General features: G+C 33.6%; 6 protein-coding genes across 8 annotated transcripts; 3 read left to right on the top strand and 3 right to left on the bottom strand.

Annotated features, from left to right (window-relative positions):
- The first annotated feature begins 33,271 nt into the window (after positions 1–33,271).
- LOC129951486 (eukaryotic translation initiation factor 3 subunit K) lies at positions 33,272–34,290 on the top strand. Its single transcript, XM_056063654.1, has 3 exons — positions 33,272–33,440; positions 33,542–33,981; positions 34,043–34,290. Exons 1-3 carry the CDS (start codon positions 33,370–33,372, stop codon positions 34,195–34,197), a joined length of 666 nt encoding a protein of 221 aa, XP_055919629.1. The 5' UTR covers positions 33,272–33,369; the 3' UTR covers positions 34,198–34,290.
- Positions 34,291–34,358: 68 nt separating this feature from the next.
- Positions 34,359–35,914, bottom strand: LOC129951485 (TATA-box-binding protein). The gene is made up of 4 exons (XM_056063653.1): positions 35,345–35,914; positions 35,148–35,287; positions 34,844–35,087; positions 34,359–34,778 (listed from the first exon to the last, which is right to left on the bottom strand). The coding sequence occupies exons 1-4, from the start codon at positions 35,624–35,626 to the stop codon at positions 34,500–34,502; spliced, it is 945 nt and encodes a 314-aa protein (XP_055919628.1). The 5' UTR covers positions 35,627–35,914; the 3' UTR covers positions 34,359–34,499.
- Positions 35,915–39,026: 3,112 nt separating this feature from the next.
- On the top strand, positions 39,027–42,241 carry LOC129949823 (kinesin-like protein Klp68D). 2 transcript variants are annotated; one of them, XM_056061481.1, is made up of 3 exons: positions 39,027–39,239; positions 39,302–39,385; positions 39,455–42,241. In XM_056061481.1, the coding sequence occupies exon 3, from the start codon at positions 39,565–39,567 to the stop codon at positions 41,779–41,781; it is 2,217 nt and encodes a 738-aa protein (XP_055917456.1). In that variant the 5' UTR covers positions 39,027–39,239; positions 39,302–39,385; positions 39,455–39,564; the 3' UTR covers positions 41,782–42,241. The 2 variants fall into 2 exon arrangements, with proteins under 2 accessions (XP_055917456.1, XP_055917455.1); XM_056061480.1 differs by having other exon boundaries at positions 39,027–39,243.
- Positions 42,242–46,770: 4,529 nt separating this feature from the next.
- On the bottom strand, positions 46,771–47,744 carry LOC129950259 (trafficking protein particle complex subunit 4). The gene is made up of 3 exons (XM_056062137.1): positions 47,469–47,744; positions 47,133–47,411; positions 46,771–47,071 (listed from the first exon to the last, which is right to left on the bottom strand). The coding sequence occupies exons 1-3, from the start codon at positions 47,641–47,643 to the stop codon at positions 46,866–46,868; spliced, it is 660 nt and encodes a 219-aa protein (XP_055918112.1). The 5' UTR covers positions 47,644–47,744; the 3' UTR covers positions 46,771–46,865.
- A 1,698-nt stretch (positions 47,745–49,442) lies between these two features.
- On the top strand, positions 49,443–53,491 carry LOC129951885 (zinc finger protein 271). The gene is made up of 2 exons (XM_056064243.1): positions 49,443–50,577; positions 51,559–53,491. Exons 1-2 carry the CDS (start codon positions 49,689–49,691, stop codon positions 52,359–52,361), a joined length of 1,692 nt encoding a protein of 563 aa, XP_055920218.1. The 5' UTR covers positions 49,443–49,688; the 3' UTR covers positions 52,362–53,491.
- A 7,691-nt stretch (positions 53,492–61,182) lies between these two features.
- LOC129952030 (uncharacterized) lies at positions 61,183–71,137 on the bottom strand. Of its 2 annotated transcripts, none has more exons than XM_056064452.1 (5): positions 70,853–71,137; positions 70,101–70,491; positions 69,678–70,037; positions 62,159–62,356; positions 61,183–62,096 (listed from the first exon to the last, which is right to left on the bottom strand). In XM_056064452.1, exons 2-5 carry the CDS (start codon positions 70,334–70,336, stop codon positions 61,505–61,507), a joined length of 1,386 nt encoding a protein of 461 aa, XP_055920427.1. In that variant the 5' UTR covers positions 70,337–70,491; positions 70,853–71,137; the 3' UTR covers positions 61,183–61,504. The 2 variants fall into 2 exon arrangements, with proteins under 2 accessions (XP_055920427.1, XP_055920426.1); XM_056064451.1 differs by having other exon boundaries at positions 70,857–71,137.
- Between the last annotated feature and the right edge of the window lie 952 nt (positions 71,138–72,089).

Below are 72,089 nucleotides of genomic sequence, written 5' to 3'. Positions count from 1 at the left end.
GGAGGGCAGGCACCAGGTGGAACTACACTACCACGTATCAAGCCACAAAAAACATCTGGCCAACACTGGATTTAAAACGTTCAAGGTGCTTGCTCTCTCTAAGCAGATCGCATATAATCTCGATAATAGGTGTCATAACCGGACACTGTCTAATAGGAAAGCACGAGACTATGCGTATTCTCAAATGACTTTTGCAGAAGCTGTATGGACGAGGAAGAGGAAGAAACGGTTCTTCATCTTCTCTGCACATGCCCTGCTCTAGCTCGAAAACGCAAGAATTACCTAGGGGAATTCTTCTTTAACGATCTAAATCATATCGGTATAATCAGCCTCTCACGTTTCGTAAGGCACTCAAGCGGGTTCCATTGAGCTTAGGAGGAAGCCTCAAGATTCATGTGGTATCACAATGGGCCATTAAACTGGCCTAAGTGTGTCCGTTTCAGTCTTGGACAGCCACTATAACCTAACCTAACCTAACCTATGTTGGGAAACCATTAAGTTTACAAAAACTGACTTTTCATTATTGTTCTTTTTGGTTTGGTGGAATAATCGGTCCATTCTTCTTCAAAAACTATGCTGGGCAGAAAGTTACTGTCAATGGTCACCGCTTTCGAGCCATTATGACTGACTTTTTCGTTTATCAATTGAATAACCATAATGTGCATCAGAAGCTGTGGTTTTAAGAAGACGGCCGGAGCCGGCGCAACATGTTTTATACCTCTAAAAACAGCCTTTACATAGCCCATGAAATTTGATTTGGTACTAAAACGCTACATTTTACTCAAATTGACGACTAATTGAAATAATGTTCCTTCATTCAAATAAGTAAGTAAAAATTTTGTAAAACAATAAAAACACAATTATTTTTACACAACAATTTGGACTTAGTATTACGGCACCGGGGGAACAAAAACCTATTTTTCTTTAACATCCCAAGTAAAGGTTTACTATAAAAGAGTTTACCCACGGCTTCTATATAACCGACGGCGACGGCCTATCAATATTTACTTGTTTACAGATTCTTCGTCTTATCATAACACTCCAACGGCTGATCATCACGAAATAACAAATATTAGGTACCAACCAAAGAAATTAAAAGAAAAGGATATGAACACTCCCAAGTGTTTGATTTCATCTCGAAATAATTGATAAAATGAAAGGATTACTCCTTTTCAGTAGGAAGGAGCCTACCGTCTTAGTATATAAATCTTCTTCTTTTTTAATAACTTCATGGTTTGATCAAACAATCACCACCAGCATCGGCTTCACTGCAAATAACTGATGAGCAAGCAAACCAACAAGATCCATGTATTTTGTAATCCTTGGGATCGGAGATGAGAGAAAATGTTAGCTAAAATATAAAGGCTGAATAAATACAACAAGGCTTACATCGCATATCACCTGAAAAAAGACAAAAACTACAACATGTACGAACCTTATATCCATTTCAGTATAAAAATATAGGAATGTATACAATATTTTTTTAAAAATATGGGTTTTCAGGAGTTCAACAAAAGGATAAGGCGTGTTTGTTTGTTGTAAAACTTTGCTCATTTCTAAGACACTTTGTCGGGAACAAAAAATATAACTATTTTTTGATCCTCAATTGACCATTAAAAAGCGTTCAATTCCCCGGAAACAAGTCGTCCATTGTTGTAACACATAAGCAGAAGGATTTATCCTGAGTCGAGTTTGAAATATACACCAACAAGGACATGTGGATTATATCTACTCATGGGAAGAGACTGAAAGGAATATTCATGTTCGATTGATTGCTTAAACCCAAAAAATAAGGGATTTCAGTTTAGGATTTTCCAATTATTGAAAAAAAAAACTATTTAAAAAATTGCAAAAGAAAAATAAAGATTTAAACTCATAAACACTTCAGGTTTTTCTTCTTTGCTAACAATTTTTCTGAGCGTATCTAAATTTTCAGTTATGATGACTTCATTGATTTTGAAAATTCAAATTTCCTTTTTTTGTTGACTCAAATGCGGTTGGCTGGTTTTTGTGAAAAAATGCAAACAGGAAATGTAAATAGCACGCCTGAAAAGCCTTTGTCTTGTAGTTCAAACCCTCGCTGTTATAGCCCTTAACTGAATATACGCATAGAACAATTTATCCGTTTTTGCATGAATCGAATAAAAGTTTGTAGAGCGCGCAGCTGGTTTAACATGAGCTCACACGGATTAATGTCATACGCAGATCAACGTGCTAAACAGTCTTAATCAAAAAATAAAATCCTTGATAGATTAACATGATCCTTTGATCCTTTATATTCGAACTATTCATTCCTGTGTAGCTTGTATAAAACAGCTTGTTCCACATTTCTCTGTAAACCATTTTGTAATGCCTTGTTTTTATGTTTTGCTTAGGGGTAAATATATAAATAAATATAGGAAACATATACAAATTTATATGTATACATACATTTTATGTACAGTGCATATCATTCAAGCATTAATATATATAAATACATAAAGTGGTGATACGACTATGATACGGTTTTGTTTTGATTTTTAGTCAATTTAAAAAGGGTTATGGATAGGTATCCGTATCCGTGTCATTGTAAGGATTGGCAAGGGATTAGAAATAAAATATACATGTATAGACTAGGTATAATAGTTTTTGATAATCCTAACATTGGAGATTAACATTATACTCGTATAGAAGATGTACATGGGCTGGTTTCTGCGAAGCTATGGTAGGATCTTTGCTAAAGCTACCCCAGTTTGTTAATAAAACTACATATTTGAATTCGCTTAAACCTTATTTAAAAAATTAAATAAATTGATGTAGCTACAGCTTAAGGGCTCATAAAAATTTACAACTTTCACTGATGTTTCTTCCTTCCTTATTTTAGCTCGTTAAACAAACTAACGTTTAAATTAAGACTAATATTACATTTATTCTTAGATTTATGGATTTACAATGCTTAACAATTAGCAAAAACAAAAAAGCTAAACTGAAGTGTTGACAAAAATTTACTTTAAATGTTTTACTTTTAAAATCAACGCTTATGGAATATACCAAAAAGTAATACTTGTTGTAAACTGAAATCAATTGGTTGAGGGGACTGTTTTTGCCATAGTTTGAACTGCTTGATGTAGGACGTTAAAGAACTTGTCTTCTAATACTTGAACGGCTATAAATAAAGTTTAGTTGTTCCAAAATTGATGGTGATATGAATGACCCATTGATTAATTTTATAATAAAGCACAGCTGAATGTACTCTCTGTGCTTAGAAAGCGATGGAAGATTTATGAGGGTGAGCCTATGATTGTAGGGTGGAAGTTCGAGCCTATTGGACCATGGGAAGAAATGGAGGCAGAAGCGTATGAATCTTCTTTGTAATTCTTCTATTCTGTTTTTTTGGACTGAATAAAAGGGAGTCCATATTATTCAGACATATTCCAATATTGGTCTTAAAAATGATATATAAAGAAGTTTGAGAATATAAGGGTTGCGAAAATCATGTAAAATCCGTTTTATAAATCCGAGTGTCTTATTTGCTTTTTTAATAATAGTCATATAGTGACTTGAGTCAAGAACAATACCTAGGTCAGAGAAATTAGAAAGTTCATTCAAATAAGAAGAGTCTAATTGATAATTGAAAGTCAAAACATTTTGTTTGCAATTTACATTTGTCTATATGTTTAGTAAGAGCTTATTTATAAAACACCATTCGCGAAAACTATTTAGATCATCTTGTAGGAGTAAACAGTCGTCAAGTGAGTCAATACCTTTGACAATTTTAATGTCATCAGCGTAAATTAAAACAGATGAGTGTTTTTCAACAGAAGGTAAGTGGTTAACGTACAAAATAAACATTAAAGGTCCTAAGTGGCTACCTTGTGGTACGCCAGAGTTGGTATACAAATATGATGACCGCCTAAAAACTACGCTGTGTCATTTATTATATAAGAACGACGAAACCCAACTAACAAATTTATCGTAAAAGTCTTGAGATTTAAGTTTGGAAGTTAACGTTTTATGGCACAATTTATCAAAGGCCTTATTGATGTCTGTTTCCGTTTTTCAAACGAATCTAAACAAAAAGAACTGAAATGAAAGAGGTTAGTAATTGTTGACTTATTTAGAACAAAACCATGTTGACTGTTACAAATTATAGGCTTACAATTAAACGATATGACTTTACAAATAATGGACTCAAATAACTTAGGGACGGTGGACAATTTTGCAATGGGACGATAATTTTATATTTCATTTTTACTACCTTTTTTATGTATCGGTGTTATGTACGAACTCTACCAAATTTCAGGAAAAATTGATGATTTGATAGGATAGGATAAATAGCATGAGCATTTTTTTCAAAATGTAGGAAGGTACACCATCTGGACCAGGGCTATAACAAACGTCAAGTTCTGAAGCTTTGAGAACGATTTCATCTTCCGAGACCCAAAGACTAATTGAATTCAAATGAGGGAAATTTTGTGAGAGGGCCAATGACTCAGGCGTTTGACAGGAGTTCGCTACTTAGAAAGCATCTTTGAAAACATTTGCAAACATGTTTGAAATTTTTTCAGAGCCATGGCCGATTTCGTTGTTGAAAGACATGCAGTTTGGTTACGAGTCAGTATTTCTCTTGCTATTAACATAGCTCCAAAAGTTTTTTGTGTTGTTTTTTTGCTTCAGTTTCAGTATAAAGTCATTAAAAAGAATGTCTGAATAGTCAATAAACATATTTCTTAGCTCATTGTATATTACCAAGTCATTATCAGCTTTTGTTTTATTATAATTAATCCAGGCCTTATTTTTTTATTTTTTAAGTTTTAGATTTAGAAAAATTGCGCGGTTTTCGCAATGGTGTGGTCTTATAAAAAAAAAAGTTGAAGAGGAGACAGTACAATTTGAAGCACATAGCAGTAATGTCACAGTTCTCAAACAAATGATTTCAATTAACATTACATATTAAGTTGAAAAGCTCATTAAGTCTGCGTTTTTTAAATTAAAATTTAAGATTTTCTTTGGAACATACATTTAAACTAAAAGATAGGTCTAATGCTGGGTGATGTCGGTCTTCTTCGACAAGAAGGGTATTGGCTGAATTAACAGCAATATCAGCATTTTGAGTGTGTCCGAGAAGAATATTTTGTTGGAGTTGTTGGCAATCCCATTAATTTGGCTTAGTCCACATGAGGACAGACCGTCAATTGTCAAGAATTCGTTGGTAGAGGACATGTCTCATGCGTCTGTTTAGTCCAAATTAAGTTTGGAAGATTGAAATCTCCTAAGACTAGTAACTCGTCTTTGTGGCTCAATTTGATCGTTTATTTTGTCTATGCAATTAATAATGTTTATTTATATGATATATAAAGGGTGTTTATGTTGCATAAGAAGTGTTGAAGGTTGCTGTCTATGGTTTGACAGATGAGATACATTTTAATTCAGTAATATTTGGTTGTTGATTATGAATCTTTGAAAGCCGAGGCCAACAATAACATTCATCATTGATAAGTCAATAACCGCATCTTTTTTGTATATAGAGCGAGGATTATCCTTAAATCATTAACGAATCCCTAAAACATCCATTCAAATTTCCATTTTGGTGTCGTTTACACGATGGCAGAATCATAGGACCTTATTTATTTCAAAATTAGAAAGCCATAGTTGATTTTTGTTTAGAAACAAATAAAATTGTCTTAAAATTTTTTTTTAATTTACTTCAACCGTATTTGTATAAAATAATAAATCAATGTATGGTATCACAACTTAAAGAATGACGCGCTAAATGAATTATAATTTTTGAAAATTTCTAAAGAAAAGAGCTAGCCTCCAGAATTCATATAATTTTTTAATATTCGTCAGTATTTCGCTACCAAAAGCATTCCTTCTTATTTCTTTAAGAACTGTACATCTTCCAACAAAGTGTAAAGGATCCTCCCTTTTCTTTAAATTGCACAATGAGCATATAATTGCTAAGTCATCTCTATGAGGTATAAAATTCAGCTGCATAACTTCACCTCTCAATTTAACCATCATTGAAATTTCAACCATGCTATTATCGTCCCTAAAATAATTCCTCTCTTCCAAGTTGTGATTTAGTTGACAGTAAAGCTGCCTGTATATATTTAGATTCTGTGGCGTCATTCAAGTATTTCTCTCGTTGTTTTATGTCCACTGCGGAAATGAGCTGGTTTAAAGAAGCTTTTAAATAATCCTGGTTATTACACAAAAGGTTAAGTTCTATTCCACATTCTCTTGCCAATTTCTCCAATCAGCACACCAACTTGTTTTGGTTCGTATTCGTATTACTTTAAACGCTACTACCTTCGTAAACCTTTATTGTTCATCTTCATAACTCTCAAGTTCTTAGGGTTCGTATAAACATAGGTGATAATCCTGATTTCAGAATAATAATAATGGTGTATTTGATGGCAGTCTAAAAATTCGCGTAATATAGTATCGGAGAAGTTTCTCAACTGTTTCGTGTTAGATAGATAGATATTTTATTTTCATAGATAAATGCTTTTTACAAATTATTTTTGTTTTTGTTTTTATAATACGCAGCTTGCTCAGAGATTTGATATTTAATTTATATCTTACAACTGAAAAATTTTATAATATTTTAAAGATATTTTGAATTGTTGTTTCGTTCCCCAAGTGTGTGAATTGAACTTTCTGATATGTGATACACTTTTGTTAGAAAAACATATTTTCCAAGTTGCACTTATTGCACCTTTAGCCTTAACTAGTTTCTCACTAAGATGAATTTTCATACTCAATTTTTTCGTTAAGTGAACTCCAAGGTATTTGAATTCCGTGACAACTTTAATGACCTCTCCATTATAGAACCAATTTTCTTTCGCTGAGTTGCGGCCTCCTTCTCGTTTAAAAATCAAAATTTTGCGCTTATTAAGATTCACCATCAAAATCCAAAGCTGACAATATTGTACAAGCGGTTTATCATTAACTGCAATGTGTCAAGTGATGCTGCCAAAAGAACAATGTCGTCAGCAAACAGCAATGCTTTATTTTTCCGTCGAAGTCTATGGCACCTGGTAAGAGGTCTATAGATCTTCAATAAACAAGGCGAACAGACTCGGACTCAATGTACATCCTTGTCTAACTCCCGATTGTGTTTTAAACCCTCTCGACAACTCTTCTCCATTCCATACCTTAGCAATTGTATCTGCATATAGATTCTGAATAACTCTCCCAAACTTCCATGACATTCCGTTACTATACAGCTTGTAGATAAGCGCATGTCTATCGATCATATCGAATAAACGTATATAGCTTCTTGTCTTTATTCAGGAATGTTTCTGCGATACTTTTAAGGGTAAAAATTTGGTCAACCGTCGAATAACCTGTCCTAAAGCCTGCTTGAAACTCCTTTAAGAGCTTGTTGTCTTCTATCCATTTATTAAAACGTTTTTGCAAAACCAGCGTGAATATTTTATATGAAGCATTTAGAAAGGATATTCCTCTATAATTAGACACCTCGGCCAAGCTCTCTTTCTTATGAATCGGGAAGATTATGGACTCCTTAAATTCTAGTGATATCATTCCTGTTTCCATCACGTTGTTATATATAGTTTTCAGTCGATTGATTAGCTTTGTTGTGCCATACTTATAAAATTCTGCTGGTATGACATTCGGTTCGCAAGCTTTCCCATCCTTAAGTTCCCTTATACAACTTAAATCACTTCTTGGTGTCTTATTGCAGCATCAAGAGTTTCATTTTTAAAACCCGGAGTAGCGTATTGAAAAACAAGTTTCCCTTCTGTTGGATTCGATAAAGTCTGAAAGTGATTTGCCAACTGATCAGAACCTATACTAAAATGGATTGAAAAGTTTTTCCCGTTCTGCTGCTTTGCCAAGTTACAAAAGTCCTTTTCGTTTTTACAAGACGCTAATCTCTTGGATTCAGCTTCGAAGAATGCTGCCTTCTTTAGCTTAGATACTGCCTTGAAAGATCTATTAGCCAACAAATATTGATTTTTGAAGTATCCATCATTCGAATATCTGTATGCTCTAAGCCAGCTAAACAATAATTCCAGTGCCTTTCTACAGTCTTCATTAAACCATGGCTCTATGAACTTCACCGGGGCTTTGCTGTTGGCAGCTACAGTTGGATACGACTCCTTGATTATACCTGGAATACATCTTCTCTGTGTGACATTTCAACTAAGACATTTGCGAGATTTCTTTTCGTGCTTATTTGACGTGAAGTAGTTATTTAAGATGTATTAGATGTCTGCAAGAGATCTATAGACAAATTTCTTTAGCTTTCTCCACAGCATCCTGGGTATTACCCGTTGGAGGTTGCAGATGCACTATGACATTCCTCTCATTTGTCTTCTTTTCAAGCTAATCTACCTGTCTCTCCAGCAAAACACATCTGGATTCCATTTTGTTCAGTTCAGTCGCCAATTCTGCATTGATTTGTTTAAAAGTCGATATTAAAATAAAAATTATTTATACGGAGCTTTAATTTTCACTGTCTTTATTTTTTGGATCAGAGTTGCCAACCAACTCTTAAAAAGACTTCCTAAAAAAATATTAAAACCATTAAAAGCAAAGGCCGATGCTATTAAACAAAATTAAAAAATCATGGATTCAGAGATTATTTCGAGTACCGTATGAAATTTTTCAAATATCAAAAACAATAAACTTACAATTTATAATATTTTTCCATTACAATTTGATATGTTTTGTAAATTATTGCAAGAAGTTTTCAATGACTTCTAAACCTTGAAATAATGCAATCAATATTTTTAAGAATTTATCATAGTCGATGGAACTTATTTTTTATTAAAAGAATGTTTAAACTTGATTTTTAACTTCCAAAGGAAGTTATTGTAATCGGTGCAATTTTTCGAATGTGTTGAAAATGTTGACATTCCTCGACGTTTCAAGGTCCCTACAGTCGAAATAATAGATTTCTATGTCTGTGCGTGTATACGTTCGGGATTTTTTTTCCGTCGTCCATAAGTGAAAAACCAGTAGAGATATAGACTTCAAATACATTTTTTTATACAGATAATAATGCAGAAAGGACTTTCAAAAAAATTATGTGGGTGAAATTAAAAAAAGGATGAATATTTTTGGTAGCCCTAAATATCTCACGAACCATTATCGCTACAGACTTGAATTAAATCTTATATTATATACTGTAACGTGATACCAAAGAAATATATTTTTGGAAAAACATCCAATTAACGGTTTATTTTATAAATTAAAAAACGTGAAACACAATAATTGTCACCTATAATTTATAATTGTAGAAATAATTTACGAACAGAAAATGGTTTTATCTCCAAAATAATTTTATACAACAAAGAATAACATTTTTGATATCTGGTAGAATTTTGAGAAAAATCGAATCAACAGTTTTTTTTATAAAAAATAAACACCTAAAAAAAGACATTACTAAAAGTTGGTAAAAATTGACTTTCGACTCAAATGTCTTTTTAAAAACCTAACATATGGTGTTCAAACTATCTTTAACTTGTAAAATATATTTTTTTATATATTCAGTAAAATTTTGAGTAAAATCGAATTGACAGTTTTTCTTACAAAAAATAAAAACTTAAAAAAAAACATTACTAAAACTTGGCAAAAACGTACTTTCGACTCAAAAACCTTTTTAAAAAATTGAGATTATGATTTTCAACTAACTTTTTCTTATAAGAAATATCATTTTCAACATTTATTTAAATTTTATAAAAATCGAATTGACAGGTTGTTAACAAAAAATAAAAATCTAAGCAAAAATGAATAAAAGTTTGTAAAAATTGTTTTTCGATTGAAGTATGTTTTTAAAAACTTAACCTTTTGTAAATATGTATTCAGTAAAATATTGAGTAAAATCGAATTGACGGATTTTATTACAAAAAATAAAAACCTAAATAATAAATAATACCAACATTTTGTAAAAATTGATTTTTGGCTGAATTATTTTTTCAAAAATAAAAAAAGGGCTTCAAACTAATTAAGTCTCACAGAAAATATTGTTTTCGACATTTGGTAATTTTTTTACACAAATCCAACAGGAACAAAAATCTACAAAAAGAAGTACGCACAAATAGTACGGTTCCCAATATCTCGAGAATGCTAGAAGGTATTGATTTCAAATTAATTTCATTAATCCAATTTGTATTTGTTTAAAGAAGAAATTATTGTGTTTAAGAATTAAATCTCGTAACCAAAATAGATTTTGAAATCGAACTATTTTATCATAGGCAAAATATTGTTGGTGATGTTTAATTTTCTGATAACAATTCAACTGACGACTTCTTAACAAAACTCAATAACCTTTAAGCCTTTTAAGTAAGACAAATCGACAGACGGTATTTGAAGTTATCAGTGTGGGTGGCATCCCAGCCTCTTTTTTAATTTTTAATTGGATCTTTCTTAATAGTTTTTTTCCTAAAATATGCAGTTTTCCTTCATAGCATCAAACTTTGACATTCGTCAATTACTTTTTTTTTGAGAACTTTGTTTTGTAAAATGAGCCTTTTTAATTCACTTATTAGCTCTATACACATACATAACTGAAAACATTTCTAAACATTAATCTACCTAGAAATTCTTCACAAAGCTCCTTACAAAATTCAACTTTCCTTCTACGAATTTGAGCCTCCCAACCACAATTTTCATTAGATAAAGCATCTATCTAGACCTAGAGGAAAAAACCTACATATATATAATATATATGTAATACATATATCCATTTCATATAATCGTTCCAAATTATTTTAATCACATTGGCCGCTTATGTTTGCAAAGAGTTGTTTTAAATATATTAAAGCACCTACAAGCTACCCAAGAACCCCCTCTTATTCATCATCATGATGGGAATTCTTGAAATCTCTATATTACCTCTTATTTTCATATGTACAAGGACCTAGTACATGGGTAGGAAAATCTTCTGAAAGCTCTTCTTGGAATATAATATATATACCTACAAAAACCTTCGAACCAAAAACCTATACTCCTTATACTATACTCGACTCGTAGAGCATCTATGTAAAAAGTAAATGACTTAAAACTTGATCCTCTTTCCTGGCGCTTATTTCATCTTCTTTTCCATTTAGTTACATCAACATGGAAAGCGGGAAAAAATATAAAAGAAAACTTCAAGTCCTTGCTTAAGATTTGGGTAAATAGAAAGAAAACTGGTCTCCTCTCTTCCATCTCCCACTTCTCCTAGATATATACATATATGTATATATACATTGGCGAAGACGAAGATGACTTGAAGACGGTGATGGTGATGGTGATGATGATGTCGAGATGATGTTGAAGAAGAAGAAAGCGAAGAAAAAAACGGTATAAAGTTAACTCCGCCCTTGCATCCTTTAACATATAACTTATCTATAGATAAGGTCCTGGGAGAATGGTATACAAAGAAACGACAATAAGGAATGTGAATTTCCCATTGGCATTTCTTTTCGCCTTTGCCCAAAACTCAATCCCCAATAAGTTGCCAAGTTTTCGAACCCAAGTGCCGGCAGGAAGCTCAACGATGAACGAATGCCATCTCCCGTCCTACAGCGCATATTTCTATCTAGTCTTCTTCGTTCTTCGAACTCATATAGTAATTTGCACCCTCTATTTCCACCATCATCACGTCGCGCTCCACTCCACCGTGCTTCCTCGTCGTCGACGTCGTAGTCGGTTGCTGGACTCAGAACGACGCCACATCCGTGTGGGAAGAAGAAGAAAATCCTTTTGACTTAGGGAGACGAAGACTGAAAATATACAGATACCAACAAATTTGCCCCCCCTTTCCAAAGAGGACGACTGACTCTCTTCCACAAGTATAAATGTTCAATCGAACGAATCGCTCTAAAATTCCAAAACTCTCATGACATCGAGTTCGAGTCTCCTTATTTGTTGTTTATAAAATCTATAGCTATATAGATGGAGTACTTGTCAGTCGTCCTTTGGATATCCCATCAGCTTCCTTATAACCCTGATGACTGATGATGACGATGATGCCATAGAGTGAAAGAGAGTGCATTGAATTACATTCTTCATCATGTGTGTTGGCTACCAGAGCTAAGGCTGGAGCAGGATCAGCAGGATTCTATTCCCAAGTAATATGTGGAAGGGATGAAAATCTCCAGCAGCTGATTATTTGGTGGTTGTTGGTAAAGTTGCAGGACAAAAGGAGTGTGATATTAACTTATGGTTTTATAAATTCGATACCTACCTATGTTAGAAGTTAGCCGGATAATTGTATGAAGTGTGATTTGTTGTTGTGATCAAAAACGCACCCTCTCAACACTTAACCGTCATACAATTTAATTAAAAGGACAACAAATAAATGGGGTGGAATTGGAAATACATATATACAAAACACACTGCTGATGCTGATATACCAATCAACTTGTAAAACGATTTGTGTGCACTTATGAGAGAATGTCGTCATTCTCTCGTTATCCTGTCAAATGCATTCTAAGGACTTCGTTGTTGTTCACTGATGATGATGTTTCATAAAGCGTGTGACTAAATTGATGATAAACATCAGCTATAGCAGCACAATCGAGGTCCTTTGTATTTCAATTGACTTTTAATAAAAATTTACATAACCAATTATGTTTTGCTCATGTGGTTTGAATGTTTGGCCGTTAGGAAATTTCAGTTTGATATACTTCAACTTCATAAATGAGGTTTCTTGAGAATTGAGTTCTATTCACACAAAGCGGAAAACTGGCGGTTTTAAGTAGGTAATGGATTTACGCCATAAATTCGGTCAAACAAAAGCCCACAACGCCGCCGTCATAATTCAAGCAAGCAAGAGATTTCAATCTACACTCGAAGCGCTACTGTTTCTAATTTTTGAACCCTTAAAAATTGTGTCTTTACGGTTTTTGATTTTTCAGCAATTTTTATTGAATATTTTCAGTGTAAGTAATCAGCTTACACTATTTGAAATATTTTAAATCATTCAGATTCAATAAAATTGAAATTCGTTTTCAAAATTACGAGAAACCGATGCGAAGCAGGTTTCCTCGACTTTCTTCAATAAATGAATCGAAATAAAAAATGATTTTGCGGTTAAACAGATTTTGAAGAAACTCAATAACTTTAGTTTTAAAGAAATGAGACAAATAATCGCAAACGTTATAAATCGAAAAATAACCAAAAATGAAAATTACCTCAAAGTTTTTCGAGTTCAAATGATCTTAGGAATCAACATAGTTGTCTTCTGGGGCAGTGATTGTGGGATCAAGTTTTGTTTGTACTTGATTTGGGGTATAAGAAAACTTGATACACAATATTCTTCCAAAAAAAGTTGTTTTTCTGAATTCTCCATCAGGTCTGGTTTGGAAATATGGTCCTTAATATTTAGGATGTTTTTGAAACTTAAATAAATCAAAGTGAAGGTGCATACTTACAAAAATTGCTTACAAAGTCAAAAAACTGTGCATCCAATTTGGCCTTCGATGTAATGTTTATCACTGTCTTATTGACTTTGTTCAACTATCGTTATGGCCAGTTATTCTTAATTTTGAACACTTTCAAACTTTAACAACCTTTTTAATTACTTTCCCATGTTCTATAACATAGTTAACAGTAAATAGAATGAATTTTTAAAGTCTTAATCTAAATTTTCTAAATACAAATTAATTCTTTTCAATATTCAACTTAGTTTCTAAAATTTTTCATGAGAGTTTTTATTAAAAAACGTTTTTTACTTTTGACAAGCGGTCATCTTTTGAAACTTAAATCATAATTTCATGATAATGAAAAATACTTTCGGTAGGTAGATTTTGGTACTGATTTCGAATCTGAATTTCGGAATGTCTTGAATTCAAAAACCAAGAATTAGTTTTATTTTTCCAATATATGTACATTTCAAAAATTAAAATTAAATTTTTTTAAACTTCGGATTTATAATAACTACAGAGTTTTTTAAAAGGGACGCTACAAGAGCGACAGAGGAAGCAAACGACGCCATATTTCTTGCCACTCTTTTGACATTTCTCTTCACTTATAGGTGTGCTATTTTATAATGGAAAGATATACGAGCCAGAAACAAGTCGAAATTATTAAAATTTACTACCGAAACTCGGAGTCAGAGGCCTTAACGTTAAGGACGCTACGTCCAATTTATGGTCGTCATAATCGTCTTAGAAGATCAACAATTGAGCGTCTAGTGGAACAATTTGAATTCACAGACACAATACAATTCCCTCGCCAGTGAGAAGAAAATGCCCGTAGTGTCGAGAATATTGCTGCCGCTGAAGCTTCAGCTGCAGGAAGCTGTGTTGTGACGTCGTGCTACGCTTTGGTGTGATTTATGGGCCGGTGGCGTCATTGGGCCGTACTTCTTCCCTGATGATCAAGACCGGCACGTTACTGTGAATTGTAACCGAGTATTTTTGACCCCAATGATATCGACTTGGAGGACATGTGGTTCCAACAGGACGGCGGCGCGGCGGCGACACAAGCCACACAGCGAATGTCACAATTAACTTATTTGAAACCAAGTTTGGAGAACGTGTTATCTCACGAAACGGTCCAGTCGCTAGGCCACCTCGGTCGTTCAATTTGACGCCGTTAGACTATTTTCTGCGGGGCTACTTCAAGTCTATGGCATATGCCAACAAGCCAGCGACGATTGTTGAACTTCGTACGAATATCAAACGTAAAATTGCGCAATGGCATCAAACGTACTTTCACAGAAATAATGGCTGAAAAACAAACAAGCTTCAGCTTCTGCTTTGCCTGACGTTTACGAGTTCAGCCATAGGAATTCAATGCATGCTATCACAATGAAGCTCCGACCTCTCGTTTCATTTGACAATCGTTAGGAAATAACGTTATGTTAAGTAATGCGACTCCAAACGGAAGTTCTAGTTCAAATTTGCTGAACATTTGCTTTGTTTGACAGTTAAAATGTCAACAAACCAAATACATTTGCTTTTGGAGGGATTCCCATTGGTAATTATAGCTTCTTCCGCGATAAATTTAATTTTTTCGATTTTAAGACTCATATTTTTGTATTATGAGAAAAAATAACAGCTGCTAATAAAAGAAGTGCCATTTTAGAAATGTCATATTGGAATTTGGAAGTGTCATTCAAAGCAACATCGAAGCAGACCTAATGTAACGCAGACGACGCCGAAGTTGAAGCGTGTTTGTGTTTCAGCCATAAAGAATTTCATTGATATCCAAAACCGTTTTTGTTTTATTTAACAATACTTCTGTAGCACTCTTGTTGCAAACCCCGATATTAGAAATTTTTACTATTCAGCTCCATTTTTTAAAGACCAACTACTTATAAGGATAATTCTGAAAGCATAAATGAGGTACCTACTTAAAATATTTATATTGAGTTTTGAAAACAATTAAATTAAAAATGTTGCGAGAATTTAAATAAAGCAACATTTTTGAAATACCTCGTCCGTTGACTGATTTTAATATGTGATTAATTTTTGAATTTAAGGCAATTCAAAATTTAATGAACAACTTGTATTGTTTCAAGAAGTCTGTTAAAGAATTTCAACAAAAGAAAGATTAGAAAATAAGTTTCTAGATTTGAATCTATATACACAAGTAGATATAAAGATTTTTGAATGAGATTTTTATTACTTATGTATATACATTTTTTGGAACACATACACACTTGACCGCAAAAATACTTTCGACATGTTATTTTAAAATTTGTAAACTTTAAAAACTGAAACACACTTGCTCTACATTGGTTTGTATAGCACCTATAGTTGATATATGATAAATACTGAAAATTTGGAACTTTAAATTTGTATTTATTAAGAAATAAAACAAATTCCAATAGATAACCTTACATTTTTCAAATAGCTTAGAAGATTAAATATCTATCAATTATCAATGAGTTTTTTTTAATATCAGGAAAAGTTGAGAATGTCAAATTGTGTTCACATTTCTGTTCAGTAACGCTTTTGTAGTTCATTATAAATCGTTTAATTCTAAAACAATGCTTTAAAGCTGTGAAAATTTGTTTTGGAAAAATAAGAAATTCATAGAAGGGGGAATACGCTATGAAACGGACGATTTATGAAACGGACACTATAGATATCTCAAAAACTTCTGAACAAAAAAAAATATTGTTTTGGTTGTTGGCACCACTGATGACCATAAACCCACAAAAATGACAGATTCCGGCAGCCATTATTTAGTTTTCTTTCGCGCACGTGTCCAAAGCTCATTAGTTTTGTAAAAAAAAGGCATATATTTGCAAAGTGATTAAAAATTCAATATCATCTTAACCTACAATTGTGGTGTTTTTATCTGTTGTGATAACTTGTCAAAAAGATAAGGAGCGGTGAGTTATAGTTCTATCAAAACTTAATTAGTTTGAATTTGGTCGAACCAACATAGAACAGAAAAAAAGAAAAAAGTGCCAGTATAAAGGCAAATGGTTTGACACGTTTTTCGAAAATCTTTAAACAAATCTGCAAGGACAATAAGAAAACATATTTAGAAAACGAGTCTGTCAAACTTACATGCTGTAAGGATACTAAACAGTTTTGGGTTACAATTTATTTAATTTAATGGCAAAGAACCACAAATTAGCGTACAATTAGATGCAAGGACAGTCATGGACCATTTCCAAAGGATATTGAACACAACAACTAGTATGCCACTCATTCAAATGAAATTTAAGATGCACCTACGAGTATTACAGAGGAAGAAGTTGTGGAGGCCTTAAGGAAACTCAAAGATAAAAAGGCACCAGGGGTTAATAGCATCCTCGTAGAATGCTTTAAGTATGCGACGTCAAACTTCATCAAGAAAATTTCGAAGACCTTTAACGAAATGTTGGAAATGGGAAATATAACACAGCTTAAAAAAGCCATCAAATATCCCATACACAAAAAAGGTAATTTAGCTGATCCAACCAATTATCGAGGAATATCGTTTCTGAACTCTTCATATAAGTTATTCACTAAACTTCTATTGAGTGTATGACAGGTGATTTTCGAATGACAAATTTAATCGAAAGCCGTACATTGATTAAGGAATGTCAAGCCAGATTTCGGAGCGGTTATGCAACCGTAGATAATATCTTCATACTGCAAAATATCGCGGGTACATTTGTCGAACAAAACAAAAAATTATTCGACTTTTTTGTTTATTTCAAGGCAGCATTCGACAATATCGATCGAAAAGCTTTAATATATAAGCTATATAATCCTGGAATGATCAGAAAGTTTGGAATGGTTCTCGAAAACATCTATCAGGAAATCAATCAGTTGTGTGGAGTGGAATTCAGATTTCAGAATGGTTTGAGACTACAATAGGGGTTTGGCAAGGTTGCACTCTTAGTCCATATTTCTTTGCCATGTGCATCGATGACCTGACCGACTTTCTACCAGGTGGCATAGAGATAGATGGAGTTCTTATAAAGGCCCTTTTATTTGCAGACGATGTAGTTTTATTTGCATACTCACCAGATCCTATTCAAGTTATGATTAACCGTCTTGATTCGTGCTGCCAACTATGAAATCTTACGGTGAATCTTAGGAAGGCAAAAATAATGATTTTTAAAAAGGGATCTGGCAGAGCTTGCAGAAACGAAAAATGGTATCTTAATGGACAGCCCATTGAAATTGTAAAAGCATACATGTATCTTGGAGTCACGATAACTAACAATCTCAGCATGGAACCTCGCTAGAAAGAAAAATTAGTAACAGCTAAAAGTTCCATATCCGCAACCTGGAAAAGATGTTTTTCAAATTACATAGTTGATCACAGTGTAAAATATAAAGTATTTCAAGCTGTATCTGAGTTTGTGATGTTGTGTGCAAATGCAGCACAATCTTGGGGGTACTATCAGTACGAAACCGTTGAGAAACTGCTAAGGTACTTCGTCTAAAATGTTTCAATCTACCAAATACAACGCCCAACTACATGCTAAATACAGAAACAGGAGTATCAGCACTTTTTATTAAGACCTTAAAACTGCATGTTGATTATGTAACGAAAGTTCTAGAAATGCCAGATGATAGAGTTCCAAAAGTAATTGCTAGAAAGACAATTGAAAGAAGAACTCTTTGGTTTAAAAAAAACTAGAGGAGCTTACAACGAATTGCGGAATAGAATTCAATCTCGTGAATGGAAATAGAAGGTAATGCACAGATGTTTTCCAAAACCTTATTTCAAAAGTAGATGAACAATACAGAGCTGACTGTATAAGCTTAGCTACTGCATCAGTCCACAGATCTACATACGGAATTTTAAATCATAATCTGCGCGAAAGAAATTATTCTCGCAACGATAATGTGGTGGAAATTATATTGTCTATTTTATTTATTTATCGATCAAAAAAAAATCAATCTAATCTAATCTAATATAGAGCATTTCTTTTGTTTTACGGCGTTTATTAATATAATCGCCAATAAGAAAAATTGCCGTTAATGGAGCGAAGTCAATTCTCAAACTATTAAATCCCTTAAATATGGCTGCTGGTGGAATCATTGGTGCTAACTTTTTTTGCAAAGATCTGCCGTAAATGTGAATTGTGAGATTTATCGGGCCATGTAGTCTTATTTGTTGGTTCCGAAAACTAAACAGCTAAACATCAAGTACATTTGGTTCCAACAAAACAGTGCAACTTGTTTAACAGTGTGCTTGATTAAATTCTTGCAAAATAAATTTCGTGGCAACTTTTTTCAAGAATTGGTCCTGTGCCTTAATGATTTTTTGATAAATTTTTTTCTGACAAACCAGCAACTATTGAAACATTCAATTAGCAAATATTATTAAGGCCAAACAGACCGATTTATTGGAATAGGAAAAAGTAGCACGGAATTGGGTTGATGGCATGGACTATGAAACTCCAGCTTCGTCCTAGGGAATTTACATGAAATTATCTAACAGAGTATAATAATTCAATATTCATTCAATTGATATTTGTACATTGTAGTTATCAAGTTTAAGAAATAAAACAAACGATTTATGGAGACCGCAAATGTAATCTTTGAGAATTGTATGGTTTTTTATACTTTAAAAGATATTTCCTTTAATACTAAAATGTTTACTTTTTTTAATTAGAAAACAACAAATTTGTCTTCTCTTATAAATATAAATGTTTCTAAAAATAAACCTTTGCCGAGATTTGTTGGTATTTCCAACAAAGAAAAAGTTACTGTTAAGCCCGACTAGTATTTACCTACCTAGTTCCGAAAACATCTTTACTCTCTCAAAGTTGTTTAACTTTCTGGGATAAAAGAATAGCCTCAACTCAATTCTATAACTCTTGGCTTTGGAATACAAACAAAAAACCAACGAATTTACACAGAAAAACTTTGAAAAAAACTGCGAAACAGAAAAATTGCACGTGCAAAAAGCATAAAAACCTTTTGTTTCTTCGACTCCGCATTCCCCAAATACTAAAAGTTAATTTAATTTTTTATTTAAAATTCAATTTCCGAACTAAAACAAAAAGCACTTTCCTATTCAATTTGAAGATGAAATACAAAAAAAGAAACAATAAGGCAAAAATAAAGGAAGAAAAGACCTCCTCACGAAATTCCCTTAACTTCCTTTATATGAAAGAATATATACGTACCTTTGGGTTCAAATATAAAAATAAAATAAAACTCTACAAGGAAATAGGTACAAAATAAAAAGAATTCAATGTGTTGCTGCACCTTGTCAAAGGTAGCTATAGGTTAACTATATATTGACTCCTTCTCCCATGATGGCAAACATCGGATCGGAACTGAATTTAACCCACTGCCCAGTCACCGAATAAAAACCCACCTTCCTTCCTCCAACTATGCAAACTCTTCCATCACCCACCCTACGACCAGAGTAAATCTCAGAAATCCGAACCCAATCGAATTTGAAATCCTGCGGTTTTATTTGAAAATCAATCGATTCTGGAGTTTCGGAATAAAGCCTTTGGCTAAATTTCGTGATGGTTTCTTTTGCCGTGCATCGTTGTCGTCGTTATCGTTGACTTTTTGTCCCCCATATCGAATCTTTAGGAATGATCAGAAATGTGTTTTAATAAAACTTATCCCTCTGAGAGTCCTCAGATTTTTGTCCTTTCCTCTTATGTTTCAGCTTTTGTTTTCATTGTGGCTGATGGAAAAGCTCTCGTATATTGTTTGCGAGTTCATAGTGACTGGACTCCAATCCAGTTCTATTATCGACTTTAGTCCTTCACACACATGATTAATAATTAAACGAGATTACTCTACTTCCAGGATTTTGTTTGCGTTCCTTCTTCGGGCTCCCTGTAACTGTGACATGTTCCGTTCGATTCTATGATGAATACTTTCATCATGATGAAGGAAGAAAGGAAATAGTTACAATTACTCCTTCCACCACATTTTGACCGGAAACTTTTTTCATCAGAATCGTTAAAATTATTTACTTAATCAAAGCGATTTTGTATATCCAACAAAATAAGACCGTTTTAACAGAACAGATTCGAGACTTTTTGAATCTCGTTAAAGAATAAAATTAATATTTCTCTAAGACTACAGAAAACAATAAATTCTGTATTTTCAAAAATACAATTTTTCTCCGAAAAGAAAATGTAGAAAAAAAGAACAATAACCAAGAGGATGCTCATATCCATCCCTAATAGATCCTATTAGGTATTATCTTAAGCCCATTAAAAGGAGACCAACGTTTTTGACAACAATTACAAATATTGTTCTGACTTTTAAACATTTGCAATGTGCACAATTTTCATTTCCATTTCCATTTCAAACAAAAAGAAAAAAATGAAGAAAATAACTCCTGATGGATGATCAGTTAAAAATTATAAGTAGAACAGCTTAAGGATGTATAATAATTTCTTATATCGGATGCCGCTTGCCTGCCTACGCGCAATTTATTTCTTTTCACACGCGTGCTCTAGGTATATATACCCTTTGTTTTAATCCTGTTAAGAATGATATTTCGAGAGTAGGTAAAACTGCGTTTACCATTTTCGAGATACGTGAACGTGAAGATGTACTTCTTAGAGATGGTAGAGAGAGAGAGTCCTTTTTGTATACGGAATTTTTAAAGTAGTTCATTTATTAATAGGAATGAGATCTAATTCCCGACAGTCTGTCTAGAATTAGCAAAAATTTTCTGATCAATTGGATATAATATTTTAAAGGTTAGAAGATGCTTTTCTTAATCCTTTAACTAGTATGCAGGTATAAAATGATATACAGATTTATCGCTGATAGTTTTGGTTTACAAATGTTTGTTATCCTAAATTGTTTAATCCAAAATGAGCCAACCAGCCGACTTTAAGCTGACAAAAAATTGACCAACATTCAAAAATTAGATCATGATTGAGTATTTTTTTAAGTGTCTGGAGGACTAACTTCAGAGGTTATACAAAAGTTTGAGAACATTTTATTTTTTAAGGAAACTTTGGATTATTTTACATTCGTTAGCATTAATGATATTTAATATTCTGTAGCAAAATCTAGTCTCTGGACACCCTTCGAGCAGTAAGTCTTGAAGAAATTGGTTGTCTTTGAGCGATATGGTAATTTGATGTAACTACTCGTCACTGTTCGACACATTTTTGTTAAAAACGAAATCAGACCATTTTATTTATTTAGAAAGTTCCTCTTAAAAGTTTTGTCCTGTTCCGGAATCTGCAAGGAACCCCCTAAAATTATTATACTACATTTCAACTGTCAATTATAAGTTAATACATTTTTAAGATCTACATTTAGTCAATCAATTGATAGGAGTTCTGGTAGTTGAAATCTTGAATAATAAGAAAATATTTTATTATAACTTCAAATTCTTGACAAAGTTCTAATCATTGAAAATCGGTTTACCTACAAATTGGAACTCGGTTAAGTTTAAACTCATTCCTCCATCAAGTTCTCAGGCTTCTCCTACAAATTCTTGACAAAGTTCTAATCATTGGAACTCGGTTTATCGAAAAATCGGAAATCGGTTAAGTTTAATCTCATTCCTTCATCAAGTTTTCAGACTTCTACTACAAATTCTTTATAAAGTTCTAATCATTGAAACTCGGTTTATCGAAAAATTGGAACTCGTTTCAGTTTAAACTCATTCCTTCATCAAGTTCTCAGGCTTCTACTACAAATTCCTGACAAAGTTCTAATCATTGAAACTCGGTTTATCGAAAAATCGGAAATCGGTTAAGTTTAATCTCATTCCTTCATCAAGTTTTCAGGCTTCTACTACAAATTATTGACAAAGTTCTAATCATTGAAACTTGGTTTATCTAAAAATTGGAACTTCTCATTCATCAAGTTCTCAGGCTTCTACTACAAATTCTTGACAAAGTTCTAATCATTAAAACTCGATTTATCGAAAAATTGGAACTCGGTTAAGTTTAAACTCATTCCTTCATAAGGTTCTCAGGCTTCTACTATAAATTTTTGACAAAGTTCTAATCATTGAAACTTGGTTTATCTAAAAATTTTAATTCCTCATTCATCAAGTTCTCAGGCTTCTACTACAAATTCTTGACAAAGTTCTTATCATAGAAACTCGGTTTATCGAAAAATTGGAGCTCGGTTAAGTTTTAACTCATTCCTTCATCAAGTTCTCAGGCTTCTCTTCTATTAAAAATTCTTGAAAAAGTTCTAATCATTGAAACTCGGTTTATCGAAAAATCGGAAATCGGTTAAGTTTAATCTCATTCCATCATCAAGTTCTTCTTTTACTACAAACCCTTGACAAACTTATAATCATTGAAACTCGGTTTATCGAAAAATTAGAACTCGATTCGTTTTAAACTCATTCCTTCATCAAGTTCTCAGGCTTTTATTACAAATTTTTGACAAAGTTCTAATCATTAAAACTCGGTTAATTGAAAATTGGAGCTCTACTACAAATTCTTGACAAAAGTTCTAATCATCGAAACTCGGTTTATCGAAAAATTGGAACTAGCTTAAGTTTAAACTCATTGTTTCATCAAGTTCTCTGGCTTATACTTCAAATTCTTAACAAAGTTCTAATCATTGAAACTCGGTTTATCGAAAAATAGGAACTCGGTTAAGTTTAAACTCATTCCTTCATCAAGTTCTCAGGCTTCTACTACCAATTCTTGACAAAGTTCTAATCATCGAAACTCGGATTATCGAAAAATTGGAACTCGCTTAAGTTTAAACTCATTGCTTCATCAAGTTCTCAGGCTTCTACTTCAAATTCTTGACAAAGTTCCAATCATTGGAAGTCGGTTTATCGAAAAATTGGAACTCGGTTAAGTTTAAACTCATTCGTTCATCAAGTTCTCTGGCTTCTACTAAGTTAATTAATTTTTATTTAAGAATAAAGTTAAGAGTACATTGAAGAGAGAAGAATTTTGAATGTACAATTATACTGGCCTTTTTTTTAAATAAACAAACCTTATGTATACAGACCAATTTCAAGCATTCTATATTTCTTGACTTAAAAAGCTCAAAACGGTTTATATGGAATTTCTTATTTTCTTAAATTTGATGACGTCTTAAATATCAAATAATATTTTTTTATAATTTAAAAAATACTGAAAACACAATATTTGTTACCTGTAATATTTTGTGAACAAAATAACACTTGTTTCAAGAAGTTTCAGAAATTTTTTCTGTATGGTTCTAGAAAGAATTTATTTAGACTAAGATTTTAATAGATTTGTTTTTACTAATTTTTTTTAAATTTATTTATTTATCTTTTCCATTTTTACAATAATTTATAAAATTATAATTTTAAATGACATACTCTAAAGTGTATTTTAAAAAAGCAAAAAGATAAAATGTCGTTCTATAACCATTTAAGGCTAGTGTTGAATGACCATTTAAAAAAAAGAAACTTAAATATGTATTACGTGAGGTGTCACGTTTTATTTAAAGAATAATTTGTATATAAATAAAATTAACAAATGCTAGAAAAACTAAGATTCCAAATGTAATAAATGTTGTTAATTTATAAGAGAAGAATATAAACTTAACAAATTTAAAAACATAACGAATATTAAAAAATACAAAGGTTATTAAACTACGTTTATCAATAATTTTTTGATTTCTGAGCTATCCATTGTAAAGAGCCATATTTTAATTTTTTTCAAAAAGAGGTCCCGTTTGTTTAAAATTCGAATATTGTGAGGCAGTTTATAACAAAGTTAAGGTGCTGTGACATTAAACCCCTGGAACTTTAACTAAAAATTTGCCATTTATCCTCAAGTTATACAAATTTGAGTTTCGAGTTGCTGAAGTAAAACCACTACGAATAAAGAAAATTTTAAGTACTTTATAAAAATAAAGTAGTTTGAGCGGTAAGATATGAAGATTTTTAAAATAAATATGTGATATGATGAATATGCAAATAATTTGTATTGTATGCTTTTTTGACAAAACTAGAGGTTCAAGTTTATTGCAATAAGGGCGTCCCCAACAAGATATACCATATTGCAGCTTCGAGTGAACGAGTCCGTAGTATATTGCTACCAACAAGGATTTTAAGCAAAATGGTCTTAACATAAAAATGTTTCGAGTAACAGATAACATGTTCTGTTTTAATTGTGATGTGTGGACTCAGATTTTTGTCAATTAAAATACCTAGATATTTAAAACTCTCAACCGACTCTATTTTAAAATAAGTAGATGAACAGACAACATTTCTAGTGTAGTTTTTACTGTTACAAGTGTGGGTCGACATGCAAATTTTCTTAAATTCTGCAGTATGAAAATATCAATCAATCAATCAATTGCTTTTACATTTTGTAAGCTGCAAATCATAAGCTTTGTTTTTTTTCGCTTACTAATAGCTCATGTTTTGAAAACCATTGTGTTAGAACTTGCAAGTCCTTTTGTAGTTTAACTATTGATTCAAATAAGTTACTGCTTTCGTAAGTAAGAGCCAGATCATCAGCAAAAGCAGTTACACTACTACTAAAATGTTCCTGGAATATGGAATTCACATGTATTAAAAACAAAACCGGGCCCAGTATAGACCCTTGCGGCTCTCCAATGCTAATTTTCATGACCTCACTAAAGACATTTCCAAGTTTTACTTTTTGAGTCCTGTGGCTTCGTTGGATTTAACCTCTTAAACCAGCTTTATAAAGTTTGTTCAAAAGAATATCATTATTGACCATATCAAACGCTTTCGTCATGTCAATAAATAACGCTATGGTATTACTTTTTTTTGTTAAAACCCTCTGTTGAGCGACCTTCACGAAATCCAAATTGACTATATCACTCAAAATAACTATTTTATTTTAAAATGTTCCCATTCGCATCTTCAAAAGCTTTTCAAATATCTTGGAGAAAGTAAGAAGTATGGAAATGGGTCTATATTGGCTTAAACATTATCTGCTGCCTTTCCTAAACAATGGTATAACTTCCTCAACTTTTAAGGATTTTGGAAAAATACCACAAGTAATACTCTTGTAAAACAAGAAATCTTTACATTCTTATACATTATACATTTGTGACGAACAAGGTTCAAAAACAAAACTATTACATTGAAAACCCTCACAAGCCAAATCTGAAAACAATCAAAACTACAATTGTTTTGCGGAGAGCATGGTTTTGATTCCGTTGCAATAGACACAAAAAATGTATTGAATGCATTTGTAATTTCAACAGGGTTTGAAAGTATTTGACTTTCCACTTCAATTCATACTCCAGTGATTCTATCACTAAGTGAATCGGAAGTACTAGAAAAAAGTAATCCAAAGCTTGTAAATAAGAAAACAAACTGGAGTGATTTTATAGGAAGGCTTTTAAGTTTTATAAATTTAAGATCTCCCATGGATACAATCGAGAAAATTGACCATGAAGTGGAACAATTTATTGCTGATGTGGAACACGCCGCTAAAGAAAATACATTAACATGTTCTAATAGAAGACAAAATGAAATAAAATATCCTTTAGAGATAAGAGAGTTGATAATAGAGAAAAGAAGAGCTCGAAGAAAATGGCAAAATACTAGATTTCCAGATGATGAAACAACGTTTAACCGTATAAGCAACAATCTTAAAAAACAAATTTACAAATTCAAAAATGATTCACTCAGTACATTCCTAAGGAATTTAACGACTTATGCTTCAACCGATTTTTCGCAATGGAATGCAGCCAATCGCCTGAAAAGACCGCAGTTACAAAACTTGCCCTTGAAATCTCAAGATGGGAAATGGATCGGTAACCCGAAAGAAAAAGCTAACCTTTTCGCTGAACATCTTTCGAATGTTTTTAAGCCATAGGTACTCATCAAACGCGGCTGAAAATACTTACAGTTTGTTGATAAGATAGATGAAAGTGAAATACCAATTGTAAGTCTTAAAGAAATAAAAAGTATGTGTTTACATCAACTATCAAATAAAAAATCACCAGGTTACGATCTAATTACAACTTAAGCATTAAACTTAATTGTCATACCAAGGTAACCCACCTACAGAAGTGACGGCTTACAGAACAATATCGCTTATACCAATTATGGCAAAAGTTTTTGAAAAACTGCTTCTGAAGAGACTTAGCAAAATCATAGAAGAAAGAAGGTTAATCCCAAACCATCAGTTTGGATTTAGAAATAAACATTCCACGATAGACCAAGTTCATAGAATATCGGATGTAATAGAAAAAGCATTAGAAGAAAAACAAGTATGTTCAGCTATTTTCTTAGATGTAGCTCAAGCTTTTGACAAGGTTTGGCATGAGGGACTTGAGTGCAAACTGCAAAGGGATCTTCCCAGGCAGTATTTTGAAATATTAAAATCGTACATCTCAGACCGATTGTTTAGGGTAGAAAAATGTACTGGTTACTTGGTAACAACTCTGATTTATCAATCCAAAACAAAATAATGCTGTATAATCAAGTACTAAAGCTTGTTTGGACCTATGGAATCCAATTATGGAGCTGTACAAAGAAAACAAATACCGAAATCATCCAAAAATTAAAAAACAAAGTTCTTCGTGGAATAGTTAATTCACCTTGGTATATAAAAAATACCGATCGACATCGTGACTTAAAAATAGAAATGGTTACAGAAGTTGTTAAAAAATACGCTGTATCGCACAACCACAGACTGCAAAGTCATACTAATTCTAAAATGGAGTCTGTCTTGAATATGAGAAACCATGTTCGGAGATTAAGAAGAACCAAGCCTCATGAGCTTATGATGGTCTAAAAAAACATTAGAAAGTATTAAAAGTTTAAACTTCCCCCAAAGTGATTGTACAAAGTTAAGAAAGAAAAATCTGTAGTCGATCCTTCAAGATTGGTCCTGATGAAGAGCTGGTTTTAGTGGTTAAGAGTCCCACACTACTTGGTGTGGAATACTGCCAAGTGTCTTTTGAAGATTTCCTCCTGTCAAAAAAAAAATGCCTATTTGAGATATTGTTAACAAATTTCCATTCTTCTTTGATATTGCCCCTGCAACTTTCAATTTTATTGGTGTACAAATTTTCACGAGACGATTTTACCTCCTTAATAACTTTCTGATTAAGTGTAATGTATTTTTGTTTAAGTTTTTGGTTATGAGGATATCGTTTAAATTTTTTTCTCATTGTATTCTTTTTTTTTAATGATTAAACTTTCCGAAAAGGTATGTACCTTTTATTGGAATGTTTTTGTGGTATTAGACCTTTCAGTTCAAAACTAACCAAACAATGTTCTGTTATTATACAGTCCATCACCTCGCAACATACTATTCGGTCAATTTGGGTATTCAATCTTAAAAACATATGATCTGAGCACATTAAAAACATATAACTATCAGTGTCTTGATTATTATCTAGAATGTCAATGTTTATATCCCCTAAAATTAATAAATTTGTTGCTTTTGTTCCGATAAACAGATTGTTTAGCTATTCTAAGAAAACACTCACAAATGACACAAACCTACTAAAAACGCCCTTAAAATCACATCATACTAAAGCTTAAGTTACTAGAAAATTAAAATATATTTAGTTTTTCTTAAAAAAAAGTAAGTGTTTTCATCGATATTTACCTGAAATGGTTGTAAGTTGTCATATTAATATCAATTTCATATTTTTTTAAAAATTATCATGCAAATACTTTAGAAAAGTAATATAAAGTGTACATTAAATAATGTGGTATTTTTTGAAAAAAAAACTACCTGCATTTGATTCATATTAATACAAATTATCATTCTTTAAATTTAATCATGTTAATATTCGAATACTTTAGCCTCATTCTTTTTTTTTTTCTTTAATCTCCATCTTCAGGGCTATTAAGACTTTCAAGTTTCCAAGTGTATATATTAAATTTACCACCCTTTATCTTAAAAGTATATTTTGTACCTATGCATACACTTTTTAATAAAATGATATCGATGAACAGAACGCACTATCCCTTTTGCTGTCATCAGTCAGTAAAAAGGATATCCATCTCTCGATTGAAATATATGGAAAAGCCTTTAGGTTAAGATTTCCTTCGATTAGAAATTTCACTTTGAAATACCTACACGTGTGTTATTTGAGAAAACATCTTTGCACTTGCATCTATATCACTCTCCATAATAATATCATCATAACATACCTTAAAGCCCAGTTTCTTCTTCTTCTTCTTCTTCTTCATCTTCACCCCACTTACTCGTATATTCAGGAGGATATCAAAATGAAAACATTCTATGAGAGTATGTTATTTTTTTTTCTTACTTGCAAAATATCCTTAATACTTCACACTCTCCATATGGCTTAAGAACATATATAAGGGACATATGACTATGTTCATGCAGACGAAGAGTGTCGTCGCGACACCCATTTAGGCTAATACCCCCGATGGCATAAGCTTAAGCTCCTTTTAGGACCTGGCATGGCACTGCGCTCTGCGACTCAAACATCATCGTTTACTCTATAGATACTCATTCGAAAGAAGGATATACACAGCTTTTGAATTTTCTCGCAGCTAGTTTTTGAATATAATACTTAATCCGAAATGGAATCCAAAATGTGTATAATATGTATGGTTGCTTCGTAAAGTCCTGATTTTTCGCACCCCCATTAGCTCTCCATTAAGCCGTAAACATCAGAGAGAGGACATCATTCAGAATCATCTCATCTTCATATAGCACACAGGACCACATCAGCCAAACCAATACGAAAATGGGGGTGGAATCAGAAACAGAATCATCATCATCCAGGTTCAGGATGATATCTCCAAAGCGACGACACGATACGATGACAAAAACAACAATTGTAAGTGTCCGGGAGAGATTCCGAAAGATATTCAGAAATATTTTAATATCCATCATCATAATCATCATCATGAATAATAGTAGCAAAGCAGCATCAGTATCAGCAACAGAAACAACATTATTATCATCGTGCGTCCTTCGCGTCGGTCTTCTTCACTTCAGGATTTAACATTACATCAGGATTCATCATCAGGATACACAACGTCAAACCACATAGACCGTCAACAAGGATACAAAATCGCATACAAATGAGTTTAAAGCTGTTTTGTTATGGTGTTTGGAATATAAGGGGGCAGGATTCAGGAGGAAACAGGAGACGGAAAGAGAGACAGAGGGAGTAGGTATAGTTATGGTGCGGTTTGTCCCTTGTGTACTCACTAAATATGGGTAGGTAAGTATACACATATACAATATGTCCTCCGGGGGTAATTATGTAATTTGTCGTCCTTTTTGGAACACGCAGCGAGTTCCTTTATCATCATGATGATGGGCGCACATGGATATTGTCAGACATTGTTTATTCTTTATTTTTTGTATTTTTGTTTGTTAACCTTTCAGCGGATCTGGATAAAATACCTGCTTGGCTTCTGTACCGAAAAAAGTAAAATAACATAAAAAAAGGACCAAAGCGAGAGAAGGGGAAATCCGCATGTTTTTTAATGAAAATGGTTGTCAAAGTCTTTTTCTTTATCCATTTGAGGATTGAGGATTTGTATAAAGGCACATTAAGGCTACTTTAGGCGCAATATTTTTATATCTCTATCATTGGTGCATGGGTGGCCAGGTCATGATGATTATGGTGGTGATTACCGCGAAAGAGACATTGACGATGGACGGTTTTATGACACAAACAAAGTTGATATATTTTGTTTTGTTTTTAAAAATAATAAGCCTGATTGAAAAAGGTTAAGCCGAGAATTCAGTGAGGATTAAGCGGTATTGCCGCGTTAATAACATATATTTCCATCATAGAGAAAAAAGAAGGCGGTATAGTTCTCAGAGAGGTACCACGCCGCAATCTTTATGTCTGTTTCACTGTTCATAATCTCCAACTTGGTATTAGACTTTCAAGAAACTCCAATCATTTTATACATAGATTTTTAAAAAGTGGAAATCTACAACACTTTTAATGTGAGTTTGATTAAAATGTTGGTTAAATTTTCAACCACGATGAATTTTTGACGTTTGGTTTGAGGCGGTAAGGTTTTTGGTGTGTGAATTTCGTAATAAGGGATATTTTTAAAACACTATTTTTATAAAAATGCAAAAATTACCCTTCAAAAGTAAATTTTCTATGTTCAGGTCAATTAATTTCAAAATACAACTTGAAAGTTTTAAAGTAAAAAATACGCTTGGAAAGTGTAACAGTACTGCAAGATTTGCGTTCATAAATGAAAATACACTGCATTACTGCAGTCGGTAACTCTGTTCAAAAAAACAGTCTGACAGCTGAAATGCGATCAAACCTGCAGTCATCATAGCATTTCTGTTGCCGCTCTGCAGGAAAATGTCAGAAAAAGATGAGTAGGTAAAATAATTGAATGTTTATTTTTAATGTTTAATTTTCTAAGTTTTATTTTGTTAAATCCATATTTTGAAACAAAGTTCACAAATCTTTGAAAATATGTTTATTCACTACTTGTATGTGGACACTATTTTTCACAGCTGTCAAAAATAGCAAAGTAAGTAAAACCAAAATTTTCAAAATGGACAGAAATTGAGAAAGTAGAATACTTTTGACTATTCTTTATTTTCTGATAACGTCATATCAATTTTAAGGAAAAGTCATAACATAGAACAATGGACAGGTTTATACGACAAAGGCACTTTAAAGCAAGGCAAGTTTCTGTGTGTGATTGGCCAACTGTCAGAAAATGTCCTTCTAAGTAAGGCAACTTTAATGGAAAGTTGACTGGAAAGTAAGTCAATAAAAATCTCCCTTACTATTAAGCCAACTCTTCTTCTATCAAAATGACAGTTGATCATGTTTTTTTAATTCAACTGTAAGCTGAACTTTATTACTCTATGATTTATTTATTTTCTGCAACACTTCATTTTATGCTTTCTATAAAAGTGTTTCTTGCCAATTTGGAAAGGAAATAGTGAATATTTTAATATAAAATACAAATCGTGATGGAGCTTGCCTGAGGAGTGTTTTGCAGACAATAATGTTTTGGGTAGTTTTTGTACTATGAACATAAAGAAGAGGTTCGTAAAGTTCTGAATTTGAAAACCATGAGACTTGAAAAACTTACTAGTTGCCTTGCTCAAAATGTACGTTCAAAGAATAAAGTTGACTGCAAATGCAGTCACATATGTTGTCTGAACCTGCCCAATATTCTCTCTACCTTGATGATTATGGGAAGGTTCAAGCGACATAAGGGACTTGAAGTTAAGGCTAGTTTGTAGTATCTGATAAGGCAACTTTATTGGAATGTTGACTGGAAAATTAGTCAAGACAAATCTCCCTAATTTTCCAACAAAGTATACTTATGTCAAAATGACAGCTGTATTTTATTTATTTTCTGCACAACGCCAAATCTGAGAACGAATAAGTAATATTACTTTAAAAAACAAAATACAAGTCGTGATGGACTTGAAAGCGTGCTTACACAATAATATTTTTGGTAGTTTTTGCACATTCAACAGAAGGTTAAGGTTTGTGAAGAAGAGTTCCGGGTTTCAAATGTATGACACTTAAAAAACTAACTTTAGTTGCCCTGGTCAAAATGTACGTTCAAAGAAAAAAAAGAAAAAGACTTCAAATGAAGTCCATTGCCTGAACCTGCCCAATGTCAAAATTGAACCACTTTTAGACATTTATTTATTTATTCACCACACTAAAGTGCCAAAATGTAGGCAATGTGCGAATTGCGTTCGGACGTTAAGTTAAGTTTTCTACCGATTTAATTTTGACGTTTGGTTAAATTTCGAATAAGATTAAGCTTTTTGCTCTGTTGCGTCAAAACGTGAAATAAATTGTTCTTAGTTTAAGTTCATTAATTTCTTTCTTGAAAGAAAGTTTGCACAGCTGTAATTAAATATAATAAATTGCAAAATTAACAAGCATTTGAGGAATACATAATGCTTTTTTAAGAAAAATGTTTCATTTCTAAGGAGATTTTTGTATGAAATTTTATAATCGCAGTTTAAGGCAGCTGCTTGCCGAATTTACAATTGAAAATTTAGAATGAAACAACAACAACTTGTGTGTGCTACCACCAAGTTCGTATGAGGAGGGAGATGAGGCGAAAGGAGTCTGATGATCGGGTTGCTCCCCGTGAAATAGCTATAACTCCAGCCTATGAACTTGGTGGTAGCATACACAAGTTGTTGTTGTTTCATTCTAAATTTTCAATTTTTTCATTTGTTGTTTACGTTCTATCGATTATTAACAAAAAAAAAACAAATACTGCACTCTCTACCTAAAGAAGCGTCAAATCTTAATCACCTTTAACACATTTTATTTACCACAATAGTGTCAAAATTCGGTCAAATTTTGACATTTGGTTAAAAATGAGATTAAATAAAAGAAATCCAAATTCTCCAATCGTTATTTCAACATACGGATTTATTAAACATTTATTTTACAATAATGTTAGACCTCAAAATCTAAATGTGTGTCTGCTTTTTGTGAAAAGCTAAAAGTTGCTTTTATTTACTAGATATCTAAAATTAGAAATGAATTTGTTTAATTAGGAATGTCATTTTGACATAAGTTGACTTGAGTTGATAGTTAGGTGGATTTTTCTTGACTAATTTTCCAGACAACTTTCCAATAAAGTTGCCTTAATTGGAAGGCATTGTTTTGGCAGCTGGAATAGTGTGATTTTAAATCCTAAGCTCTGAGAAATTAATTTTTAATATGACCTCGACAGTTCTTGCAACTAAAAGGACATTAGGTACATTCAAACTAAAACAACAAATCTAAGACTTGAACTTGTTTATTAAATCTAAAAAATAATGTATTTATAACAAATGAAATAAAACAGCAATCTTAACAAACAATTTCAAATGCAACTACCACAACTACCACAAATTCATCAGAATGGCTTCTACTCTACATCCGCTTTCTTGTCAACACCAATCTACTACATCTGAGAGAACTACTACAATTTCAATTGTCATTGCAAACTACCATACCGACATACATAATTTGCTTGTCTCCCCTCTTTTCAAACGTCAAACTCCCTAAATTGTGTTTGCATCAGTACGAACGGTCCCAGATTTTTGCCAATTTCTACAATTAAAATTAAATTTTCAATATGACTCTTATGGTTACAATGGAAAATGGCACAAGCCAAACAATTCCCGAAATGCTTAGCTGCATTGAAAGGTAAAAATCCCATTAATTTCACAAAAATCCAAATTCTAACCTAAAAATGCGTCTTGTTTCTCTGTCCGCGGCCGCGCCTGTACTCTACTCACACAAAAAAGATACAACCCTGATCATTTGAAGACATTGGAAACCTACATTGAAGAGCAGGCAAAGAACAACACCTACGATTTGGAGGCCAACTTAGCCGTTCTCAAGCTGTACCAATTTAATCAACATATGCTTAACATTGACATTACCCGAACGATTCTTCTGAAATCGCTCACAAATCTTCCACACACCGATTTTGTTATGGCCAAGTGTTTGCTGTTGCCTCAGCAAGTTAAGGATGATGTTGTCCAAACCATCATTCATCTTGCTGACATTTTGGAGAGGGCTGATTTTATTCTTTTCTGGCAACGAGTCGATAAGAATCGCGAACTGTTCAAACACATTACTGGCTTCTATGATTCCATCAGGAAGTTCGTGTGTCATGTCATCGGAATCACCTTCCAGACAATCGCCAAGGATCTCCTCAAGAAACTTCTTGGAGATATTGATGGTGAGTTTGATTTGAGAGGACTTAAAAAATCTTATTTTCTAATAATGATTCCTTCTTTCAGAAAACACTTTGGAACAATGGATGAAGAAGAACGGCTGGAAGCACCAGGGAAGTCTTATTTTAATCGCCGAACAAGAGCAGAAAATCAAGACGAAAAACATTACCGAAAAAATCGATTTCGAGAATCTTGGCGGTCTCATGGCTCAATGTCTTTAAAAAAGCAACAACAAGAAAATAAAAATTGTATTCATTTTTTTATTGTAGAAACAAAAATTAATAAAAATTGAAAATATAATAAAATAAATCGAATTATTTGTCTTCCTTCATAAAACAGAAGTTACTCGGGTTCTTATGGACTCCATGACACTTTCTCGTAGGCCAGAGGCAGAAACATTGACTCTTTCTCGTGTTTCGCATAATTTTTATTTATTTCGTTACATTCAATGAAACATAAATATATTTTATAAAGTAAAAATACTAAAAGCTAAAACTAAGCCGCATCCGTTTTCGTTTCCGCGCTACGATTGTTTCTTAAAACTCTTTAGAATCGGAAAGATCTTCTCGAAGGCTTCATAAATCTCCTGTCGTACTTTGGCTCCCGTTAACACCACTTTGCCCGACACAAAGATGAGTAACACAATTCTCGGCTTCACCATACGATAAATGAGTCCAGGGAATAATTCTGGTTCATAGGAGCTAAAAGTGCCGTGAGTAAGGACCAAGCCCTCGAGTCGAATTGGGAACTTTACATCGCAACTTCCCACCATGTTTTGTATTTTAAAATCTAAGAATTTTGCCTAAGAACAAAAAGATAAAAAGGATAATTCAAGTTCAAATTTGGTGATGATTTTTTGTGGTTTACCGTAAAACCTAATTTTTGAATGATACGCGCGTATTTTCGCGCAGCTAACCTAGAGTCGTCTTCGCTTTTAGCCCCCGTGCACACCATTTTTCCCGATGAGAATATAAGCGCCGTTGTGCGGGGCTCACGTATCCGCATAATGACGGCGGCAAAACGTTTCGGATTGTACTCGGCGTTACGGGCGTGCAGGGCGATCTTTTTCAAATCCAATTTGCAGTTTAGATTGACGGTGGAGACTATGTTCCTGAAGATGAAGAGGGAAAGTGTTTTAAGTGTCGTTTTGTTGGCTGGTTTTTAGACTTACTGTAATTGTGGAACTATGCCGGGATCAGCAGAACCGGGAGTCATTGGGGTCATTGGAGTCGCCGGACCCATTGTCTGATGAATATTACTTATATTTTCGACACGTTCACTCATGGGGACCATGGGTGACATAAGGCTTTGCTGAAATCATATTCTTTATTAAACAAACTAATTCAAGAGTTAAAGTTAGAGGCTTACCGGAGTTTGTGGTTGCATCAAGCTTTGTGGCGTGGAATAGCTCGGTTGATATGACTGCATTTGTTTCTGTGGTGCTGACATCAGAGAGGGCATTCCCATCGAACTGAGTTCGTTGCCATAGTTGTTCATATTATTCTGGCCATTGCCGCCCATTGGAGAGCTTCCCATTTGACCAATGGGATGATAAACGGGATTCGGAACGATTTGTTGGTCTGCTTCGGGTTGATGGAGGGGTGTTCCGATACTGGGTATCGAAAACCCGGGACTTAACATTTGATCCATAGTTGCTCTGGAGAACGAAGAGTTCAAAGAACAGGAGATATGACGATATTATGGTGTTTTCGTTTTGCCACTGCAGCGATGGAGCGGTGCTTTCAGAAAGTTGGTCTTAGTGAGAACTTAAGCATACTGTTATACAGAAATAATAATTAATTGAAGATGTGTAACTTTATGATTGAGTTCAAAATATATTTTTTAACTGAATTTCTTTAAATTATTTTTATTTTAAAGATAAATAATAATTTAATATTGGTGGCGGAATTTTTGATAGACACCGCTTTGCTTCAATTCTACAAATACGTTTGAAATGTCAAAATAAGTGATGCCAGTATTCTATTTTAGAACTCATATCTGATGGACGTATTCAGCATTTGTTTGCAAAAAGTACAAGCGTAAGATATAATATAACTAGCTAGAAGACTATATGCGATATGTGAAAACACATAATTCATTTATGTACATCTATATGCACTTGATTCCTGCTAAAAAGGGGATTAATGCTTATCAAATTGAGAAATGTAGAAGAAATACAATTCTGCATTAAAAATTATAAAGAATTAAAAAAACGCAGAAATTAAGATTATAGTGAAGGGAAACATGTTTATTTTTATTATAGCATGTTTGTCTGCATCAGTGATGCCATTATTTAACAAGTGCTATGAAACCTTTGCATTTCTTTATTATTTTTAAGTTTGCAATAATGCAACTAGTTGCAAATTTTGTTTTAACATCAGTGAGACAAATCTTCGAATATGTATGCTATAGTCAATGGGCATTGATCCATTAAATATGGGCTGCTAGTACCCAACTTCGCATTGTTGTCATCTGTTACTTAACGCTTTAAACCTTTCTGTACATTCAGCGGAAATATGGAAAAACTTTTGAACTTGATTTTTGTATTTCGTTTATTTTGTCAAACTTTATAATATAAGATGTTCTTAGTTTCTTTGAAAAAAACAAGCTTTTTGAAGCAAAGAAAAAAAGATGACGTTTGAAATTTAATTATAATTTTTTCCACCAAACCTACAAGAAGGAAATAACTTTTAAGGTTTAGTACAAGAATTTTTATCAACTAGCAGCCTATGTCTAGTTTGTCGATGCCCGAGACGAAAAAAATTGGGCCTCTCAGCTGAAATTTATTCCAATCATCCGCGAAGCGAAAATGAGAATGTGAAATTGTGTTGATATCTCTTTTCGATAAGGTTTGATGACACATCATGGCTTTTCATACCAAGTCCAAAACCCGGTTTTCGCGAAAACCAACATCGAAAACTCAAGTTTTCCCATACATTTTTGGTCAACCACAAGTTTTCGTAAGCCACAAGTTTTATATAAAACCTCTCGAAAACTAGTAGCAATTCAAAGTTGAACAAAAGAAACAAACCTTTCGAAACATTCATTGCTCAAATTGATGTAAACAAAACAGCTGATGGCTGCTGTCAAAACAAATATTTCATTTTGAAATAAATTTGGTCGGGGTAATAAATATTATTATTTTTACAATTTCCTTAAAAATAATAATTTCTTTTTGTTTTTTACTTACAAAATATTTAAGGGAAAAAAAAGGAAACTTTGGAGTAGCTGCTTGGCAACAAAAAAAAACGACGAGAATAAAAGCCCGGTGACTATTTGCGGTACTGGCGGTTCTTTCATGATCCACCAGAGTTTCAAAAACTCTTTGTTAAGCGAGGAACCGAAATTCACTATAGCTACTGGCTGACGACGAGGAAGACTTGCTCATAGTTTGTAATGACTTCTCCAAGGGATGCGTCTTCAAACTCGTTGCCATAAATATGTTCGACGCTTTCTCTTACTACCTGGCGAAAGGCTGTGTTCACTCCGTTCAATCACAAGGGTTGGGGAGATATAAGAAAGGCGATAAGTTCATTTATGGAGGAGAATAAGCGTGAAATAAAATCTCTGGTGGAGGCTAAGTCACAGCGGGCTAGAAAAATGTGTGCCAAAACATTCCACAATGTGGGAATCGTTGTTCGCTATTCCAAAATCAAGAAGATCCTCAGTGCTTTGGACAAGCCAGGCGAGAACTCAAAGGAAGAAACCGAAGAGATAGTCATGGAGAAATTGCAGCCCATCATAACAGCTTCAGTGATTGCTCTGGATGAATGTGATCTTGGTACGAATCTGTAACTAGGAATTGACTTTTTCTGCTCCGGCCATAAGAACTTACACGAAATCGTTCAGAATCTTCTCAACCCCGCCTATAAGTTGCTCGGATGGTCACAATATATGGTGATTCTGAAGGCACATTTGGCCAAAAGAAGCTCAGTATTAAATTTGTTGTGAAAGAAGAAGAAAATTATTTTTTATTGTAACAGTTTATATAATATATTTTGTAGACAATTAGCTTCTCCTTAGTAAGTTGTTCCGACCAATTAAAGTGAACAAAGAGGATAGCAGCAGCCAAGCGAGCTTGTAGTTCTTGTTAGTTCATGTCGGAGCCCATTCCACCCGACCCTAGAACTTCAGTTGCAACTCTTCTCCGAGACGCTGCTCTATCACAGCACATAAAAGGATTATCAACTAAAGGGTGTCGACTGTAAAGACAAATCCTTAGGATAATGTTTGCACTCCAAGAAATTTCAAAAAATTTAACCTTGAGAAAATACATACCATATAGAACATCATTGGATATTTTCATTTTAGCCACATCCGAGACTGTGGGTGGTGATATACTGGCAGTTTTTTGTATGTCCGTATCGAAACATTTGTTAAACCACTCAATGACGGGATCCCATTCGTTCTTTTGGAGCTACTATAGATCTTTGTCTTCCTGAAAATTAACTTGATAAGTACCTACATAAGGCTAAAGTTTATATCTTGCATTTTTAGATCCATTTGTTCATTAAAAAGTATATTAAAAGTTCTGCAGCTCAATATGAGTTGGTTAGAATTCAGATTATTTTCACAAATAATTTGAGAAGAAGCAAAATTTTTTCATCAACACAAAATTTGACAGCTGGTGAAAAAAAAAACAAATTTAAATGTCAAATGAAAACGTGTAAATATTCGGTGTGATCGATTTTCGGGTTTCCGAAAACTTTTTGCTGAAAACTCGGTTTTGGGTTTGGCTTGAAAAGGCTATAACGCCAGATTATCCCTTCCAAATTGTGAAGGCACATTTCTGGCTAAATTCATTTAAAGCCACAACTGTCAACATACATCAAATTTCAAACAAGTTTCACAAATTTGCTTTTATTCTGCTATGGATTTTGACAGCCAATTCACTTAACTACTCATAACTGGTATAACAAATTTTGACATAATATTAAAAAAAAAATCAAATAGAACCTTTCAAAATCTCAGCCATAATTTGCTGAACGCATTCATTCGCACTTGCACATCAGACTTCATCTGTCACCTGCCATCTACTATAATTTTAATTGCCTTCAAAAAGTTGTAGAGAAAAGAACATAAAGGCAAATATTTTCATTCAAAAGATTTTAACTTTGAATTTTGTTGTTTAAAAATTTATAAATCTATTAAAAAAACATCACATCAATAAGAAAAATATGATATTCAAAGTAAAATCACATAATATCGCTCGTTAAAGCTCGAAATTTATACTTTTTTGGCCGTGGTCTGATTGCTCTTTCAAGTGGGTAAAGTATTTTCATCCGCCCATCTCTCATCCCACAGTGACTAATTGTTTATTTTCAGCAATAAATAAAAACAAAACTAAAAAGAAATAATTGATAATTTAGTTCCAAAATTCTGACTTCATACACTTCACATTTGGCACACGTAAGAGCGTTTATTTTTATCTCAAATTGAAGAATAATAAAACGAATTTTCCATTTATCGATTTATTAGATTTCGGTGTGACGTCCCCATCCAAATCCTCATCCTCCCACTGACGTCGGCTGGGAAACGAAGTTGTGTACACAACAAACAAGTCACCACATTAAGTGCCGAACACTAGGATGAGTGCTAAAAGCAAAAAGGAAAAGGTCACGAATGAGTGTGTCCAGGTTGTGGTGCGATGTCGTCCCATGAGCAATAGGGAGAAGACCGAAGGCTCCTGTGAGGTCATTACCGTCTATCCCAATCGAGGAGTTGTCGAGATAGCCAATCCCCAAGACCAGAACAAGGAGGCTAGGAAGGTCTTCACATACGACGCTGCCTACGATCATTTGTCCACGCAGACGAACGTCTACAATGAAGTCGTATGGCCTTTGGTGTCGAGTGTGCTGGAGGGATTTAATGGCTGCATCTTTGCCTACGGCCAGACGGGCACAGGAAAGACATTCACCATGGAAGGAGTGCGAGGACACGATAAACTGATGGGCATTATTCCGCGAACATTCGACCAGATTTGGTCGCACATCAACCGCACAGAAAACATGAACTTCCTTGTGGATGTCTCCTATCTGGAGATCTACATGGAGGAGCTGAGGGATCTGCTGCGGCCCAACAGCAAGCATTTGGAGGTGAGGGAGAGAGGCAACCTCGGTGTCTACGTTCCGAATTTACATTCCGTTAGCTGTAAGAGCGTCGAGGACATGTTGAACGTGATGCAATCGGGAAACAAGAACCGCACAGTCGGCTTCACCAATATGAACGAGCACAGTTCCCGATCGCATGCAATTTTCATGATCAAGATCGAGATGTGTCACACCGAGACCAACGCCGTGAAGGTAGGAAAGTTGAATCTAATCGATTTAGCTGGAAGTGAGAGGCAATCAAAGACTGGTGCTAGTGCCGAGCGACTTAAGGAAGCCAGCAAAATCAACTTGGCTCTTTCCTCTCTGGGCAATGTGATCTCTGCCTTGGCCGAGAACTCGCCACATGTTCCCTACAGAGATTCAAAGCTAACCCGTCTGTTGCAGGACTCGTTGGGAGGCAACTCCAAAACCATCATGATTGCCAACATTGGTCCATCGGCCTACAACTGCAACGAAACTCTGACAACCTTGAGGTATGCTTCTCGGGCAAAGACTATCCAGAATCAGCCAATAAAGAACGAGGATCCACAGGACGCCAAGCTGAAGGAGTACCAAGAGGAAATCGAGCGTCTGAAGAGGTCGATTGCCCCACGGCAGCGTGAACGACGGGCAAAGAAGAAGCAGAAGAAAGTCAAGCAGCAGGAGAATCGGGAATCACAGGAAGTGGCAGTGCCCGAAGAGGAGGAAGAGGAAGAAGAAGAGGAGGATATCGAGCCGCCTGCCGAGGAGGACGACAAAAAATCGATTGAGGTGCTGGAAAGGGAGCGTGTGGCCACTGCCCAATTGGCAGCCCGATTGGCCGAGCTCGAGAGTCAGTTGGTTCGCGGAGGAAAGAATCTATTGGACACGTATAGCGAACGGCAGGAAGAACTCGAAAAGAAACTCCGAGAAATTGCTGAACGCAAGAAGAGGGAGATCGAAATGCAACAGCAGCTGGAGTTAAAGGAAGAAACCACTTTGGAGATTCGCGAAACTGTTACCTCCCTGGAGCAGGAGGTCGAACTGAAGAAGAGGAAACTGTCCAAGTGCTACGCCAAGTATTTGGCATTGCAACAGGAGCTTAACGACACTAAATACGAGCACAACCAGGACTTGCGGGAGCTGGAAATGGCACAAAATGAATTGGTCAAAGAGTTGAAGCGACAGCTTCTCATCATCGACAACTTCGTTCCGGTCGAAGTTAAGAATCGACTTTACACCCAGGCTAAGTACGACGAAGACAAGGAAGAGTGGAAGTTCTCCACGTTGAGTATAAATGATAATCGCAACGTGAAGCGTCCAGTCTCTCATCACCAACGACGTCGACCCGTTTCCGAATATGGCCTACAAGAAGCTCAGAAGAACGTCCCCACATCAATTCGTTTCAAAAGCGAGAACATAGTCAATTACGAACTCGACATGCCATGTCGAACAACCCAGGAGTACCGAAGTCCTCGAGTTTCCGCATCCCTTCAGGCTGTGTTGGCTCAAGCTATGCAAACAGGCGATGACATTGACATCGGAGACAACACCAACAGCATCCGACATCGCATGGAGAAGATTATCAACCAGAACTCGCAATCGGTCACCACCAACGGAGTCAGGAGTATCAAATCGTCCAAGGTTGATAGTAACAAGAGGCAGCCACTTCAACCTAAAGGCATAAAAAAACCAGCTTCAGCTTTTCCCAAAGCCAGAGGTTTAGTCAATAAATAAATTGAGCAATCTACATGAACCTGTAGAATACCCAATTTTGATGTGCAATCGCAAACATTCGGTCTCTCCTCTTCCCCTTGCTTGCCGCCTCGCCCCCGTAATTCATGCCCACACATTAAACACAATTATTAATACTCCCCATGAATTAATATACTATACAAAAATATGCATTAATAATCTTAATCTAAATTAAGTACGTTTAAAAAATAATTAATGTTTCTTTTGTTTATGATTTTCTTCTTTTATTTTTGAAGAAAATTAAGTGAATTAAAAAAATGGAAGAAAACAAAAACGCCAGTAATGGAAAACTCTCTTAACCAAAGCTTCATTTAAAAAATGGTGTCTGTATAATGCAATCGCTTATTATTATTGTTTTTAATTTTATTTTTTAGTTTTTAAAACAAAAACCACTCGAGACTGGTCGAAAAATATTTATTTAAATAAATTATATTATATTTAACATTTTTTTCAAGTATAATTATTTGGGTAAATTGTTCAAATTATTTTTGCATTTATTCTCAGTAAATACCTATTAAAAAAATATTGTTTTGTTATTTGTGATTCATTGATGTTTTCTTTTTAAGTCTTGATGGAAAATTAAGTATAGGACTGTTTTATACTTTCACTTGTGAACTCACTCGGCGGAACTGACAACTTTTTATTTCTAATTGTGAAGATTTATGTGTTTGTTGGTGAAGTGGAACGTGAGGAGTTTCTTCCGATGGGCAATGAACTAAGTCAGCATCGCTCCGGTTGACTAAACGTTTAATATTCAATACCTTTGAACCTGTGATCCATTAATGAAAAGAATAATAGAAAAGAGCTTCTGTGAGTTTTATTAAAAGTTAGGGTTAAATGGGAAGGGTATGAAAATTTAAAATATTCGGATGTGGACATTCAAATAGACCCAAGGCAGTTGCTAAGAGTAAAACCAAATTTAAATAACAACATGTATTAGAAGTAGTTTTAACTGTTATCAAAAAAGTGTTAGACTATCTTATGCAAACTAATGTGGGTTTTATTTTTTTGGTTTGCTTGTTGATTGTTTGGGGATGAACCGTTTCTTAGGTAAGACTGTGGTTTTGGTGGACATAAAAATAGAAACACATTGGAACACAGACCTTAATATTTAACTATGTAGGATCAACAATTATTTATTTGTTTAAAACGTGAAAATACATAGGTATATACAAAAAATAAATAATTTACAATTCCTGATTAATTTCTTAAAAATAGATAATACAAATCAATTTTGAATTTGTTTCTAGCCATGCTATGCCAATATGACTAATTACTTCGTTGGACTTCCTAAATGACCTTGAAACTGGTTCATTCATTCCAAAATTTGTGCTATGCTTAGGTTTGAAAAGAAGATATATTTCTCTCAATGGTCTAAATGGGGCATAAATACAAATTAACGATAGAAGGTTAGGACACTTTATATGGTAACATAAAATATCTCGCACAAATATTATATCATGAATAGTTCTTCGAGATTCTAGAAATTTCAGACGCAGAAGATTACGTCGAGCTTGAGAATCTGGATACAAATTCCAGCACATTTTACAAAACATATGTTTTGTGAAACGATTCTGAACTTTCTCAATTCTATCCGAAAATGTTTGTTGGAAAGGATTCCATATGACATCAGCATACTCAAGTAATGATCTAAGTAATGAGTTATATAGAGATGTAAGCGTATGGGGATCCGAAAAGTGAGTTGAGTTTCTTTTAATGAAACCAATAATAGAGTTGGGTTTAGCCACAGCAGCATTCATGTGCAGAACAAAAATGTAAACTTGGAATCAAAGGAGACCCCTGTAATGTTTGAAGTATGAACAGACAAAAACGCTACAACTCCCAAATCATTTACTGTAGCAATTCTCTGAAGAGGGATACGCTCAAGAGAATACGCAAACTCTTTCCTAGAAACAGAGATAGCGAAGCATTTCTTGACATTAAGTTTAAGATAATTAACCAGACACCAGTTTGATAAATGATTGAGGTCTATTTGGAGACTAAAGCAATCATAAATGGAATTAACTTTTAAAAATAATTTAAAATTTAAGTGTTAGTGACAGTTGATATACCCGATATAAACTGGGCTCATACTGGGCATCACTTACAATATGTTCTTTTACGACAAAATCCAGTTTTGTCTTTACTAAACTTTAGAGCAATTTAGGAACTATGGAAAGCTTACAAATGCCTGTGTAGTTTTCAACATTATTTATCGAACCAGACTTATAAATTGGGATCAGAAAAGAAGAGATAAAACCCACTAGTAAAGGCGGTTCAGTCAAACGGTTTCTTTCAATTTGCCACCAATCTACCAACTCGTAGTATTCATCTGCTTCAAAACGAAAGTTTGGAAGCTGAATTTGTCGGACAACTTCTTCATTATTATTGCAATTGGATGCTGCTCTTGCTTTAAGTACACGGCGAAGAGCTAGCTCTCGAATATTTTGGCGATCATCAAACAACATAGCTAGTAAAATGTTTTCACAGTGCCCAAAATATCTTATCTTGTCTTAAAAAAGTACTGGCGCCATATGCGAAGGAACGCTGAGATTTTATCTCAAACCACATAACAGAATAAACTTTACCAATATATTCGATTATTTGCTTCAATGGCTCTTCTGGAGATTCTTTTGAAACATAAGTTCGGTTAGCTGTCGTAACCCATCTTGAATGCACCATCGTTCCAGGATTTGTATCAAAAATTCATCCTTCACGGACACCGTTGCTGATAGCTTTACATATTTCATACAAATATTTTTGATCCGAGCTCAGGCAAGACAATAGGAGATCAGGTATAAGGTTATTTGAACTGCATGATACTGAGCAAAACATACATTTCGGCAGTTCCTTAGATCTTTTCCAATATCACCAGAGTAAGCTTTTGGTCCAAATGTTTTTCCATAAAGCTTCTCAAATAGATGTCTAAAAGGCAGTTCATTTGCGTGGAGCATAAAAATAGACCATTGCAGAGGGCGTTGAATTTTTATCTCAATTTGCCGAATAATTCCACCGTCGCACCCAATAAGTTTAATATTGTGTGAAGGTGGCAGACATTCTGAATCTGTCTGCCACCTTCACAACATTAGGGAGACATTTTGGGTTGGTTTTGAAAAGAGTGTCATTGCCTAACTGTGTTTTTTTTTCTAGTGGCATTGAAATCACAACAGATTCGGCATCTGAAGAGTAGATCTCGGTATCGTCTGTTTCAGTGATGAATTGCGTCAGCTTGCCGGAAGAGCTTGAAGCTGAAGAACTCGTCAACTTTCTTGCAAGGGATTTTTAAAGCTTACTGGTTTCAATAACATCGACTGTGCCAATGGCCATTTTTCTTTGAGTCCTTTGATCTTTAAGAAAGGAACGCTCTTTTACTGGAACTTTTTTTTCTTTTGAACAGGAACAGCAATTCAAATCAATGCACTTACAAGCTGATATGCCAAAGAGTTTTTTACCATCGTTCTTAAAATCGCTTAACTGCAGCTCAAATGCACCTGACCTTCTGTTTTTTGGTGTTTTAATAAGTGCAGTCCTTTTCTCGATTACCGACCGTTGGGATTGAAGAATAACGTAGATTTGCATGATTTTCGAATATGTGAGTGATGTTCTCATCATCAAGGAGATTTCTTCTTCTTCGAGGAAGAAAATGTGGCGACAAACATCTTTGTTAGTTGGCAACAGAAGCATCGATAACTTTTTCCTGTTCCAAATATTTGGCAACCTTTTCTCTGTGAGCGAGTACCTATCCATTCGACGACGTACATCTCAACAACTTACTTTTTTTTTAAAAACAATAATGTTGGTAGATAATAATTAAAAGGAACACTTAAGTATTTGTAAATCAAATTTTATTTTGTAATAATTGAATTATTAAAATGACACCAACTGCCGGGCAACTATGTTTTTGGCTTTAAATTTTATTTCAAGCAACGGTGCAAGGAAACTAAGATTCCTTTCAAATTAAATTTTGTAATACTGCAGAAGTACAGAAATAAAACTAATAATAATAACGAAAGAAACATTTCAGAAACATTGTTTATGAAGAACATTATCCCAAGACCCATCAAATTCTGTTATGAATTAAAATATAGGTACCTAATAAATAGAACATTGCTCAAAAGAAACTAGAATAACAAAAAAAAATTTCACTCCACCCTAGTGTTCAGTCTCATTGATTCAAGTGCCATCCATGGATAATGGGGGTATATCTCGCTTTAACGATACAAGACAGCATTGGGTTTTCGAAGCATTAAATTCCACGCTGTTTTTTAATACCCATTGTACAACGCTTTTAAGGTCGGAAATTAATGAGGTTATCATATTTTGTCGTTGCAGTTCCACATCCGAAGAAGAGGGATGTGAGTCTGAAAACGAATATAAAAAGCTAAGAGTACTATCGTCAGCGAAACAATGTATTGGATTAGATATTCATTATAAAATGAGAAAGAGTGTTGGAGATAGAACAGAGCCTTGGAGCTTACCAGCATTTATTTTACGGTTTTCGGACTTAAATCCATCCAAAACTACTTGTATTGAACGATCCGAAAGGTAATTACTAATCCAATGAAGAAGGGATTCTTGCAAACCGAAAGCACGCATGCGAAAAAAGATTGGTCGCATAGAATCACTAACTCGGTCAAGTACAGGCGGAGTCATAAGCATAACACTCACTGGCAGCGTAGAATTGGTGGCGAACTACCTAGCAAAGAGATTAGCTTTCTCTAAAGAGCTAACAAAAGAAGTGTCATTGACAACGACCGTAGGAACCGATGAAGAGGATGAATTCCTCATGTTTTTTACAAATTTGTACAGCCTTTGGGACATTGCAGTAATTTTTGGTCATGTAAAAATTTGGTCCGTCGAATATGAACGTTGCAGGCCTTCTTGACTTAAATACGCTTAAAAGCCGATATGAAAGCCAAACAACCTTACGATAGTAAAGTATTTGAAATATGAAGAAAAACATCAACTTGGTAATTCTTTAACATGTATATATTTAATTTGTGTTTGTTTTTTGGAATCATCAAAAGTAACTAAATTGCACCCAATTATTTTACAAATACAACTTATTATTTATCTAAATTATTTAGTCCTGTCTTCTCCACTGTATCGAGTAAACTTTGTAGTTTTTGATCGAATAGTTCACATCTTATAGGCATTTCGAGTGAATAGAAAGGATTTTTCAGAACAAAATCTGAGTAAAGTTCGTAGATTTTTCTAAGTAGGGTGTCCATTCCAGTTAGGCCTGTCTCGGATACCATAATGAATTTAACTCCTAAGAGAAGAGAAAACAATTTAAAAATAATTTAATACTTTGGTAGAATTTTAATGCACACCTGTTAAAGTTTGAAAGCAGTGCAACGTAAATGTATCGGCTTCTAGCACCTCAATTCCAGAACTCTTAAGCTCTGGACTTAGCTGACTGGCAATGGCGAACAGAGGATAGAACATACTCGCTAGGAATATTTTCTCGTTTGTGGTCATTTTGGGACGAGTGAATTTCAAATTTAGTGGGTAGTTCTCTTTTGCTTCTATCACTGTCTTAACATCACGCCCATCTTCCAGAGTCCCACCATTCGCTGCTACTCCATTGATTGCTACTAAGACATGTCCAACTAAAAGGAGACATTATTTTCTAAAACAAATCATCATAATAAATTATTTGTGTTTACCATTTATTCCATCTTTTTGATTAAAAACAACTGAAACTTTCTTAGGATCATAATCAAGGACCAGATCTAAGGGATAGCTAAATGTTCTTTCGTTTTCAATACGCGGCACATTATTGTCTAGATTGAAGATAAGACCACCAGATTTGCTTACTATATACACTCCAAAAATTATCATTTTGGTTGCAAAAATAACTTTAAAATTCTATGGAAAATATAAAATAAATAAATCTTATGCCAATTTGCAAAACTTTTGTTTTTTTTTGTAATTTAATTGTTGACATTCGACTGTCAAGTGGGATGCAGATTTGGTGACATTTCGAAATTCGAAATATGGAGAAGTGCTGCCAATATCTTTAAATATAACAAATTTTTAGAAACACATAAGACCACTTTTTGCAATTGTTTTCTTAACTCTCATATGTCAAAACCTTTGCTGACTAATTGGAAGAACTAAAAAAGAGACTTTCCATTACCGCAACATGAATTTCCTTCTGATTTTTACAGTTAGGTAGGGATCTCAATAGAACATGTTTTAAATATTAAGGCGAGGAAAGACCTTTAAGTAATAAAAAAATAAATTCAGAAATAACCATATTTTTTTATATTTCGTTCTTTGACCCTAAAACAAGAGTTTTTGAATTGATAGTATGGCGTACTAACAGTTAGGTATTTAAAGAGGGCCATACTGTCCCGTGCAGCCCCTCTGCTTGGATCCCTATAAGATTTGGGGTGGGTGCGAGTTCGGGTATATGCAAAGGACTTTTTGCATTTGAGCACTAAAATCAAAGAAATGCCCAACAAACAAAAATGAGGTATGGAAAAACTGAACAAAAAACATGGAAGAAATGTCAAAATCAACCATTTATGCGTGTTTTGAATGTGAAAAGTGAACTTTGAAAATTAATTTGAAATAGAAATATATGTTTCCTCGCTCTAAAATTGCTATAATTATTATTTATTTGCACATATCTATCAAATAAAAACACCGCTTGTTGAAATTCGTGCTGCGTAATGGAAAGTTGAGCCAAACAGAAAAAAAGTGTTGGAAAAGATCATGAGAAGAAAGTATGTGAATCATGCAATTCGCCACAATGAGGTTTTTACTGGAAAGTAGTTAAGCTAAAACTTTGCTCTGACGTTGTGAAAGGTCTAAAAAGTCTTATTTTTAAAGATTCTTAAAAGGTTTTGAGGCCAGTTTTACAACAGTTTTTAATATCACTGTTTACAAATTTATATCCTGCAAATCAAATTGCACTTTTCAGAGAGTTGTTCATGGCTTTTATTCAGGTCCAACTTAAAATTTGCTTTATCATGTCACGTTTTTGAAATACTATACTACAGCTTAAATATTTAAAATAATTTATAAAGTTTTTGAAAAATTTTCATGAGTTGTTAAACTTTACCTGGCTTATGCTAAAATAGTCTTCTAAACAAGGGTATGTACATATTTTTCTATACTTTGAAAGAATTAGATTCAAGGTTTCTCAAAACTTCATACAAAGTCAAACACACCCTCATAAGTCCGAATAGTTTTTTAGAATCTAGGTAAGATACTTAAGTAATGTTAACTGTGTTAAGAAGTCAAAATTTTGTACTCATCACACAATTTATTATTAAGGACTGTGTTGTGTTTTTGTGCAGCTAAAATTTAGGTCACGGTCTAAACTCCAAAAATCTGAGATAAAATATTACAGAAGAACATTGTGAAGAAAATGCAATTGGTCATGTGGGAAATGTTCTTAATTATATCGTTTTTAAATATTGTTAAAGTTTATAAAGACGCATTTTTAAAAACCTTAACTTTGTCTACCTCACTGAATTCGACAAGTTAGAATCATTAAACTACGTTTAAAATTTTGAACTACATTTGCACAACTACCGTGAAAGTTCCTGAATGTTGCCATTTCAAATTTCAACATCTTTTATCGTAGCAGATCTCAAAATCCTGTACATTCTTCTGTCATGCGTAAATTATCGAAATTGACAGTTCATGGCTGCTGGAAACCTTTTTTTCGATCAACGTAAACAAATTAATCTAAATATTTCCCTAAAATAAGCCCAAAATCATAAATTTCCAAAGCATAAACTTACTACAAACTAAATTTATCCCGTCCTGCTTCAAGAGAGTGCTTAAAATTGCATGTAAAATATTTCACAACTTCCGTCCAAATCATTGTATGGGGGTGGCAAAAAGTCGTCACTTCATTCAAGTGCTTACCAATGGATGTCTGGATAAAAGCTGAGCCAGAAGCCCATCATATGATCGGGTTAACCAACGGCAACGGCAGCAGCATCAGCAACATCAATGGGGCTATGCAATATGCTCCGTATGAAAATTTCACACACTATCCTCCGATGCCTCCAAATCCGAATGCACTCGCAATCGAACCGCCTGTATTTCAATATCCTCCGAATGGTTACGATCATCATCAACATCAACATCATCACCATCAACACAATATTATTTCTCCTCATCATTCTCAACATCCACCTCAACATCCTTCTCAACATCCTCCTCAACATCCTTCTCACTCGCAACAGCAATATTATCATCAACCGTCTTCAGCTCCAGGTCCAGGTGAAATTGCCCATCATCACCACAGTAGCACCTTCGAACAATCCAACCCCTACGAAGAGTTAGATCCAAACCAAAAATATGAATACCACGAACCCGATGAGAACTTCATATCAATTGATGACGCAAAAGTTCGTTCGTTTTTGGTCGACTTGGTACAAAAAGAAACAAAGAAAAAACAGGAGAAAGAGGAACTCGAAGCCCAACGGAAATTGGAACCGAAAGAGGAAGCCGACGACGAAGTCAAATTACTTCAACAACAGCAACAGCACCAGCAGCAAAGTAATAGCAACAGTGGTGATGTTATGAACGAAAGCGATGAGAGTACAATTCAAGAAGTTGACTACGACGAGGATGGTGAGATGGTTCTTCTGGACTCAGACGTCGATTATATCGACGAAAACGAGGAGGGTATTGAGCTAAATTGGATCGACTTGGAACAGAAGGCACAGAAACAGTCGATCGAGTGTTTCCTCTGCGGAAAGAGCGTAGCTTCCAGTTATAATCTTCGAAGACACATGATGATCCACACAGGTTGGTTAAAATTATATGGGAGGTTTTTTCTAACAGACATTTTTAGATGAATTAGTTATGAATACATTTATATTGTTGTAACTTACCGAAACCAAAATTTGGACCTTATTCGAATTCGTTGATTTCGTATTAAGAGTAGCAATTCGCAAAAGAGTACGTTCGTCTCGAATGTCTTATCGAACTATCGATTTATCACTCAATTACATTTACCGAATATTTGCTAGTTTATTCGTCCAAACTTTCAAATATTAGAGACTCATAATTTGTGATAACATATGAATATAAATATGAATATGAATATGAATATGAATATGAATATGAATATGAATATGAATTTGAATATGAATATGAATATGAATATGAATATGAATATGAATATGAATATGAATATGAATATGAATATGAATATGAATATGAATATGAATATGAATATGAATATGAATATGAATATGAATATGAATTATGAATATGAATATGAATATGAATATGAATATGAATATGAATATGAATATGAATATGAATATGAATATGAATATGAATATGAATATGAATATGAATATGAATATGAATATGAATATGAATATGAATATGAATTTGAATATGAATATGAATATGAATATGAATATGAATATGAATATGAATATGAATATGAATATGAATATGAATATGAATATGAATATGAATATGAATATGAATATGAATATGAATATGAATATGAATATGAATATGAATATGAATATGAATATGAATATGAATATGAATATGAATATGAATATGAATATGAATATGAATATGAATATGAATATGAATATGAATATGAATATGAATATGAGTATGAATATGAATATAAATATGAATTTTTAAATTTTCGAGTAACGTCACACCCTACACTTAAGCAGTGTGTAGGCAGTCTTGAATTAAGGTCTATTTGAGAATAGGTCTCAACAAATATTATAAATTTCTTTTTTAATTTAATTTCAGGTGAACGTCCTTTCGGCTGTGACATGTGTTATAAGCGTTTCCGAGAATTCAGTGACCTGAAAAAACATCGTCGAATTCATTCAACTCAAATGAATTTCAAATGCATGGTTTGTCGTGTCAACGATCCCTCAACCTACGATCCAACCAAATGTGTTGCTTGCGACAAAAGTGGTTCAGGTGATGGTATCCAAGATATGGCTGATCTTTTGCTGGATAGTGTACCAAATCGAATATCACCATTATCAGGAGGTGGCACCAAAAAGGAATTCCAATGTCCAATGTGTAGTCGAATTTTCGGCACCCGGCATAATCTAAAACGTCATTTTATGATTCACACCGGCGAAAAACCATTCAGCTGCACTATTTGCCAAAAACCTTTTCGCGAAGTGTCCACGCTCAAGAAGCACATGCACACCCACAATCGGGTGAAAGTGTACAAGTGCAGTTCGTGTCGTGAGAAATTCACTGACTACGATTCATTTTTGGAGCACAAGGACACCCATCATCCAAAAAGAAATTCACCCAACAAACGGATGAGAGGCTTAAAAGGACACGAAATGCAAATCAAGAGGCGACGTAGTGATACCGAATCAGCGCTAGCCGATGACGATGAGGAATTCGAGTGTCCCGAATGTGGGGAGAAATCAACTTCCATTGAACTCTATGCCGATCATATCAAGCAGCATGATTCATCTGTGGAGTTTCAGTGTTATATTTGTAAGCAAATGTTTGAGTCTAGAGACTTGCTGGTAGCCCATTTCTCCATTCACGATGTCGACGATGAGTCGAGTGCAGATGCATAGACAAAAAAAAAAGCAACAACACAATTTAGGCACACATTCCATTTTACAAGCACGAGCAAATGTACTTATTTCACATTCCATAAATGAGGTGTTTTATTTTTTGGAAAGAAATGTGCTGAACAAAAGAAAATAATACAAAATTGGTAAATTAAAAATTTATATTATACGATTTAGAATTTTATTAAATTTTATTTAGATTAATGTTGTATCCTTAAACAAAAAAAAACTGTTTTGGTTTTGTAGTCTTTTCCTTTTTCATAGATAATTGTATGTGTAAAAGCTGGGAGATTCAATCTTAGGAGCTAATTTATATTAAGACATTGTGATTTGAATTGTTGATCAAAATAGTTTTTAACATCTTTTAAAACATGATTGGTTTTAATTTTATTTTATTTTACAGTAGACAAACAGAGTATAACACTATGATTTAATTTTTGTTAAAGATAAAATATTTTTTAATTCATTTTTAACTTACTTTTAGTACAGATGCACACAAAAATATGCACTGGTGGTTGTCATTGTTCAAGCTTCTTATTTCGATAAGCAAAAGCTTTAAAAAACAAAGTTATTTTTAGAATTTTCTTCGATTTGAAAGCAACCACATAACACATCACTTTATTTTTTTAAATATGATAAGATTGCAAACGCGAGCTAGAAAAATTAACAGCAATAGAAAAAGTTCTAAATTTCCATTCCAAGTTTTTGGACCTCGGTGCTGACACAATTCAGATCTTCCAAATCAATAAACCAATGAGCCAACTATGAGAACAAAAAAATAACAAAATACGCATATTAATGAACAAACACACGAATTTTATATGATTTATTGAAAATTGAGGAAAATTTAATTTTATTAAAGATTTATTATGCATATTGATTTAATTTAGTACAATCTTTTCATTTATTTTATGATTACGTGATCGAATCACGTTGTTTTAAATATTTTAAATAATTAAATATTTGTTATTGTTAATTTTGTACATTACCTACCTTCATATTTTATAAAAGATTAAACAAAATTTATAATAGTTTTTTTCCATGCTTTTGCACTTAAAAAAAAAAAAACATCAAACTTATCACAGCTATGGTTTTGAAAAAAAAGAAAATGAAAAAATATTAAATGTCTTAGGTTAAGAAACAAAGAACTCATATTATTATTATTAAAATAAATATTATTATTATTATGATAGGAGATGGTCAAATGGCTAAATAATAATACAAAAAAAAAAAAACCATTATTATGAACAAAAGTTATATTTGTATTTGTAAGAAAATATTTTAGAAAAATCAATAAATGTAAACATGGTTTACACAAATATATTTATTAATAATTCCAAAAATTAAGCCTTTTTATTTTACTTTGGTGTACACTTTCTATGTGCGAAAGTGGGAGGGTACGAACTTTCCGAGGAGCTAACATCGACTCGGACCACTACCTCGTTGTAGCCAAGGTAGCACTTCGGACTTGGTTTGTGTGTGGTTTTAGAACAGGAAAGGCCACAGTCGATCAAATATTCACATTATGGCAGATCCTGGAAAAAACCCAAGAACACCAAATCGACATCATTGATTTCAAGGCCGCACATGACAGCATCTACAGAAACGAGCTTTATGGAGCCATGTCTAGTTTGGCATCCCTGCCAAACTCGTCCGTTTGTGCAGTATGACCATGGAGAATTCACGCTGCTCCATAAAGGTTAAACATAACTTAACAGAACCTTTCGATGTCAAAAAAGGGTTTAGACAAGGTGATGCGCTGACATGTGTTTCTCTGGGCTAAGAAAGCAATTGAGTGGTAAAGTCTTCTTTCGAGGGACCAAAGTGTGGCTATATAAGACCCTTATCATCCCCGTCCTGCTATACGGTACAGAAGCATGGACTATGACAAATGCGGATGAAAGCACGTTGGGTCGGTTCGAGAGAAAAGGTCTTCATGTGATCTACGGTCCAGTAATGCATCGAATGGAAGTGGAGGAGAAGATGGAACGACGAGCTGTTCGGGCTGTACAGTGACGTAGACTTAGCCAGAAGGGCAAAAGTCCAACGAATAAGATGGCTGGGTCACGTAGAACGCATGGAAACCAATAGTCGGGCCCGAAAGTCTTCGAATCCACACCCACAGGACAGCGCAGTAGAGGAAGACCGCGGATCAGGTGGCGCTCACAAGTGGAAAGTGACCTCACCCAACTTGGAGTGTGAAACTGAAGACATTTAGCTAGGGACCGAGTTAGATGGAGAAGTTTGTTGGGTGAGGCCATAGTTCACACAATATATATTTTTCAGATGCAACACCTATAGATAAAATGAAGATGACGTGCATTTGAGTGGTATGAGATACAAATTTTGTTTGTAGCCTTATTCCGTTCTTGCAACTTACGGTTTGAAATTTCAAATAAAACTCAAATTTTAATGAAATAAATACATAATTTATTTAAGGTAAAGCCTTAAATGATAACAAAATATTTAAGTAATAGTAGAGATTATGCCATATATACATACAAAAATATAGTAAAAAACAGTTTTATCCTTCTTCTTCTTCATCACCTTCAGAAGCTGTGCTTGTCCATGTTAACATAGTAAGGTAGAATTCCTTCTTGTCGTCTTCTATATGCGATATGATTTTGCGGAAATCCTCAATATTTTTATTTTTTATGGGAATTTTATTTTTCATTGTTCCATTGTTCTTGGTAAGGCAGGAGTGGCGAAGCATTTTTCGAGCAAAAGCTGGTGTTTTATATAAGACCGTCGATCCATTCATCATGTTCCCCACGCTGATCTACAGATGCTCTGCCAGGCGCCACAAGTGATGAGAGTCGATAAATTGCACTGCTAGAAACGCAAGACAAAATGGAGAACGCTTGTCAGCATATTCTTGTTTTAACAATATTTAACACCATTATGTTGTAATCCAAAGGAATGTTGTCGTGTTGCTGGGTTTTCGGTGACTGACCGAGGCCGTCTTCGATCCACTGGCATGCATTCTACAAGTCCCATAAGGCCGACCATTATAAACTTTTTGCAGTATTTCTTTTCTTAGTTCTGTGCCTATGTGTCTCGTACAACTTATCTTGCAAGAACAATGATGGCCCGTATTAGATTTTCCATCCATTACATCTCCAGTTCTAACGCTTTTGTAGGGCTCTTTTGTTGGTTAAATTTCTTCCAGGCGTCAAAAAATCAATGTACTTCTTGTTTATCTATTAGGTAATAAACTGTCCTCCGGGCGCAGGGATATTTAGCCGAAATGTTTGCCGCCGAAACACCAGAACGGAACTCAGAAACAATAGCCGCTCGCTTTTCTGTTGAAATTTCATTCGTTTTAGCCATTTGAACAACTTGCAGACGAAAATACCGCAACAAACTACAAAAAATAACTAATTGCACCGTATACCTTTGATTAGTCGAGTTAAAAAACTACCGTTAGACAGTCTAAGCAGTTCATTGCACTTGTGCAAATAATTTCGCTGGTTTAATATAAGGTGCAAGTAATTTTGCCATTTTGGTTTTTATGTTTTTAAAATGAACCGTTAGAAGTTCAGTTTTGTTATTTTATGTACCGTTGTGAGAATATGTATTCATTATTAAAAAAAATAAATATTGACAATATCTTTATTATTTTATAAGTTATTATGCTCCATTGAAGAGATGCTGTGTAAATTTTACGGTCTGCAAATAATTTTGCCAACGACTGTATATAGTGGATATGATCTTTGCAATAAATGGAAAATATTGAGCATTTCATATTCGTGTAGTGTGGCTAAAAAAAGAATATCTGTACATAACAATATCTCTGAAATTGAGCTGGAGGGTAAATTGATGAGCATTTTTGAAGTACGTTTATTAGTGTTGAATTTTTTGAGGGGAGGAATAAAACTAGCAATTTTACTAGAGGACATTGATTATTAAAGTAGTAATGAAAAATTAATATTTATTATTTATTTATTGAATTCGTTTAACAAACTAACGTTAGAACTTAAGACTAATATTACATTTATTCTTAGATTAATAGATTTACAATGCTTTAAGCAATTTGACAAAAAAAGCTAAACTGAACTATTGACAAAATTTACTTTAAATGTTTTACTTTAAAAATCATCGCTTACGGAATATACCAAGAAGTAATACTTGTTGTAAACTGTTTTTACCATAGTTTGATCTGCTTGATGTAGGACGTAAAGGAACTTGTTTTCCAATACTTGAACGGCTATAAATAAAGTTTAATTGTTCCAAAATTGATGGTGATATGACTGAACCATTGATTAATTTTATAATAAAGCACAGCAGAATGTACTCTCTGTGTTTAGAAAGCGATGGAAGATGGAAGTTCGATGGACCATGGGAAGAAACGGAGGCAGAAGCGCATGAATCATCTTTGTACTCCTTCTATTCTGTTTATATCGACTGAATAAAAGGGAGCCCATATTTTGCAGCAATATTCCAATATTGGCATTACAAATGTTATATAAAGAAGTTTAAGAATATAAGGGTCTTGAAAATCATGTGAAAACCGTTTCATAAATCCGAGAGTCTAATTTGCTTTTTTAATAATATAGTCATAGTGATTTGGGAAGTAGATATTTTAGTCAAATAAGAAGAGTCTAATTGATAATTGAAAGTCAAAACATTTTGTTTGCGTGTAAAACACATTGGTTTACATTTGTCTATGTTTAGTAAAAGCTTATTTATAAAACACGATTTGCGAAAATTGTTTACATAGTTCATCTTGTAGGAGTAAACAGTCGTCAAGTAAGAAAAATTTTAAGTCATCAGCGTAAATTAAAACAGATTAGTGTTTTATAATAGAAGGTAAGTCGTTAACGTACAAAATAAACAGTTAAGGTCCAAAGTGGCAACCTTGTGGTACGCCAGAGTTGGTATAAAAATATGATGACCGCCTAAAAACTACGCTGTATGATCTATTATATAAGTACGACGAAACCCAACAAACAAATTTATCGTTAAAAACCTTGGGATTTAAGTTTGGAAGTTAATGTTTCATGGCACAATTTATCAAAGGCCTTACTAAAGTCTGTGAAAACACAGTCAACTTGTTTCCGTTTTCAAACGAATCTAAACAAAAAGAACTGAAATGAAAGAGGTTAGTAACTGTTGACTTATTTTGAACAAAACCATGTTGACTGTCACAAATTATAGACTTACAATTAAACGATATAATTTTACAAATAATGGACTCAAATAACTTAGGGAGGACGGACAGTTTTGCAATGGGGGGTTAATTTTGCATTTCATTTTTACTACCCTTTTTAAGTGTCGGTGTTATGAACGAACTCTTCCAAATTTCAGGAAAAATTGATGATTTGGGCGATTCATTAAAAAGAATATGAAGAGGATAGGATAAATAGCATGCGCATTTTTTCAAAATATAAGAAGGTACACCATCTAGACCAGGGCTATAACAAACGTCAAGTTCTGAAGCTTTGCGAACGATTTCATCTTCAGAGATCCAAAGACTAATTGAAATCAAATGAGGGAAATTTTGTGAGAGGGCCAATGACTCAGGCGTTTAACAGGAGTTCACTACTTCGAAAGCATCTTTGGAAAAATGATGGCATCTTTGGAAAGTCATGGCTAAGTTCGTTGTTAAAAAACACGCAATTTGGATACCCGTCAGTATTTCTCTGTTCCCATCAACCAACACGTTAAAATTCAATTAATACTTAAAAACGCTACTAAATCATATTTTTACAACTGATTCATGGATATTCGTGTGCAGTCCTAGAATGCTTGTAATTTAAAACAACATGAAAAATGTCCTACGGACAAAATCTGAAAACTTACATAATTGTCCATTTTTTCTAGACTTTAGTTTAACACATTGATATTAGTACCAATGTTCTCTAGAAACATAGGGTTGACATTCTGTATCGCACAAGCGAATAAACGTTTTCGCTTGTGCGAATTGTACGTACGTGAATATATTGCCTTTTTGACCGACAGTGAAGAAGAAAATGAGGATTCGAGGTTACTGAACTTGCGAAGTGTAAGAAAAAATCTTAGAGATTTTTCGGATCCATTTACTTGAGATCAAAGGTGTGTTTTCATTATTTGTTGCTAATTATTGTTTTAAAAAAGTATAGCTTTATGTAACGATTTCGGTTGAGTAAAATAGTCCTCAAATACGTATTGGATAATATACGCATAAAAACAGGGACACGAGTATAACATATATTCCTCCAATTTTGAGACTTTGCTCTACTTTAGATACTGTATGGAGGAAATTACCAATGGTCAGTTGGAAATGATTTCGTTTGCCCTATTGCACAAAGCACGCTGTCAAAAGTTTTTGGCGAGTTCTTGATATCCTTGGAAGATAAAATTTATCCGGAATGGATCAAATGGTCATCGGATTTTCAAGAGGACGAAATAAAAAATGAGTATAAGATTCCCGGTGGTAAGCATATTAACATATATTTTGGAGTTTTCATATTTCTTGTAAACACCATAGATATGTTGGTATATGTTTATGATCTCCAATTTTCTCAATTTTATAGTTATTGGCTGTGTTGATGGCACCCTAAAAAGTTTGATCCGGCCAACTGAGAACCAAGAAATGTTCCATAATCGAAAGGGATACCACAGTATAAATACGATGATTGTATGTAAAAATAGTAGATATTACCTGAAATTTAAATCAATTTTGAATGCATATTTGGTATATAATTTTCCACAGAGTACCACAAGTAATTAGGCCAAGTACCACAAGTACCGAATAATGCCCCTTGCAGGGTATTTAAAATAAACTTGAATCAAGATATAATCAACGTATAGATGAAATTCTAAATTACTAGGTATAAATCTTTCTATCATTTTTTTTAAATCGTGTTTCAAGGTTACTAACACCGTACAGAAAGGCAAGATTTCATGACGAAATACACTTTAACACAGATCACGCTAGAGCACGCAACATAAATGAGCGATGTATAGGTATTCTGAAAGGTGTTATTCAAAACTTATTATTAATCAAACAAAAATTATACTAAGCTTTTTTAATTCTCTTAGCCAGGTGGAGGTGCTTGCTCCTTGAAAGGAAAAGTAGATACAGTCCAAAAAAAGTTTCTCAGTGTGTCAATGTATGTGCTGCACTTTACAACATTTGCATCTACTATAAAGTTTCTGTGATCAAAACAGTTAGTGAGGATGAAGCACAATACCATTGGGAGGCGGAGGAGGAGAGTAACAGACTATCCTTAAAAAAACTGCAGATAAAATTCGCAACAGAAATAAAGGTTCATTAGTTCAAAGATCTTAACGATTTTTTTATAATTATTTTTAGAAATAGTATACAATAAAAACCAAAAGAGCTTAAATAAATTAACTGAACTATTTATTTCATAAATAAAGTTATTAAACATTCAACAAAACGAAAGTAATAAGTAATAATAAGTAGTTTCCTGAAATCAATTCCCATGAATATTATGTACACATCAGAAAACAATGAAAAAAAAAAAACATAAAATTAAATCAGCCCTATCATAAATTCCATTGTAATAGGAAATTGTTACGAATCCCGAAAAACTGTATTATGAAATCCGTGAATGCAAAATTGTATGAGATTTTCATGATAGGGCTGAATATCTACATGATAAAAAACAAAATGTTAAGAAGTAAACACTAAATGAAGGTCACAATGGTCAATCAGTCATGGTGGTATTACGAAAACCAACTAATGTTGGGTTCTTAAACCTAGTTCGTACTCTTTAAGTTCGTTGGTTCTTATACCAACCTTTTGCTCCTGTTCTCTTATAAATAACTTTCTTTTTTGATTGATAACGTTGTCCAATGCTTTGTTGTTTTAAAATCTGAACTTCCTCCCGTTTGATATCTCGTACTTCCAACAATACGTCGACGACTTTTTGGTAAAAGTCTTCACTGGAATTTGAAGAGTTCTTTTGTTTCGTTTGTTACAGAATCTGGCCCTAGTTCTTAATATAAAGATGAGATCAACAGAAACAAATTGAAATCGGCATTTCAGTAAAATAATTTTCACTACAATCTGAAGATAGTAAGGAGCAACGAGAACACCGAAGATTTTATTTTAACTCTAACTCTTGCCACCAGTGTCTTGTCTTATTTCATTCGGTTTATTTAAACAACAGGTTGATTACCACGTTCTGATCCTCGACGTTCCTCCTTGACTCTTTTTCTTCTTAACCACTTACCTATCCACTTTGCAAAAGGATCTTGCAATTCCAATGTTTGTCGGGAAAAATCTTGTTTAAATGCAAAAATCTAAAGGTTTTATCTCTACACTCTTTATTATTTTGTTGGCAAAGATTTTTATACTACCAAGCATTTTGTATTTGTTTTATATATTTTATTTACGAACTAACCAATCAAGATGAATGCATCATCTGTTTTTCTTTTTTATTACTTATATTTTTAAAACAAAGCAAACAACAATTTTTTCATTTCGTCTTTAGCTATTATATTCGTATTTTTTTATAAACGAAACATTTTGTTTTGTCTATTCTTTTATAATAATATTGGTTAGGTAAATATTTAGTTTTTTTCTTTTCTTTCGTTAATATTTTCTTTAACTTTCATTTATGTACCTTTAACTTAATTAATTAAAAATTTAATTTATCCTAAAAAATCATACCTTGTATTTTGTACAATCTAATCTAAATAGTTAATAAAATTTGAATAAATTTGTACCTAAATATACAAATCTATTTATATTAAATAAGTTACTGTGTTTAGAAACAAAACAAAAAAAAGGAAAATGATAATAAACAGAATAATTTTGACGAAAACAAAATGAAAAAAAAAAATAAAACAAATGGGAGGAAAAAACACTTAATATGAGAATACTAACTACAACTAAGCACTTCAATTTATTATCAATATTATTATTAACAACTAGACAAAAAACAACTCTACAAAAATGAGTTAAAAAACTTCACAAAAAACACACTTCATTTCTCTGTCCAATAAAGCTTTCATTTTTCTTTCATCATTCTTTCTTTTTTTTATGTTCTTATTTTATAATTTATGTTTTAAATGATTATTATTTGTATAATATTTTTTGTTTAATATCAATTTTTAAGTAAATAAATGTAAGGTATATATTTTTAAAAATAACTTATATACATAACCTCTGCGTTTTTATGCGGTGTACATATTTAAATAATACTGCCTGTATTACTTTGTTGAATTATTGAAGTTGTCGATGATGAGACGTCGTTCATTTGCATTTGGCCTGCAGCTTTACTTGCGACAGGATTATTATTTGACGCCGAGCCAAATCCAAGACTTGTTGGGATTTTGTTCAGAAAATTTGGCTTTGGGATTTCTGCACCACCCGAACTGGAGACACACGAATCTCCACTTGTCGAAGATGTTTCGCTCTTGATGTCATCCATGAGAGTTGCATCATCGTTGTCAACGACTTTCTTCACATCAACTGCTGAATTAGTTTCCTCAGACACACTCTCGAAGGGTGTGATACACATGGGTTCACTTTCACTTGAGGAACAAGTGTTTGTGGCGGGACTGGACACCGAACCATTTGACTGCATATCGATTCCTGCATCAATACCAGACGACGATGACGACGAAGTGCCCATTGGAGAAGAGCACGATGTCGAATTGGTGGAGTTATTGGTGCAGAGTTTCGAAATGAAAAGCTTTGGTGTAATCCGACCGTCATAGGTCCCGGAATCTGGACTGGGACAAACGGAAGATGGTGATTGGCATATTGGAGACGAGCCACGACTAAAAAAGTCGATTTTTAGTTTGATTGTAATGATATTTTTTTCTCCTCGAAGGATGCTTACCTCTCTGTGAAAATCTTTTTTAATGGTGGAGGTGAATAGATATTCCAATTACTTGTGTCGTCCAATTCGAACTTTCGCTTAACTGGTCCCAGCTGGCTTGGGCGCATTGCGATGGGAGACATGGAGCGTCTGGTGGAAAATGTGCGGCGGGTGGGTGAGGGCGATAGACCATATGGAAGTCGCATTCCAGCTCTATTACTATAAAAAAATAAACAAACGAATATATTAAAAACAAACTGGACCAGGAAAGTATGACACAATACAAGTTTAAAGGCCTAACTGGAGCATTTGTTGAAAAAATAATAGATTTCAAAGTACGTTAGAAATAAATTTCAAGAAATATGTATTATATTCCAAGGAAATTATTATTAAGTAAATAAATTAGGATAACCAGGGTCTAGTGAAATACAATTCTTAACTTATTCTGTGTTTAAGTATTGTCAGGGATAGATAAGACTTATGGCTTTAATGAACAATCCTCGAAAGGTACAGTACGCGTGACAAAAATTAATTGACAAAAAAAAAGAGATTGATCCTAGACTTCTCTTAAGAATCTTCTAGAAAACTATCTTTTTAGCTAGCTTTAAAAAAGTTATGACGTTTACTTTAATTTTGTTTCCAAAATTTTAGTCTTCGAATACAAAATCGTATAAAATTTTAAACATTGCACAATGACACGGAAAGACAAAGCGTGGTTAGACACTCTAAATTCGCTTAGTAATGATTAAGAAAGAATTTCTAAACGAAACGAAAGTTGGGCTCAAGGATAAAGTGATGAGCATTTCTAGAAGCTCCAATATTACTGTTAAACTGTTTAAGCTTTTGAGTAGGATAAATGCACCTGGCTTCTAATAGAGCATAAACCGTTAAACTAATAGTAAATAGGTATGAGGCAAGAAACTTAATGACAATGTTTGAATGAATTTTCTCTGTATACAGTTCAAAATGATTAAGTAAAACATGTTTATGGACGAGCGTTATACGAGGGTTGTTACTTATGTATATTTCTGACCTTGTAATGAAAAAACAAAGAATTACTATTAAAATTGGTTAAATTGTTTTTCAAAATATTCAAAATATATTAAGAGCAATACACTTTTGCATGCGTTTGAACCAATTTTCGTAGCACTTTTCCCACTTTGATTGAGGTACCTCCAAAACATAGTTTTTGAATGCATCAACGGCTTCTTCAGGGGTCGAAAAACGTTGTCCGCGCATTTTTTTTAATGTGCGGGAATAAAAAGAAGTCATTGGGTTCAAAATCGGGAATGTACGGCAGATAACCCATTAATTCGATGTTTTGGCTGTTTGTTTGGTTTGAGCCGATGTGGGAGAGCTTGCATTTTTCTTCAGCTTTTTTTCCAATTTCTCCGATGACTTCTGACAAACAAATGGTCGTATATAACATTCAGAATTGACGGATTTGCGTTGCTCTAACGCTAATATTGCCACGTGACCGGGAATGCGGAAGAAACAGGCAACCATTTGGTTTGATGTGCTTCTTCCACGACCAACTTCTGTTGGATTTGGCTCATCTTGGAAGACCCATACAGTCGATTGCTGTTTTGTTTCGGGCTCATACGCATAGATCCATGATTCGTCACCTGTGTCTATATTATGCACAACCTTTGATGCACCGTCACCGTATTTTGTCACCATTTCCTTGCACCAATCGACACGAGCCTTCGTTAGAGCGTTTCTCAGATAATGCGGAATTCAATGCACATTTTTAACGGGCAAATGTTCATGATATTTTGGACGACCTTCACTGAATTCGTCCTGGAGCGAACGACGACCATGGTTGAATTCGTTTTAGCACCAGTTTTTACAGTGCTTTAGAATGGTGCTTTATCGCTGTAGAAAGAATTTAGTTCGTCGCTGCACTCTTGTCTTGATAATCCACGTCGAAAGTTATAAAAAATAATCGCACGAAAATGTTCACGAGTTAATTCTATTTTTTGCCCCTGATGAGTTTTTTAAGTTACTGTCAACAACACAAATCGCACTCAAATGAAACATGTTCTGTAGAAGGTTAATTTAAAAATGTCAAACTTTCCGTTGAAAATGTCAGATGGAACCTGACAACACTAACTGTTACCTAGGCTAGAAATATAAGTAGCAACCCTCGTACTAAGTTTTAGACGTTTACAGCTTTTGTAAATTGTCTTTGAAAAATATCTTTTCCTGTCTCTGAAAACGTAAAAAATCTTACGACATATTTTACAAGATATGTATATTATCGTTCAACAAGAATTAAAGTTGCAGAAAGGAGAAAAAAGGTCGAGAAATTGAAAAACACATATTTTCAATAAAAGAGCAAAATACTGGAACTTACCAAATGCGTATAAAGTATAATAATTTTACTTTACAATTTTCGAAAGATATACATATTATTTATAAAAAAATAAAACAAATTCTTATAAAAATCGCAAGCCTCCAAAGCCCTTAGTCACTGTTGATATCACTGCTCAACCCTACCTTGCAAATATAAATTTTCTAAATATGTATATAAAAATCTTCTCAAGAAGATTGGAAGCAGTAAATCTGAAATAAATACCTACAATTACGAATTTTGTTTGAAAAATTGTTTATGCCTAGGCAGGGCCGAACGCAGAAAATAATTTGTTTTAAATGCCAAGTTTTTTTTTCGCACTATTTTATATAGGTACTAAGAAACATGTATGAATAAAAATTACATGCCTTACTTCGTAGTTGCCGTTGTCGATCCCATCATTCTTATAGACTGAACTCACACATGAATAAATGTGAGTTACAGAAACAAAAAGATGCGGTAAGATTTTTCTATTTTCACAGTTCTCTTTTGTTAGTTGTCGAATATTCAAATTTACCGTAGTTTGCTAGATTAAATTTTGAAATTGTCAAACACGTTTTTCTTAAACTCACTATAAAAATACTACAGAAATAATGATTTTGAATGCATTCCGAACCTTTAGACCGAAAAAAAGGATCATATTTAAAGTTATGATTTTGTCTTTGCTAAATTAAACTTCAATTTATGTTATTCATAGACAATTTTAAAACGATAATGTGGAGTCTAAAAATAAACACGGCGGGACCTATGTTTTAGATGTTTCTAAATCTATTAAACGTCAAAAATAAACAAACTGATTGAGTAAATTAAGCTACGAGACATTTTATTTGAAAATTTAAAAACAAAAATTTAATTGTCAAAAGACGTAATCATATATGAATCAATCTTTTGATATTTTACCAACTAACAAAAAACGAAAACTTTACTTAACCCGATTAGACCCCTTTAAAAAAGATGAGGACGATTTGTATGAAAGTTATCGATTCGAGAAAACGGTCAAGTTTATGATTGATCTTCTAAATATTATAGAACAAAATTCAATGAAATGTTTGCTAATATCTGCGTGCTTCGAAGTCTTAAAACCACCAGCCCGACTTCATAAAATGGCTCAACTAACAGCAAACAAAATAGTTTAAAGGGTTTCAAAGATTTTGGCCCTCCAGCTAACGCAATTTATTTTGTTACCCTCTACAAGCCATTTTGTATAGGTTTAAGTGAAATTTTAAAAAATTGTAGTAGAATATGCCTTAAACCTGGTTTCTAGCTTAACAGAGCTGGCAAATCCTTCATAAATAGCAGCTGTGTCTTACTACACTGCTGCTCATCTGAATAGGTTCACAAATATTTTCACCACACTGATGGCCTCCCTTCATATGTATTGCAATGACACATCCTTTGTATACATATAATGAAAGAGCATCATTATGTGCTTGTTTTGGGAGAAATAAATTTGTCTCAAATCTTACCGTTTATCTCCCATGGTAGCTAGACTAAATGTAATCATAAAAACAAGAATTTTTTTGGCTCATCTGAATAGGTTCAACGGATGAAATGGAATAAAACAATACAAATTATTTAAACTCCATGAATTATTTTACCCTTTTGTATTGTATTATTATTTAACAATAGTTAAGAAGAGTGTTGCCACCTCTTTTTAATATAAATTCTATTAAATTCGAGTCGGAATGGAACTATACAATTTTTCCAGGTATTGAAGCGAAATTTCTGACCAGGCTTTTTTAATGGTTGCGATTAATGACTTTTTGTCTTTGAACTGCCCCCCCTGACTCTTATACTTTTGCCTAAGAGAAGTCCCCACACATCTTCTATTATTTTAAGGTCAGGGGAATATGGGGGCCACACCAGCATCTCCACATTCTGGCTTTCTATCCACTGCCTTACTGACATCGCTGTATGGGTAGGGGCATTATCATGTTGGAATGTCCACGATATTGGTCCAAAGAGATCAAAAATCTGTGGGAATTAATTTCCAACACACCTTAATAAGAATTTGCATTTATTGTCGATGTAACAAATTGCAGCTTTAAGGCTCCGTAGAAGAAAATAGTTCCCCACACCACAACACAGCCTTCACAGCTATGCAGCCGACTTAAATAATGCTTCCCTTTTCGAAGGTCAAGTGAAAAAATCACGTTTTCCACTCTGAATTGGAGAAGATTTTCTTTCCTAGATTTGTTAATTATTTTTTTTTCTTTTTAAATGAGAAGCACTTTTAATAACGCGTCTTACAGTAGCTTAAGTGCAATTGACATGGGTTTTTATTTTTATTTTTGACGCGAAATCATAAGAATTAGAAGCTGTTCTGATGATAACACGTCTATCAACCATTGATAAGGCCGTATAAGTTCCTCCTTTCATGTATTTTTCATAATTTCGGACATATCGCAAGTAACTGCCTACCAAATTTTGACTTCTTTTGAATTTCTTCGCTATAAGTCGTTGGCTAAGGCCTGATTCCCGAAATGCTTTTATTTTGCCTTTTTCTTCCTCGCTTAAAGAATTTCCGCTGAAATTTTTGCTGTTGAAGCTATTCAGATGAGCCAAAAAAATGCTTGTTTTTATCAATACATTTAGTCTAGATACCGTGGGAGATTAACGGTAAGCTTTAAGACACATTTTTTTCTCCCAAACAAGCACAAAATAATGCTCTTTCATTACACATATAAAAAAAATGTGTCATTGCAATACATATGAAGAGAGGCCAACAGTGAGGTGAAAATATTTATGAACCAATTCAGATGAGCGGCAGTGTATACCGTCGTCGTTCTATTAAAACTCCCTGAGTCCATTTTTTGTGTTTTGAGATATTTGCATTCCAAGTTTGTATCAACATGCAAATTAATAGATTTTGGGAACTTCAATTCCTTATAATTTAAAAATGGTGCATAGTTAAGCTAAGGGAGTTTTGAAAAAATATAAATGTTGTCATTTGCATTAAATTTGTTGTCATTTGCGTATTTTTTTCTTGTTTTCATAGAACGACGACGATATGTTAAATTTAGACTCCAGTTTAAATAGACTCGGGTTTAAAATATGATAATGAATAATGAATATGCCCCATATTATTTCGTGTCGTACGTTAAGGTATGTTTCAATGCAGACACGCATTCAAATGTTTAAAAATATTGATTTTAGGAGACATCACGTAACTTCCGTATTAATTTTATTCTTTTCCTTGAAAAATAGGGAGAAAACGCGATAAAGGCTGTTTTGTTTTAAAATATTTTTGTGTCACAATTCAAGAAGTGAAAAAAGCTAACTTAAAAGATTTTTTTTTTAATTTACAGTTTAAATTTTGCCAATGTTTTGATATTTAAATTTGTCATAAGTGGCACTAAGATCGTTTCAATAACGAGTACAACAAGGTCATTTTCTGTTTTCAATTCTTCATTTTTAGCCATTAGAATCAATATTTAGATACATTTGATTGTTAAACCCCAAAACCACTACATGCGTTGGCCCCTGTGCCTAAGTAGTTACATTTTCATTTGAGATGAATTACTTTTCCAATGCAGCCTAATTTTGTTAAAGGTGGATCTACTACAAATCTTCAGTTCGTAAATGGTTCGAGCCTTAAGTTAAATTAAGGATACAACTAGTCCTTGCGGTGTCCATAAGGGTAGCCACCTAGGTCTTTTGCTGTTTTTTACCTAGTTGTGGGTGTATGAGGTGCGCTGACGAATTTTTAACTCTATTTGATTACCTAAACAAATCTTTTAGCTAATAAATACATAAATAGGGTGGCGCAACAGTCCGTCGAGAACCAGGGCCTCGTGACTTACAACTTTCAGCCATTCCTGGGTTCGAGTAATTCCAGGGATGGAGGTGACCTACAGTTTATCCGAACAGCTAATTTGAGATAGCACTTTTTTATGACAAGAATTACTCTTGGAGAATTTTTCAATTCCTCGCAAGAGGCAGTACTCGTGAATAAAACTTTAGGTGGCACAGTGATCGAACCCAAGACCTCCCGCATGACAGTCCAACGCACTAACCATCATGTCACGGGTACTAGCTTTTAGCTTATGTGTTGTAAAATCAATTAACTTTAAGTCCTCCAAAAGCAGTTCTCGAGTCTTTTCTTAGAAATGAAGGTGGTATTCATTTATCCAGAATAAGAGTAAAAAAGAGTTAATGGAATCATCATTTTGTACTTTAAACTTATGTTTAAGGACATTCCCTTTAAAAATATTATTATTTCTAAATCAAATTCTAAGTTGAAGTTCAAAAAATGTCTCTGATCCATATGCGCTTAAATCACTTAATTCCAACTTTGTGAGATCTTTTCTGGAATACTCATGCAGAATCCTATGGAAACCTTTAAATTCAAATACAATGGCTACAAGGATGCTACGTTTTAATACTGACATTTCATTTTATAGTTCAAGATGTTTGTTGGGCGTTCAAAACCTTTGAAAACTAGAAGAGTGTACTTTGAAGTTATGATTTTTAAAGATCTAATTAATTTCAAAATCATTGTCTCCTTTTTCCTCTCTTCAGTATGTTTGTTTACACCACCTACGAGCTCTCAAGAACTTCATGCTCATTCATGGTTACAATTAATTCGTTATTTAAGGTTATTTAACTCAATTTGTTATGTTATTAATTTAAAAATGTTCTTCAGAAGGAATTTTTATTTCTTGGAGCTAATAATTTAGTCTGAGTGTGTTTTATAATTTATTCTGTAACTTTGATTGATGAAACAAATAAAAATAAATAACATTTAGCAAAACATACATTCGTCGATGAACAACAATAAACAATAATGAAAGTGGCACTTTTTAAGGTTTGCTCATTAAAAAACAAAATTCCACACATGGTGTTATAAATTAACCATACTTAATTTTTTTTGTTTCCCTCAGCTAATTAATCTATTTAGAGATAATTTCGTCACCCTACTTGTAAAATTTATAAAAAACACACATTTTGACTCATCTCCAAATGATTGTATATTATTCCTACCTTGGCCTTGCTCTCTAGTAACAGCAAAAGACAAATGCTTATGTCAGAAATATTTATGAACAACTTGAATATTCACTCAAAAATTAAATCTAACCTATGGACCTTATTATAAATGAAAGTGTTTGAAAATCTAACAAATAGGTACTCCAAGTTCATGATATTTTGGGTTATTTTCTTTTGGAAAAGTTGTCTATAATTATTTACCTGGTTGGACTGGGACTCGAGCAACTTGATATCCCCGATGGGAGATTTACTTGTAGCGGATTGCTCATTTCATCCGATTTGCAAGACCAATTCTCTGTCACCAAAGTCAGATCTTCCCAGCTCTGGGACATTTGTATAGCACTGTGTACTTCACGCTCGTGGTTGACTTCTCGACTATTTAGATCAGCACATTCCTCTTGTCGTAGTTGAGAAACTCGGGGTGTTAGCCTAGGCACTGGAGTCGTTGCTCCACCTGCTGCAGCAGCAGCTGCCGCCGCCACTCCCAGAGGACTATAACTCGCCGAATAACGACGTGCTCTTGGAGCGAATATGTTGAAAACTGGTGCAGGAGACACTTCCCTAATAAATCGAGATTAAAGTTAATTTTGAACTTCATTCTATAAGCATCTGCTTGAAACTCACCTGGAAGATGGATTCGATATCTGTGGCACAGTGGATGTTGCTGTCGTCGATGTCATCTTTTCAGTTGATTGTGGAAACTGCTGTTTGGGTAGAATTTGTTTCTTAGGGGTTTGATTGTTGTTGTTGATTGAACTCGTGGCCGACGAAGACGACGACGATGGTTGATTTGGAAGTTGGTTATTGATAATTGGCACGCTTAGGCATCGCTTCAGAGACTTAGAAACGTCAACATCCATTGCCAGATTCTTAAAAGTTAATAAACAAATCTAACTACAAGCAACACCTCCTCCTCGTGTCTCTCTCTCTCACGCACGTCTCGATAGTCGTCTTCGCGTCCGCGTCGTCGTCGTTCTCGTTACCAAATTAAGCAATCTTCTCGTGTTTTTGGGAACTAACAAAAAGCAGAAAAACGAACTTAAAATTCTCGACTCATTAAAAATTCTGTTGTCACATAAAAACCAAACCAAAAAACAACCAAACAAATGTCAATTTTTTTAGGTATGCAAGTGCAGCAGCACTAGCAACAGCGACTGTCATTTTGTGTACCTATCTAATAATTATGGGCTATGAGTGGAACTGGTACTTCGATTTTCTATCGAAGATTTCTTTGTTATTTTTCATGGAAGATGCATCAAATTTTTATGATTTTGATTAATTTTTGATTTATATTTTAATTTGGTATTTGGATTTTTTGTTAATTCGGATTAAAAAATCAATTTTATTAGATTAAAAAATATGTATCCTTTTCTTACCAACCTATAATTGCGATGGATTGATGGAGAATTTTAAAATTGATTATTCTCGATGGAAAAGTTATTAATTCGAATGGAATTTCTTTCAAAACGACGAAGAAATATTTAAAGTTGATATTTTTGTAATAAATTAAAACACTGCGGTGTGATAAATTGCGATTTAATGCGAAAAGTTGTGTGAAAATTTTCAGAAAATTTCTGCTGACATCTTTGATTTTTCTTCGAGGTTCGAGGTTGGTTGAGTTCAGTGGCTCTCAAACTTTTTTATTTTGAACAAGCAAGTTCTGCTGAGGGCGAGTAGTGTATTAAATGTTTCGTTCGTGTCGTTTTCAAGGTATATGCTCTTTCTCACTCTACGTTGTATTGCCTCCTGCTGCCTGCCTGTCTCCTGTTTTCGTGTAATTTTTATTTATGATATGAGGATAATAAAAATTTATTATTTCTTCTGAAAATTAAATGCAAATTTAATTAAAACAAAAAATTAAAATATTGAAGGTTATTTAAAGGAAGGCCAATGGCAATTTTATCATCACCGTTAGTTAGTTTTCTGGAAGGAGTACAAAGTGATGTTATGTACAATTTTATAAGGAGTTTAAAGTTTGTTTTTTTTTTTTTTAATTAATTTAAAAATGTTGGTGTAATTAATGAGGATTAAAAGATTTTATGCAAAAACTATGGCAATAAATTTGCAAAGCCAAATTCATATCAAATTATCGTTAAAACGGTAAAAAGTGGTGCCAAGTTTCATATTTTCAACTAAAAGTTCAAGTCATGTTCAAATCGAACTCATTTCCACTCCACTTATAAGAACTCAAGAAAAATAGATCGTGGAAGACTGTGCCTCAGGGTTTAAACTTGTATTAAGGGAAAAATATAATAAATGCTTTTAAATTTAATACGTTAAAGCAGAACAAATGAATATAATTTGCATGATCATCAAAACAATACTCTTTTCTCCATCAAACAAAATTTCGGAGGATGTGATTCATTGATGCTAATCAATCAATATCAGTTGATAACCTTAAGTAATGATAAACGTCTAAAAGCATGGGTTCTTTTATGAAAAATGTTTTTCTTAAATCGAATATGAGGATATAGAAGCTTCAATGATCTTATGATTTTCCTCACTCTTTTAATTACCTCCTGTTTTTAGTGTAGTTTTGTTGTGATAAGTCAAAAATGTATTCAGCCCTTTCATGAATTCCATCGTAATCGGAAATGTTTACGAATCCCGAAA

This window comes from Eupeodes corollae, chromosome 3, assembly GCF_945859685.1.
Source record: "Eupeodes corollae chromosome 3, idEupCoro1.1, whole genome shotgun sequence".
NCBI classification, from domain to species: domain Eukaryota; kingdom Metazoa; phylum Arthropoda; class Insecta; order Diptera; family Syrphidae; genus Eupeodes; species Eupeodes corollae.
The sequence above is the reverse complement of the archived record's forward strand: the minus strand, read 5'-3'. Positions and strand labels throughout refer to the sequence as shown.

Coding starts and splice junctions, on each gene's coding strand:
- LOC129950259 (XM_056062137.1), bottom strand. CDS start 47,643: ATGATAATTTTTGGAGTGTATATAGTAAGCAAATCTGGTGGTCTTATC. Junction 47,412..47,468: donor TCAAAAAGATGGAATAAATG/GTAAACACAAAT, acceptor GTCTCCTTTTAG/TTGGACATGTCTTAGTAGCA. Junction 47,072..47,132: donor CTGCTTTCAAACTTTAACAG/GTGTGCATTAAA, acceptor CTCTTCTCTTAG/GAGTTAAATTCATTATGGTA.
- LOC129952030 (XM_056064452.1), bottom strand. CDS start 70,336: ATGGATGTTGACGTTTCTAAGTCTCTGAAGCGATGCCTAAGCGTGCCA. Junction 70,038..70,100: donor ATATCGAATCCATCTTCCAG/GTGAGTTTCAAG, acceptor TCGATTTATTAG/GGAAGTGTCTCCTGCACCAG. Junction 62,097..62,158: donor AAAAAGATTTTCACAGAGAG/GTAAGCATCCTT, acceptor CGACTTTTTTAG/TCGTGGCTCGTCTCCAATAT.
- LOC129951485 (XM_056063653.1), bottom strand. CDS start 35,626: ATGGATCAAATGTTAAGTCCCGGGTTTTCGATACCCAGTATCGGAACA. Junction 35,088..35,147: donor GGCATAGTTCCACAATTACA/GTAAGTCTAAAA, acceptor CTTCATCTTCAG/GAACATAGTCTCCACCGTCA. Junction 34,779..34,843: donor TTCAAAAATTAGGTTTTACG/GTAAACCACAAA, acceptor TTTTGTTCTTAG/GCAAAATTCTTAGATTTTAA.
- LOC129951486 (XM_056063654.1), top strand. CDS start 33,370: ATGACTCTTATGGTTACAATGGAAAATGGCACAAGCCAAACAATTCCC. Junction 33,441..33,541: donor ATGCTTAGCTGCATTGAAAG/GTAAAAATCCCA, acceptor CACACAAAAAAG/ATACAACCCTGATCATTTGA. Junction 33,982..34,042: donor ACTTCTTGGAGATATTGATG/GTGAGTTTGATT, acceptor TCCTTCTTTCAG/AAAACACTTTGGAACAATGG.
- LOC129949823 (XM_056061481.1), top strand. CDS start 39,565: ATGAGTGCTAAAAGCAAAAAGGAAAAGGTCACGAATGAGTGTGTCCAG.
- LOC129951885 (XM_056064243.1), top strand. CDS start 49,689: ATGGATGTCTGGATAAAAGCTGAGCCAGAAGCCCATCATATGATCGGG. Junction 50,578..51,558: donor ACACATGATGATCCACACAG/GTTGGTTAAAAT, acceptor ATTTAATTTCAG/GTGAACGTCCTTTCGGCTGT.